Source organism: Carettochelys insculpta, chromosome 6 (genome assembly GCF_033958435.1).
Source record: "Carettochelys insculpta isolate YL-2023 chromosome 6, ASM3395843v1, whole genome shotgun sequence".
Taxonomy (NCBI): domain Eukaryota; kingdom Metazoa; phylum Chordata; order Testudines; family Carettochelyidae; genus Carettochelys; species Carettochelys insculpta.
Genome location: NC_134142.1, coordinates 43,998,963 through 44,062,387, shown reverse-complemented (window position 1 = coordinate 44,062,387; position 63,425 = coordinate 43,998,963). Strand labels below are relative to the sequence as shown.

The 63,425-nt window shown below is 48.8% G+C and overlaps 1 protein-coding gene and 1 long non-coding RNA gene across 2 annotated transcripts; both read right to left on the bottom strand.

Annotated features, from left to right (window-relative positions):
• Positions 1-8,334: 8,334 nt before the first annotated feature.
• On the bottom strand, positions 8,335-11,545 carry LOC142015332 (uncharacterized). The gene is made up of 3 exons (XR_012646131.1): positions 11,484-11,545; positions 9,443-9,568; positions 8,335-8,533 (listed from the first exon to the last, which is right to left on the bottom strand). It is a non-coding gene; the product is annotated as an uncharacterized LOC142015332 (long non-coding RNA).
• A 14,356-nt stretch (positions 11,546-25,901) lies between these two features.
• Positions 25,902-52,958, bottom strand: SYNDIG1L (synapse differentiation inducing 1 like). The gene is made up of 4 exons (XM_074998799.1): positions 52,862-52,958; positions 35,128-35,567; positions 31,324-31,461; positions 25,902-27,998 (listed from the first exon to the last, which is right to left on the bottom strand). Exons 2-4 carry the CDS (start codon positions 35,524-35,526, stop codon positions 27,840-27,842), a joined length of 696 nt encoding a protein of 231 aa, XP_074854900.1. The 5' UTR covers positions 35,527-35,567; positions 52,862-52,958; the 3' UTR covers positions 25,902-27,839.
• Positions 52,959-63,425: the final 10,467 nt, after the last annotated feature.

Genomic DNA, 63,425 nt, shown 5'->3' with positions numbered 1-63,425 from the left:
GAGTCTGGGTGGTGAAAGGAGATCAGAGCCAGCAGATGGTGCTCTGGTAAAGGGAGACTGGAAGTGCTGGTGCTTTTAAAATGCACAGTCCCCACTCAGCAGCCCCTGCCTCTAGGCAGTCCTGTCTGTGCAGCTGAACTCTGCCTCTCTACAAGGGGAAACAGAGAGGCCTTCCTCTCCTTGGAGCTCCGTGCTTTGTGTTACCCCCATGTCCTTTGCAGCCAGTGAGGGGAATCTCAGGCCCCTGGAAGAGGGATGGGGCTGCTGGTTCCCATGTGCCCAGAAAGCCTGTGGCTATGTAGTTTGAGCAGACCTCTGTTAGGAGTCAGCCCTGAGGGGTTGCCTCCAGTAGGACCAACAAGGACCCCACAGGGCTATCTCAGGGGGGCACTGAAATAGGCCCCCAGGCAGGTGTAAAATGAGAGACAAGGGAGAGGCCTAACTCAGCCACCTATCCCTGTGCTAAACCCCCCATTTTCCCTGATGCAGGGGAGCAGCTTTCCCCCTCAACTCCCCTGCTCATTGGCTGGTTGGATACAAACCCTTCTGTCATCCTGCATCTACTCGAGCCCTTGCCCCAAATCCCACTAGTAGCAAGGGCCTGCCAACCTGGGATCTGAGTCCTCCTCGTGCCAAGTCCTGGGGTGCCTCATTGTGGGAGGGCTGCCCCCCAGCCTGAGAAGCTGACACACACGGGCATCGCTGGGGTTGTAGGGAAAGGACTGCTAGCACTTGGTCTTGCTAACACCAGCACTGCATCACCTCAGTTCTCCCTTCCCCGATCCTGGCACTGCAGGTCTTGCACTGATTCAGTCTAATTCAAGGTGTGGGGAAAGCAGTTATTCAGCTGGCTTGGTCCGTGAGGTGCAACTGCTGTTAGTGTGGTGGTAGAGTTTGTTTTATTGCCCAGTCAGGGCCCTCAGGATTGTCATAAAAAAAGCTCTACTTACAAAAACAGCAGGACAAGGATCTTGCTTCCAGAGCAGCTGCCAGTAGGAAAGGTGAGCAGCCCCCATGCCGGGGTGGAGAGCTAGGAGTGCACTCCCCATGACAATAGGGAAATCAACACACCTATTGCAGAAAGCTTAGCTTAGCTCAGATCATGGAGGCTCTTGCTGTGTGTGTGGGAGAGAAACATACAGAGTAATTAGCTCTCAGTGACTTCTCACCGGTGAATTCCTCTGAGGGAGTGAGCTGGTAATTACTCCAGAATGATTATCCATGTCTGTAAACTGTGCCCAGAGGCTGGGAGATCAGCTGTTCCCCCTCAACAGTGGTGGCAGCAGCAGCTGTGAAACTGAGGTCAAATAAGTGGTATTTTCCTTCAGCTAAACAAAGGAAAGGAGCGAGAAGGTGGATTGTCTGACCTCAGCCTAATAAAGCACAGGTTCAGCCTCCAGGCACAAGTGGCAGATCCCATTCAGCAACAAGGCCAAGGCTCAGAAATACCTGCGCACGAGATCAGGAGCACAACATTTGTCTGTTGCCCAGGTAGAAGAGTCTGGTAGTGCTCTGTCTGCTCCTCTAATCAGATCTTAAGTGCAGCCTGATGCTTCAGGGGAAAAGTGTAAGAAACCCCCATGACAGCTAATTACACAGCTTCCTACCTAGAGGGGAAGCATCTTCTACACTCCCTTTAGGCAGTGGTTGGGTTATAACAGAACCAGCTGGTGTTTATGCCATACACATATTTATCCCATCAGCTATAGTTGCAGATGGCTTCATGATACACACCTGGTCCTCTGAGAAGCCTAAGTTCTTAGCCTCACTATTCCCTAGGGTGGAGATTTAAATCAAGGCAATTTCACCAAAATATATCTCGTTGATTTAACACAAGGTTCCCATTGATACTTCTTCACATATGTCTTAAACAGTGGTCCAGATCTGATGATTAAAATGTTGATTTACAACTCATGACAACATTTTACAGCACTGACAAAGGTATGTACACTTTGGGTAATTTGTTAGATAACTATTTTTACTAATTTAGGAAATAGTACATAGTACTCATTACCTGTGTCAAGCTGCAACTGCAGCAGTCATGCAATGGAAATGGTAAGAACTAAATTACACACAAACATAATACCACTTATATTTTATTAAACTAAATCTTAAATAAATATTTCCCTTTTGCAACTGTAGCAGTCCTCTGCATTGCCAGCTGACAGCTCTCCATAAACTTTTAATTTTCAAAATTTTATGAACTCTAACAAAGCCCTCGGAACACTGACAGTACAAGTGGCCTTAAAATGTCCTCAGTTTGTACCCACCTTCCCCACTCCCATTGTCATTTGTGTTTTTCTGCTTTTTCAACTCCCAGTTGATTTCTTAGCTTTGTGTGAATAATACCAAATGATGACAATATTCTCTCCGTGCCTGCAGAAGAAGCTACAGCTGTGGAAAGTTGGCTTAGCACCTGATGGACATCCATTTCAAGGTGCCTAGCTCATGATTCCCACCAATTCAGGGGAGCGCCTTTGTTCAAAACATCATCAGTACACATGCTGATTATATGGTTTCACTCCAGCCCTGAAATTTATGAATGACATAACGGAGGAGTGACTTTGAGATGCTCATCCCATGTTGGCAGCAGCAGCAACATCCTCAGAAGTCAGGCATCTACTTTTATATGTGAGGTTAGAAAAGTCTGCAAGAAAATGGGGTGGAGTTAATGCTGATCCATTCACCTCCTTCCTACCCATATCAGAGGGGTAGCCAAGTTAGTCTGTATCTTCAAAAACAACATGAAGTCCTGTGGCACCTTATAGACTAACAGTTATTTTGGAGTATAAGCTTTCCTGGGCAAAGACCTGCATCATCTGACGAAGGTGCCACAGGACTTCTTGTTGTTTTTAGTGCTTGCAGTTTAACTTGCTGGTAAGGTAGTTCTTTATTCAAAGTTTCTTGAAATACCTTTCAAATTTCGACAGCGTCAACAATGCAGCAGCAATAGCTCCGAAGTTTGAGGCTATGGACAAGAAATTCTAGTATACCGCACATATCCTGTACGTTCCTCTTTAATCTAACGTTAGATACGTTGGGAGAGATACTTCCATCTATTTAATCACAGTTTTCTTCACAACATTTTATGAGACTGGGCCAGGTCTTCATAGACTGTTCAAAACAATCTACCTCAGCATTCCGTCAAACAGCTTGATGGAGAATTAATTTGGATCCTCCTGCTCTCTTCAGTGAAGCTGAAGCAAAATGGTTGTTGTGGAAGTATTTTGTGACTTTCAACAACATTTTCTTTTATGCTTGGAGAAGACCTACTTAAGTTTTTGGCTAAAAGATGCCTTAAATGGGTACTGCAGCCATGTTATGAAGGAGCATCTTTCCATTTCTTCTTCTCCTCCTGGAGCAGAATGAAATGGCATTGGCAATCTACCTTGTCCTCGCTGCTCATCCAGCAAAGCAAATGGAATCTGTGCCAACTCTGCACTGCCCTTGCCTCCCTGAAGTGCCCTGTGGGCCGACTGCCAGAGAAGTGGGTCTATGAGATGCTAATTTTCATTTCCTCCCAGCTTCAGAACATTTCAAGGAAAATTCAAACCCTTCCTGCTGCTTCTGAACCTCATGGGCCTCACTGGGGTTAATTCCTCCACTACCTTTGTGCAGCGTGGTCACAAACAGAAGTCTTAGCAGGTCCATGGCTTTTGCACTCAAGATTTAATAACCGACTTCTTTAAAGGCTAGTGGCAGTAAAGCCATGGTCATCTCAGTCTGCTGAAAGGTTTAGTTTCTGAAGCCTGGCCCCAGCTGGGGGGAGGCAGTGAAAGCTGTAAGAGGGCCAACTTGAAGGTCAGAGCCATGGTGTGTAGGCTGGTGCCAAGTGAGGGGCAAGGCAGAAACTGGGAAGCAAGTGACCAAGGCAGAGTCTGGGAGTCTAACCTTCAGCTGTGTATTCTGAAGGATGGGGTGAGATTGCAAGGTAGCCATGATCATTGGTGGGGGGAGCGGTTCCAGGCACTGCCCTCGAGGATGACAGCTGCTCTGAGCCTGGCTGTGGGCCAGGTGTCTCGGGTGAGCAGAGAGCAGATGAAGAAGAATGATTTGGAACTACGGGCAATGGAGAATGACTGGAGGGCAGTGCACCTGGTTCTCCCCCACTCCCTGCCTGTCCATGGCCTACACCGACACTGAGCGCTGCGCCAGGCTGGCATGGAGCGGTTGTGCCAGCGCTAAGTATAACCAGCACCTCTGCTGGGTGTGGGTCACTGTTCCACATAGAAGCTCCTAGACCACTTACAAAGGTGCAGGAGCCTCTTCTGCAGCCCTAGCCGAGAGCAAGCTGGCTTTTAGCTCAAGCAGTAGAGGCTCCTGCACTAAGCTCCTGCAGTCCCAGGTTCAGGGCTGCTTGTTGGTGGTTACATAAGTACACAGTAGCACAGCCCAGTTCGGAGGTCATCCTAATTCCACTTCGTATCCAGTGCTTTTGTGACACCAGCACAGAAGAGCAGAGAATCGGTGCCAGTAACTAGAAGCAGACCTGTCAGAGCGAGTGAGCATGAGAACATACCCTCTCCTAGGGGGTGTGATAGGCAGGCCTGGCTGGCAGGGGCCCACCTCTCACATGCAGATCCTTGGTGTCTGGGCCATTCAAAAGCCAAAATGGTAGCCGCAGAGGCAGCTCTAGATGGTGCTAGCTGAGCAGAATAGTGCCGAGCTCCAGAATGGTGCTGAGCTCCAGAGTTCTGGAGCGACCCGTTTCTCTGCCAGTCTTGGGAGCGTGGCCTTTTGGGGTAGGCGGTACCTGAGCTGTTCTAAGGACCTCTGACTAGAACAGCAGCTGTTGGTATCTTTCACCTTGAGATTAGGCCCCAGCCAGGCCTGGGGCTCTCAGTTTTGTTCGTGAGGTGGCACTGGATAGGAGAGCTGTCCAGGTGGAGAAGGACAGATTTATCATAACCACTGTTGCTAGTGGTGGTGTCGGTGCCTGGTTGAATGCACTTGCAAACAGGCCCAGGTTTGCTCCGATGGGTTTGGTTCCTGTGTTGGGGGAAGATGTCAAACAATGGTGCTGAGTAACGGCTCATTGCCACCCCATCCCCCCCCCCCACCCCAAAAGCTTCCAGGGTGAGCTGGACAGGGTGAGGGCTGTCATTCCACACGAGAGATGGAAGGCAGCCAGGTCTGTCGTGGCCTTGTGTACAGCCAGGGATAGAGCCTATGATGCCCGCTTATGTTTTCATTAGCACTCCAGCCTGCTGGACCCAGACCTATTCGCAGTCGGCCCCGCTTCCTGGAATCATGTGCAGACCTCCTCTTTACAGCTCTGTAATTGGAAGCCCCTCTCCCCCCCACCCCCCCCCAGTAGGAATGTATCTCCCCAGGCCCTATTGCATCTGCCTCCCAGACAACACTTCCCTCCCCCGCTACTTACCAGTCTCCCTCATTCACTGCACAACTTTCTTCATAGGTTCTGCTGAGGAATGGCTGAAATGCCCTGTTATGAGTGCTTTTTAAACACCCCCGCCCCCCCCGGCTTTCCCTGGGCCTGATTCCCCCTGAGTATTTTCCTCCCTCCCCTTGTGACAGATTTATAGAAATACCTCCTGAGCCCCTTGGACAACATGAACCCCTGCTTTCCTGAGCTCTCTGGGACTTTTTCTGATCTTGAGCACCCCTGTGTGATAGACATCCCGCCTACACCCTGTGCTTCTCCATTGCCAAGACAGGTTCCAGCTCTTTGAACTGTCTCTTGCTCAGCTACAGTGGCTGCTCATTATTTCTCCCCTTTCTTTTTTCCAGCAGAGCTGAGGTTAGTTTTCGCTCCCTTTTAGAGTTCTGCAGCATCCTTCTGTCCCACTGATGAATTTTAAGAGCCTCCTTGTGGACCTTATGCACTAGATTTCATAGGCCCATCAGCTTTCTTCCTGGAATCTAATGCTGTTGTATTTGCTGTATGCAATGACCAATCCCTTCTGCAGGCCAAAGGCAAGTTGCATGTGATCTCTGGTGCCCTAGTCTCACTTTCAGTGAAGAGGGGATCTAGGAGGCCTTGTCCTTCGGCTGGAGTCTGTGTTCTGGGTCAGACTTTCCTCTCCCCCAGGAAGAGCTTTGATGAGCCTTCTTGAATTGTGCTTGTTACCCAACAGAGGTTGGGACTATCAAAAGCCCCCAGGAATATGGTTTTCTGCAGTTTGGAGCTGTTTGAATATTGATCAAGGAATTTCTCTCTCTCTCTCTCTCTCTCTCTCTCTCTCTCTCATGCGCATGTGTGTGTGTGGTGCAGCCACCGCCCAAGGTCAATCTTCCTTTACATCACACTCCTTGGGTCTTTGCCTCCAATCCCCCTGTGCTATCACATTATGGCTCGTTGACTTTGACATACAGGACCTTCTCTTTAGCTCTTCTATGTTGCCTCTCTCTGTGTAAGGTTTTTTTCTATCAATATTAATAGCTCATTTCTGGGATTTATGGCACCAGATTTCCTTTCTTCCCCTGAGATACTAAAGGATGGTGACAGCCGCAAGTATCACTTCCAATTCGTCTTACTTATCTCCAGAAGAGACTGCAAAGTGCTTTGCGGAGTTTGTGCATAATCAGTAGAGGGCTTACCATCCTGGGCCCTGGGCTGGGGGAGACACCAGCTGCGGTATCCCTGCACACTGCGAGGACAGCCGAGGACAGAGAGAGAAGAGGAATCTTTTACTCAGCAAAAACTGCGGGGGGAGCGGAGGGAGCAGAACGGAATCAGTGCTGTTGGAATTTGGCCTGGATCCCAGGGTTAATAGGGTGAACAAACAGTCCTGGAGCCAGGCTTGGGGTTCAAAGGCTGCACAAGTAACAAAAGACCCATCCCACCTGCTTTTCCCAGCCAGCCTTGTCAGCTTGCCACACGAGGCTGCCAAGATGTGGGCTGCTCTTGCGCTCCTCCTCCCGTTCCTGGGGACGGGGTTTGCCGCAACTCATTGCCACAAAGCGGGACTCCCACCAGCTGCAGAACGTCTGCTGTCCAGGGCCCCTCTGCATCCGGTTTCCCCTTTCTACTCACTGCTGTTGGCTTCTGGTTCCATTCCCCCCAACCCTCCCCCGCTTAAATTTCAGCATCAGTTTTTGGTCCCAGTTCACATTGCACTGCATGACCTCTGGGGCTAGTTTTCCATACCCAGACTGATACCAGACTCTCCATCTTGGTTTCAGTGTGACAAACCTACGTTCTCCCCTCCCAGCTCAGGCCCAGCTCGTCTTCTTTCTTGGCCTGCCGTAATAAGACAGTGTTTTATTGCCCAGCCAGCCTGGAGGGACGTGGACAGAGTACTCCTGGCATTAATGATCAGTAGTGGGCACTTTTTATTTACTGAGGTAGTTTGTAGCTGAGTGACGTCTAACTGGGGGGAAAAAACCATAGCTGGCGCTGTACCCCGTCACACTGAACTCTCGTTGAGCTGACGGGGGAGACATGAATTTCAAACAGGCCCAGCTGCTCCTCACTTTGCTGTCATCCCTGGGCCAATAAATCTCTCCTTTCACATGTGTGGAATAAGATTTAGTTCAAGTGTCACCTGAAATCCCTCACAGCCTGGTACTTAAGCACCAACCCTCGCAAAACAGGAAATGAAAACAGTAAAGGGAGATTAAAATGCAGAAGCTGGGGGACTGTAAAACCCATGGAGGGGAGCCCTCCTCCTCTCTCTGATTTAGGGGCTGATTTCTATCCCTGACACACCTAATGCAAATTCGTCTGGGTTTGTCATGCTACTCAAAACCAGCCAGACCTGATGCAGGGACCGAAAGCTAAGAGCCTCCTCTGCAACTCATAGCAGCCCATGCCAGAGGGGTGGGACCATTGTGCCTGCTAATGCAGCAGATGGCACCAGGCTCATCCAATGCCAGGAGGAGAGGCTCACAGTACACAAGTTTTGTCAGAGCACTGACCTATCCAGTGTTGGATCTCGCTTCTAGCAGGGGTCAAGGATGGCACCAACATTTTCGGTGTGACCACCACCATGGAGGTATCTACCTACCTATTTAAGCATGTAGGTAAGCAAACCACTGAGTGTTCACAGCTCCCATTAGTGCCCATAAACATGGAGCACCCAGTACAGTTCAGCTCTCTGCTTGGTAGCGGGATTTCTGTTTCCAGACATCTGAGTGAGGGAGCTCAGAAGATCAAACCGAAGCTGGGTGGGAATCAGCTTCAGAGTGTGACTGGAAGAGTTAAGAGTCAGCTATGGGAGACCAAGAGAACCCAGAGATCTTCTGTACTACATGTGCTCCTGCCTTCATGCTGGGAGGACTGGGAGGTTCTCTTTGTCCCACTTCTAAAGAGAGCAGTGGGTGCCTTTTAGCAGCTGAGATTGCATCACCCAGCTTCCCAGAGATCTTCCCACTTCTCAAAGGCTGGCCATGATACTGTCTTGGTCTCCAGCATCCACTGCTGAAAAACACAAAGCCTTAGCGAACATGAGAAGACACTGTAGAGAAAACTACACAGGATCCGTCTGCTTAATTGGGGCCACTCTCCAATCCAAATACAGGAGCTGGGATTCTAGACTGTGAGAAAGAGGTTCTGTTCCTTCTTGTAATCCTGTAAGTCAAAACCATCGTGATTTACAGCTAGCAAATAGCAAAAAAAAAAAAAAAAAAAAAGGATTTCGTACTGTACTTTTGCCTGTCTCTAGTAAAATCCATGGGGGAAATTGGGGCTGTGCCTTCTCACTTTGGTTCTGTTCCAGTTTTTACTTGTTTGAGAGCCACCTCTGAGGCAGCAGCTATGGAAGTCAGCTGCAGGGCCTTCAACTTGGGGGGACCCCTCCCTCGTATAGTGCCATGGGGACCACAAAACAGGACTCCTGGGCTTTACACTATGCCTGCATTTTGTACGTTCATTACAAGTAGAACCAGTCAGCAGATTTGGTGGAATAGTTTTCCTGTCCAAAAAGGTAGTTTGGACTAAGCATTTTGTGGGAACATGTCTATTCTGACTTCTTCCCTTCAAAATTTTGTTGCAACTGTATCATTGATTAGTTTTGACTGTTACATTAAAGTGGTCTTGAATAGCGAACACAATAAAATTGACACAGAAAGTGCACAAGGTTCCAAATAACTAAGGTTTTGGAATGTATTTTGTGGGACATTTCAGCTTCTCATATGGTTTTAGACTTAATTTCAAAGTGCTGGAATTTCTTGCCCAACAGAAATTCAGGTTCCCAACCAGCTCTGATCACCCTTTCTCTGAAGCAATGTTTCTTCTACTCTTTCACATCCATGTGCAGGTTTTTTCCATTCACGTGTGAAATAATTTTTTTTCAATGTGCACCAAGATGTGTGAACGTGCACCACCAATAGAAATAAAACCCAGCTGTGGACGTTCTGCTAATCAATCTGGTGGCATTTGGCGCTCTCCTGAGCAGCTGCACAAGTTCACAGCTTCCAGAGAACACTGGTCTGAAGGGAACTGAATTTTTAGGAGGGGAAAAAAAGAAACTGAACCTACCTGGCGTGGAATCTAGCAGAGAGCTTCAGGACAAGGCTGTGATACTTCCAAAATGTCTAGGAAGCGAGTGCTGATATTGCTCAGAAGTAAGAGAACAAAATCTTCCACACCAGTGCCTGGGGCAACCTAAATACATTGAGCACCTGTAATCCAGTCCAGCAGGAGCATGGAGGAGACTGCTAGACAAAAATAATTCAAACATACCCACAATACTGCGACCCGGAGAATAAGGTCGTTTGGGGACAGGCGCCATTTCTTTACAAAAAGCCCAATAGACAGATGAAATGATCCAGTGTTATGGTATAAACTTCCCCTAATAAAACTCAACCAAGCCATGGAAACCTGCCTGGTTAACAGATGAACTAATCAGAGACTGCATTATTTGGGATTAATGGCTGAGCAGGTCAGAGCAAGGGTATTGTGAGAGGCAGGCTTGGCTTTGCAAAGAACAGTAGGTACTTGTGCAGCCAGTGAATGCTGTGCTTCTCAATGAAAACATTAATAAGCAGGGAAAGGACTAAAGTGGACCCGGTGAAGCATGCACACGAAGGCAGAAAGACACAATACAAGGCTAAACAAATGACATTGACCAGTTTGTTTGCAATAAATGAGGAGGCCCTTGCAATACATTGTGTCCATCACAAAGGCAGCAATAACATGTAGTGCAACCCTGTAATGAGTTTGGATTCACCAAATCCATAATAATCGCATTGTATGCCAACAGCAATATGCTGAACAAATGTTAGGTGTTGATCAAAAGGGAAGGTAAAAGCAAAATCTGACCAGATGGTACAATGAGATGTTATTGAGCAAAAACAAACAGCAGCTGACTAAATTAATGCTGCAAAAACAACCAGGAGGCCTGTGGTACCCTAAAGACTAACAGGTTTATTTGGGCATAAGTTTTTGTGGGTAAACAAATTACAGTTAAGTGAGAAGAAACAAAAAACAAAACATCACTCAAGGTGCTGGGCAGCACCTCGCCTAGCAGCCCCACTAAGCCTAGTGGGTCAGTTTGTTCACCGAGACACCCCAAGTGAGTCAACTACTGTTAAGGGCCTGCAACTCATGAATGGCTCCTTTTGGCGATTTGCTTCATAGGTAAACCACAGCTCTGTCACAGAGAACAACGAGGAGTCCTGTGGCACCTTATAGACTAATAGATATTTTGGAGCATAAGCTTTTGGGGGCAAAGACCCACTTCTGATGAAGCGGGATTTTACCCACAAACGCTTATGCTCCAAAATACCTGTTAGTCTATAACGTGCCACAGGACTTCTTGTTGTTCTTGAAGCTACAGACTAACACAGCTACCTCTCTGATAGCTCTGGCACAGTTAAGTCTGAGTCACTTCCTGTTTAAAAGACAACGCTTTTATGGCTCTAAAGTAGCAACTGGTTGACTGGGAACTTGGCGAGTTTTGAAATCTACTGTACCGCCTAAGGATGTGGTGGGAAAGTTAGTAGTCTACATTAGGGATCCTTGGAGCAAGAGGTTCCTGAAATATAATCCTTAAATTCAGCTGTTTACAAAACAAACAATCACCTGGTTCTGTTTTTGCCCCTTCCTGGGGCTCAGTGTATTGCTCCAAACCACCCCAACCCATCTCAGCTGTTGGGATTTAGCTCAGCTGGGGCGTCCACTGACTGGCTTCCTCATTCAGAGCCTGTCAGAGGGTCCATCACTGGTCAGAGTGCTCCCCACGGCTGTGTGGCACGAAGTTCTTTCATCTCTCTCTGGTCCCATCAGCTGGACTTTAAGCCACTGGCCTGTTCTATCTTGAAACTCAGCCCTTCAGCCATGACAACAGCTCACCCCTTCAACATCTCACCCCAAATCTTCAGCCTCAGCCCAGGGGCAAGACTGGCATATACTGCCCTTCCTGCTGCGGGAATGGGCGAACCTCCCCGAGAGCCCTTGTGATAACCAGCCAGGGTCTGTTTCTTACAACCCCTAGCTGATCCCTGGGCTGCTGTTTCCTACCTTTGCCGATTTGCAAACACCTGTTGCCCTCTCCATTCCCTGCTCTCTGAAGTTTTACCTCTTCATACAGCGTCTTCCCTTGTTGCTGCCAAGGCATTTTCTCCAGCTGGTTGACTCCTGCCTCTCTAACCCCACCACTCCTCTGCCTGATCTGCAGTCTGCTGTGATTATTTGGTTAATGTGTCACAACTGGAGAGGGAACGGACTTATCTATTAACCCCTTCCTGGCTGCCTGCAGGTGAGGTCTATACCCCGCTCCCAGAAGAAGCAACCCTGAAAAAAGTTATGAAAAATAAAGTTTTGCACTCCAGGTCTACAGGAGCTGAACTGATACACCTATAGGAATGAAATGTGAGCATGCAGCAAGAGAAGGACTCTTGCCAAAGCATGAGGGTTTGCAGGCACCTTGTTATCGTAACAGGGTAGCTCTGGTCAGCCTCTTCCTAGCTCCTTTGTGTGTTGCACCTTTATTCTACCATTACATCAGCCTCTGATTCAGCCTCAACCTCATGTCCTGGCAATGGTCCCTTTGCACACCTCTGCCTCTGAGTCAGCGAATGGCCACTCATATGATGCACACACCATCTCCTGCTTCCTGTGCGGTCCAGTGTTTACCACCTTTGCTTGTGGGTGCAGAAGGCTGCCAGTGGCTGGTCCCAGGTGCCCATTACCTTCCAAGATAATGTCCTGATTCATCTGGGTATCTTCCAGGGAGCACATGGGTCGTTCACTGGAATTTTACCCTGTTCAGACAGATGGACGTGTGGGTAGAGCCAGGTGGAGTCAGCAAATTACAGGTGAAATCCATACATGACACAAGCTGGCAGACTTTGATGCAGTCAGCTACCCTGAGAAGGGCCCTGTGCTCAATGGTTGGAGTAGATTGAGGGGAAGAAGAGCTCTTGCCATACCACCAAGGAGGAGGGGAGTTCCTGGGGTGTGCTGCTCTCCCAAGCCAGGGAAAAAATGGGGTTCCCTTTCATTTTAGCTGAGAAGGTGGAGCCAGGGTTCTCCCTCGCCACCCCTTGCCCATGTTGGCTCTTGGCATGGAGAAACTACATCATATGGAGGACTCCTCAGTGGAGCTTACGCCTGAGCCTCTGAACACGGCCATATCTCTGCTTTATGAAGTAAAGGCCTTGGGAACCTTCAGAAGGAAGCAAAAGTGAATTGCTCCATCTCACCCACTCCTGGTCTCAGCCTCCCTGCACAAATCCTGAATCGAAGGGGATTCCCACCGTGGAAAAGCACCAGGCAAATAGAAGGGTGGTACCCCAGTCTGCAGATTCCTCTCCTGAGTGCCTAGGAGTGTGTCTACACTGCAGTTAAAACCCCACAGCCAGCCTGTGCCAGCGGACTCAGGTTTGCAGGGCTCGGACTGTAGGGCTGTTTAACTATGGTGGGGACTTCAGGGTTTAGACAGGAGCACAGGCTCTAGGATCCTGCAAGGAGGGAGGATCCCAGAGCTCAGGCTGCAGCCCCAGCCTGAAAGTCTACACTGAGATTAAACGCCCCTTCGCCCAAATCAGCTGGCATGGGCCAGCCACAGGTATGTAATTGCAAAGTAGAAATCCCCTAAGTTAACTTCAGCTGCATCACTGAATCCGCTAAAGGCTCTAAGAGTGAGACTGGGGTATAGCCAGAGACAGTGTGGCCCTGCTTGATTTGTATAAATGCCTTGTAAAGGGTTAACAAATGATTAATAGGCTTTGAAGCATCCCACCCAGAGGAACAGTAGAGAGGGAATTCTAAGCACACCAGCTATAGTGGGCTCTAAGCAACCCATTGACCCTGTGTGACTACATCACGATTTATTAACCACCGTTTACCCCTCTGTTATTTACAAATGGAATTGCAATATGCAGCGTGACCAGAATGGTTCTTCCTGAGGGAGTAAAGGAAAACAACAGGGGTGGATATGCTGGTGGAGGTAAACCGAGGAGAAACGCTAGAGCAGGTGCCAGTGTATTCAGCTGCTCTTCCCATTAGGGCTCGAGTTCAGGCTGCTGTTATTTCTGCAGGGAGTTAATGGCTCCAGGTTGTTTAGGCTGTGACTGCAGGGCTGGAGAGCACAATTTAGAGCTGGTTGCGCCTCTGCGCGGAGCTGCTGTTCGTGGGCTGGCACATTAATATTCCGTTGTTCTGTCCCATTTCCCTGCCTTTTATTATTTTCGACATACAGCAAATAAACAAGCCTAAATTATTCTGAGTATCTTCTCGAGCCTGATTCCTTTTGGCAGGAGTGTCCCATGGAGTGTGGGGCAAGGGGCACCTCCTTGCACGCTAATTCTCCACTGCAGCGCGTAGCCTGTGACAGACGTCGGCTTAGATTAGCTTTCAGCCCTTGCCACTTCCTCCTCCTCCGTCTCGTCTCTGGGGCAGCCCTTGGCAGCGAGGGCCAGGGAAAGGAGGAGAGAGATGAAGCCAAATGTGCTTTTGCTCTCCACATTTCCCATGGGCTCCACGCTGGCTCAGATGCTGTTTCTAAAGGGTAAGTAGTTCCACGACATGGCAAGCAGCCATAGCCTTGATTTCACCATGGGACCACAGGGTATAATTGTGTTCAGGAGAGCACAGCAAAGACCAGAATGCTCCCGCCCCAGGCCTGCTCTGCTGTGACGAGCTCGCTACTGCAAACAGGGATAGCCTGAGCTCCAAGGAGCAGCCTATGAAACAAACACCAGCACCAGAAAAAGGAGACAGAAGGAGGCAACCCATTTAATCACAGCTGAGAAGTCTTGGCTCCATTGGAGTAGGCAGGTCCTAGCAAACCCCGACAGCCTTTGCCCACTCTCTTTAAGTGCCAGGAGTAACACTAACGTTTCTGTCTTTTTCCTTCTTTTCTCTAAGTTGGCAAACGCGTGATAGGAACTGCTGCAGCTCCATGAGGTAGGGGGAAGGTGGACCCAGCAGTCACAAACCAGAGTGGTCAAAAGGAAAACAAAAAGAACTGTGCGCCAGCCCCGCCCTCGGCCTGTGAGAATTTATAACAATGACTCATCTTGGGGTTATTTATTCACCGTCCAGGCTCAGAGCCTTTGAGGTGCCTTTGGGTCGCATTTCCAAACTCTTGTCCACGGCCACATGGGCTCAAAACCTACTTGTGAAAGGAAAGCTGAGATTTCCTTGTAAATGTCTGATTCATGGGAGTTAAGACAGACGCTAAATATTGTGAGTTGCAACAGACTCACCACAGTTGGCATCTGTGGGCCTGATCTGCAGGAATCCTAGCTCGACCATTTGGAGGGGCACCATTTATGGAGGGCTGGGGTTGGGGGGGGGGTCTGTTTGAACCCATGGATTTCATACTTGAGGTCCCCTTAAAAAGGATGCCTTAGCTCCAGAGGCAGGTCTTAACAGCAACAAAGATTGTACTGTTCCTGGCTTTCCCTTTGGGGCAGGGAGTTTGTTTATAAATAGACAGAGGCAGAAGGATTAAGATAACAAAAGGCTTGTCAGTCAAGTAACTGAAGGATCAAGAGGTGATCAGGAAAGCATTGCTGGATAGGCCACATTAAAGTTACAGAAAAAAGAGTAGAAATATATTGTGGTGTGCCCTGGGGTGTACTTTTGGATCACTGTTGTTCAACTTACTCACAAATGATCTTGGAAGAGGCATAAGCAGGTTGAAAAATTTGCAGACGATACAAAATTATTGAAAATGGTAAAGTCCAAAGCAGACTGCAAAGAGTTGCAAAGCGATCTCACAAAACTGGGTGACTGGACAACGCTAGGGCAGCTGGGATTCAGTGGTGATAAATGCAAAGTAATGCACATGGAAAAATATAATCCCAACTTCCCATGCAAAAATGGCGGGGTCTGAAATAGCTGTTACCACTCAAGAAAAAGACCTTGAATCATTATGGATCGTTCCCAGAAAACATCTGCTCAGTGTGCAGTGGCACATTAAAAAGCTAACAAAATACTGGGAATCATTCGGAAAGGAACAGATAAGCCAGAGCCATCACGCTCCTGCTCTATAAAGTCATGGCATGCCCACATCTCGAATACTGCGTCCAGATCTGGTCGCCCCATCTAAAAAAAAAAGATATATAGGATTTGGAAAATGTACAGAAAGGGCAACAGAAAAGAATAGGGGGTAAGAAATAGCTTCCAGATGAGGAGAGCTTAAAAACACTGGCACTTTTCAGCTTGGAAATAGGGGATATGTTAGAGTTCTGGAAAATCATGAATGTGTGGAAAAATAGAATAAGGAAATTTTATTTACTCCTTCACTAACATAACACAAGGTCGCCCAATGAAATTTATGGGCGGTAGAAACAAACAAAAACATTTAAAATAATAAAAAAAAAATTATTTCTTCACAGTCAATCTGTGAAACTCCTTGCCAGTGGATGGTGGAAAGGCCCAGACTATAACAGGGCTCTAATAAGAAGAAAGTAAGTTCATGGAAGATAGGTCCATCAATGGCAACTAATGAGGATGGGCAGGGATGGCATCCCTAGGCTATGTTTGCCAGAAGCTGGGTATGGACAAGAGGAACTGGATCGTTTGACAACTGCCTCTTCTGTTCATGCCTTTTGAAGCACCTGGCATTGGCCGCTGTTGGAAGCTGGGATACTGGGCTGGATGGCTCACTTGTCTAACCCAGTATGGCCATGCTCATGTTCTTACATACAGCCCAAATGTATCTGCCCCTTGCTTTAATCCAGCAGAACCCACTACCTTTCCAGAGCTGAGACAGAGCCCAGGAGTCCTGACAGGCTCTCTCACTCCACAGAGCTAGTAACAAAGTGAGAATATATATTACAATTTTAAGGAGAATCAGTGTCCCTTAAGTGATCTGCCACAAGCTGCCAAACGCTAGTATTAGAGCTGAACAGGTCTAATATTCATTTATTTACTTTCTTTTATATGGAAATTAGATATGGTGCTCCTGTCACCTAATTGCTAAGCTAGCCATCAAAAACCTAGAGTTTTCCAGTGCCTTAGTAGCTCCTGGAAAGAGGTGATTTGGATGGGTTCAGACCCGCCAGAATTCACTGTTTGATTTGTGCTGAGCACGCTCAGCAACTCTTTCGAAAGCTGCTGTCTTCAGGCTGCTCCCTCCATGCTCTCATAGTCCCATCCCCACCCAACACAGCGTGCACAGGTTGGCCTGCCCCTACCAAAATGGTGCACCTGCCCCTGCCCCCTCCTCTCTGCTTAGCACCTCAGGCCCACCTTGCAGCAGGCACTTTCTAAAGCCAAGGAGGATGGAAGGCAGTTGCAGGTTCCCTGTTAAGTGCTGGGGTCTGGCTTCAGCTGCTGGAAGGGGTAGCTCCTGCCCCATGTGATTTCTGAGGGCTGGACCTTGGGTTCCTCCTGCTGCTGGCTGAGCTAGCTGGGCAGGTTTCCTCTTCCCGCTTCCACCTCCCGCTAGATAGACGTGCAGTCTTTGCCTATTACTCGCCTAGGGAGAGGTTGGTGGGACTCTCCTCTTGGCACGTGGCTTCATTCTGCCTGGCCCACTGGAGCTCATGTCCATTTGGGCAGGCAGCCCTAACCATTGTACTCAGGTACAAGCTGTTGTTGGAGATCTTTATACAGGGAGATAGTTGCAGGTGTCGCAAGGGAGAGAAGCGATAATGAGTGTCCTGGTTTTACAGCAGCCGTGCCTGAATGATGGCTCTTAATGGGCTTTTGTATGAGTAAATCCCTTTTCTCCAGCCCCTAGAGAGATGGCACTGCCACAGGCAAAGCCTTCATGGTCTCTCCCAGCTGCAGGAAAGGGGAGGAGGGGGAGAGGAAGCGGAACTGAAGGGGACAAGTGAGTATATTCCTGACATCCCTTTTTTTGCTACAGCAATAGAAAAAGTCACTTTGCCTCAGATAATTAGACGGTTCCTCTCTGGATTGGTGTGAAAGGAAAATATTGATTGTGCTGTCAAGGGAGGAGAAAGCATCAGTCTGGTTCTATTTCTGTGTCATTCTCTCTGCAATAAAGACGGCATGTTTGCTGAAAGTCTGGAGAGACTCCAGGGAGGGTGAACTAGCTCCTTTAAGCTCCAGGGCACTGGTGCCAATCCAGCCACGGTCTAGGGGTGAGATTGGTGGCGGGTGCAGGAGACAGAATTTTTCACGTTTAGATGATTTCCCCTCCGGCTTGGATGATTTAGGGGTGTGAGAGTGAGGCCGTATCAAATCATGAACTCCTTGCTTCTAGATAACATTGTGACACTGTGCCCCATATTTTTATGGAACTATGGTTTTGAATATGAATATGCGTAACTTGAGAGTGCTTTATGCAAAATGGGGCAAGTAACCTATCTTTCAATAGCTTGTAATTCTCTGAATGTGTATATTCTGTTTATTCGCATGTATCTTTCTTGAATGTGAAGTAAGAAATATAAAGTGTAAACTTGTTTGTTAATCTGAGTCTCCTAGCGAAAGCCATTAGTGGTGCTGAAGGAACTCAATGGGTCAGTGACCAAGACAAGGATCTGCCACTAGTCTTGTTTCTCCTGTAACCTAAATCGTGGTTGGGCCACAAAGACATGTGACCAATGCCACCTGGTGCTGAAATCCATTTAAATTTGGTATGTAGTGGGAACGGGACAAAGACTTACTGCCCCGGGGAAATTCTATTTCAGGAATGGGAAGCAAACTATGATTGCTTCCAGCTGGCTTCACAGACTGCTTCCCTACCAGAAGAGGGCGCATGAAAGGATCTGGAAATAAAAAATGAACTAATAATGAGAGAAGCTGTTAGATCCAAGCCAGGAAAAAGATCTGTCTGAGAAAAACTGCACCTGAAGTAAGAACTAGGGTGAGAAATTATGATTTCTATCAATTTCTCCTAGGCTATGTCTACAGTACAGCAATCTTTCAACAGAAGTTACTGTCAGAAGATATCTTTTGACAAAACTGCTGTCAACAGATCGTGGCCACACACACAAAAGCAGATTGCTCTGCTGATGTGCTCTCTCAAAAGAATGGCCAACCAGACACACAGCAGAGAGAGGGCTCCCCAGAGCATACACGTGGCTTGTTTGTCGACAGGTTCAGTCAAGAACGGCATTTGCCTTGTGGGGGAGAGGCAGAAGGCTGTCAACGGGAGTGCCAAGTTCTGTCAACAGAACACGTATCTAGTGTGGACACTCAAGAGTTTTGTTGACAAAACTCATGTAGTATAGACACAGCCTTAGTGCATTAGACTTGGCTGGTGTATTTTGCTTTATTTTAACTTAGTAACTTACTTTGATCTGTCCCCTAATCCTACTTTTTATTCTTCATAAAGTCACTTTTGTTTATTAGCAAGCCCAAAGTAAACGATTGTTACAGAGGTGGGAGGCACAGCAGCTGTGTGTCTCTCTCTTTCCTTGATAAAGGGAGCAAACTTTTATACAAAGTAAGGTGGCTTCCTTTGGGGTTCTGGTCCCACTCATGCTGTACACCTGGATGCTGTCAAGTCCTTGTGAATGAGTCTTTCCAAAGCTGAGCTGCACTCAGTGTCTGTGGTGCTCTGCTGTGGGCTGTCACCCCAACTCTGTGGGGAGACGAGTGTTTTTGGCTCAGCAGGACAGGTTGGTGGGGTGCCTTAGAGGGCAGGGCTCAGTGGTATTCTCATCCCATCAGGTGACAGTCTCAAGGGGATCTCTGTGACCCAAACCATCACAAACACTTTTTTATTTGCACACTTTACAACTGGGTAATGTTCATGTTATGGTTATTGTCCCTGGCATCCCCAAGAGCTGGAGTGGGTAAGGCCAACCTTCTAAAAAATGGCCAATGATTTTGGGTGCCCAAAATTCATACTCCTCGAGGAGGGCTTTTCAGCAACATTGAGCTCTCACAATCAGACTGAGGCCAATGGGAGCTGCTGGTGTTGGGTGGCTGGGAAAACCAGGCTCCAGATGTCTCACGCTGGGCACCCAAAATCAGTCACTGCTTATGCACATTTGGTTGCTGGTAACTGATGAGCTGTGACCTGCACAGTAAGTCAGTGCTGGAAACTAAGCCTCCTCCATCCCTGTATTAATCATTAGCCCATGTGGTTTCCTCTTGGAACAGAGCCTGATAGGTCACCAGTCTGACTATTGCCTGGTCTGTAGTGATTCAAATTCCTAATCACCTGGCCACCATTCAGTGGTTTTTGGGTATGAGGATCTAGATGGTACATGGTTTCAGCAGAGTTGTCACCAAGTTGCCCCTCTGATGGCTTTCAGCTCATAGGCCAGGAAATGAATGGGGCTCTGGAGGTCATTCATCCCCCCAGCCCTAGACAGGAGCTCTGCAGGGCAGGGGGAAGGCATATGAGCCAGGGGGGTGTGGACAGAACAGGACACAGTGTTGCTGTGCCCACTGTCCCTGGTTTGTGGACAGAAAGCCGCGGTTTCCAGGAATACCTTTCATCAACATTCCTGTGATAAGGAGCCAGGGTATTCTGTCCTGACCTTTCCCCACCATCCTCTCTCCTTGTGTTTCCCGCCTGCCTCCTCCCAATGCACATTAGAGTATGGGAAGGAGAAACTGCAATAGATCAAGCACAGCACTGGCTCCCTATGTAACGACTCCAGAGCCCAGCATCCAGAAGCAGCTTCTGCTTCCCTCCATAGCAAATCATTGCCAAGGGGGAAAGGAGCATGAAGAAAGGGAAAGAGGAAGCGCGTGCTGACAGCCTTGGCTCAGATGTGTCAGGAGCTTAGATCTGTGTCAGACAAATCAGTGTATTTGCCTTCTATAGTGTTCTGGTTCACTGTATCCTAATCGGCAGCGGCATACAAAGCGTAGCCTGGCGGTGATAAAAGTGCACTCCATCAGCCAGGCCCGTCTCAGGAGGGAAGCACGTCCTGAGATTAAAATCTGCCAGGATGGGTTTGACTTGAAATCACAAAGTGAGATAAAGGGAAATGCAAGTAGGAAGCTGGCACATTTTTCACTCTGAGCGAAAACCACAAACAGGAGAAGCTTCAGAGCAGTTAGCAACCAGCTGGATGTGCCCCAGGTTATGGGAAGAGGGAGCTGATGGAAGGGCTGAGCCCTAGGGGGAGTGTCTGCCCCACAAAGAGACTTTTCCTCTTTAAATTGATGCCTGTTTTATAACTGCCCACCTGGCAGAGCTGAGTTTCCTGAAGAGAGAACAGGTAGCTGGCCCCAGGGCTGCCTAACAGCTGGCAAAAGCCAGGGATCGCTTCATAGGCCCAGCCTCATGGATGTCATGACAGCCGTTTCAGGTATGGGTCAGGAAGCAAGTGCATCTGTCTAGGTTAGAGCGACGCATCCCGTTCATCATCCTAACTCTCTCCTCAGACTCCTTCCCAGCCAGATGGCAGCGTACGTGTGAGCCTGGTTACACCCTTGGGCTGCTAATGTAGAATAGCTTATTAATACGAACCAGCAGCTGCTACTGACATATGATCTGTCTGCTAGATCCCTGCATCAGAGAACATCCAGTCTAACGCGAGGACTTACCAACAAACTGGATGGGCGGTGAGGAGGTCAGAGGCGGGAGCAGAGGCAGAGGGGGTGGGAGGTGAGGGGGTGGGAGGAAGGAGCAGAAGCAGTGGGGGAGGGGTGGGCTCTGAGGGGTTGGGGGGAAGGAGCAGAGGCATAGGTGGTGGGCCATGAGGAGGTCAGAGAACGGAGCAGAGGCAGAGGGGGCGGGCGGTGAGGGGGTGGGAGGACAGAGCGGAGGCGGAGGGGCGGTGGGGGGTTGGGAGGAAAGAGCAGAGGTGGAGGGAGCGGGTGGGAGGAAGTAGAAGAGGTGGAGGGGTTGGGACGAAGGAGCAGAGGCAGAGGCAGTGAGGGGGTGGGAGGACAGAGCGGAGGCGGAGGGGGGGCGGGCAGTGAGGGGGTGGGAGGACAGAGCGGAGGTGGAGGGGGGGCGGGCAGTGAGGGGGTGGGAGGACAGAGCGGAGGCGGGGGGGGCGGGCAGTGAGGGGGTGGGAGGACAGAGCGGAGGCGGAGGGGGGGCGGGCAGTGAGGGGGTGGGAGGACAGAGCGGAGGCGGAGGGGGGGCGGGCAGTGAGGGGGTGGGAGGAAAGAGCGGAGGCGGAGGGGGGGCGGGCAGTGAGGGGGTGGGAGGAAAGAGCGGAGGCGGAGGGGGGGCGGGCAGTGAGGGGGTGGGAGGACAGAGCGGAGGCGGAGCGGGGGCGGGCAGTGAGAGCGTAGGAGGACAGAGCGGAGGCGGAGGGGGTGGGAAGAAGGCACAGACAGGAAGGGGGCAGGTTTGGCCGACAACGATCCTTTTGTTTTAGTGCCTCAAACAGAAATGTAATTTTGCAGGATTTTGTAACCTGTACAAACTCCTGGAGCTGCCTTTTAACCCGCCTGTTGCTCTCTTGGCTTTTCGCGTCCCTTCCCTTTACTCCATGGCACGTAGCCAACGGTGGAAGTCCATAATAAGTGATTCTGAGGCAGCAACCATGCTGCTCCTATGGATTTCAATTTCTCCAAGTTCCCTTTTAATCCATGTCTAACTAATACCCTCCTTTCCACCCACCCCCCCCGGGATGTTCTTGCATCCCCCACCCCTTATGGTATCACCGCTTTGAGCAGAAGCCACTCTTTCACTTTGTTGGCCCCATTCAGATCCACTTCTCCTTGTAGCTTAAAGTAAAAAAGACGGGAGATGAGTTTCGCTTTGCTGTGCTCTGTTACACAGCGTGTGCCACAGGCCCTAAGGCGCATTAGTTATTAAAAAGCTGGTGTAAGTAGGTTTGGGCCCTCACACTGCTGCTGGAGCCTCGCCCATCCCAAGTTCTAGTTCAAGGGAGGGTAACCTAAGATGTCTGACACTTGTCCCCGTGATGAGCCGTGCAGGGGCATGAGCTGAACTGTCCCAGTGCTTCACCCCAGCCTGGCACCACCAAGCACAGACAGCTGGCAGAATGAATTTGGAGCCAGTCAGTCTGTAGGGAGCTGGGGCAGCTTGGTAAGACTGAGAATAGGGGGAGATGCTCCCTGAACAAACAGGGCCTGACGACTCATTTCTGGGCGCGGGGGCAGGGGTGTGGCCCGGGGGCCGGAGAGGTGCAGGGCTGAGGCGAGCACCGAATGCCGGGACGTGGAGGGAGGGTGTGGAAAGCCAGGCTGTTCAAGTCAGCCCCATCAGGCTGAGCCACTGGCTCCCGAGGACAGTTAGCGGGTCGCCTTTTCCAAATGCACCTAAGAGACGCGAGAAGCTGTGATTTTCCCCTTGCAGGGAGCAGAAATGAACGTTCCTTGGGACGGTTGGGGAATCCAGGCAGATGCAGGGCTGGCAGGGACCTCCAGGGGTTGTGAAACCCTTGGTGCTTGTTTTCAGGATCCTGCACTGAGGGCAGACGTACCTGGGCTGAGAGTCTCTCCCTCCCATGCCTCTTCAGGGGCCCCTTATGCCAACCCTTCCCTCCCAGGAGACAGAGAAGACCTCGTCTACTAGGCAGAGAACTTCCCTGGGATGGGGTGGGGTGGGGGGAGCCGTGGCAGGGTCCAGCCAGCTGACAGCCCCATGCAGTGTCCCAGGGAGGTGTGCAAGTGGCAGCCCACCGGGCAGGGCAGGGGAGGCACACTGGTAAGGCAGGCTAGGGAAGCAAAGGGTCCCCCCCACATACCTCCCAGTGGCCACACACTGGCCTATCTTCCCACCGCATTGGCCTCCCCAGAGACCTGGGAACAAGCCCAGCCCAGCTGCCAGTCACTTAGGGCTTAGCTGGTTTGCTACTAGAAGTGGAAGGATGGGAACTACTGAGGGGAACTCTCCTGGCTTATGTGCTACCCTGGTGAGATCAGCCAGGGAAGACCTGCAGCCTCTCTCCAACGCCCTTCACCAGAGGCCTGCCTGACCTTGAGGACACCCCACCCCTTCCACGTTCACCCAGCTGTTCACCACGCTTGGCTGGCACCCCACCTGAGGCAAAGAGGGTTTCTACGCCCTTTGTCGTGCAGCCGGGGCTCACTGCTGGTCCAGCTCCAGGGCTTGGCTCAGGGCTGCAGCTCTGCCTTCAGCACAGCTTTGCCGCCTGGGCTGCTTCTGTGGCTCTAGCCACTGCTCTGCCTCTAGCTCAGCTCAGGCAGCTGGTCAACCCTGCCCTAGTCTGGCTCAGGTAGCTCCAGCTCATGTGGAGGATGTCCCACCCCCCACCCCAAGTGCAGTCTCCTGACTCCCTCAGTGGCTCATCTGCCCTGTCAATCAGGCTTACCTAGCTCATTGCTCTCTCCCCAGGGGCCCTAGGAATGTCAGTCTCAGGATCAGGCAATCCTAGGAGCAATGTCCGTGCCTCAAAGCCAGGGCTTAGGTGTGGCTGCAGCAAGCTGCAGGCACCGCAGGTGTCAGTCCCATCAATTAAACACCATGCCTGCCCCAGCACCAGGCCTTCCTCTGGCCAAAGCTTCCCAGCTTTTGTCCCTTTGTGCCACACACGCGAGAGCCGCCTGTGAGCGAGCCCAGGTGGGGAGCCTTGTGCCTTGGAAAGAAGGGTACGCAGTTAGCTTTGCCAGCCTAAATGAAGCACCTTGGCCCTTGCAGAGAGCGGAGCAATGGTAGGGAGCAGTGTGAGGTGTGTGTTTCTCATAGCAGTCAGGGAACAGACTCAGCTGAACGTGACTGCATCCTGCAAGCAACTAGCCCCATGGCTGTGACTAACAGAAGTTGTGGCCATTGCAGCAGTCATTGGTAGGAAGTGTGAATCCGAGGGCTGGTAACTCAGTGGTGGGGAAGAACACCCATTTCAAAGAAACCGCCAGGTTGAGAGGCGGCAGTTCTGCAAAGGTGTGTCTCCAGGTGAAGACAAGTTAATTAATTTAAGGTTGGACAGATCTGATTGAGCTGCGATCAGGCAGGTTGTATCTGCCTCCAGAGAGCTTCTGGAGAAACAGCCAGCATCTAGTTGGTTACTTCTCACTTTTTGCAAGGAAAGAACATAATGGGACTAGGAGACAAGGCTCTGAGCTTCCTGGATCTGCTTTACAGGGCCTGGCCTTCTACCTGACTGTAACCCTATTCTGTCTTCTGAGTTTGCTCCTTGGCAAGTCAGATAGCATCACGCTTCTCACCAGCCAAGGGTCTCTGCACACTTGAACCTCACACGGCCTCAGTCAGGGACACTAATGTTACATCAGTTTGACAAAAAGAATAAACTGAGGCTTGGGGAATTAACCAAGGTCACACAGTGAGTGTGTCAGTCACGAACCCTGACTTCCTGCCCTTTGCCCCCACTAGACCACTATTCTGACCTCTCTGTCTCTCTCTCACACACACACATATTGAATCTCTGCTCTGGCTCCATTTTCTACTCCATCAAATCCTACCTTCTTGTCCTCACTCTCTTACCAGCAGATAATTCCCCAGATTTTCATCCAGACACTGGCCCACACATCAGATTTGCAATGAAATATAGTCCCTGGTCTCCTGGCTCCTGCTGTCCTGGATCAAGCCATTCGTCAATCCTGAGCCTGCTATTCCAGCTGCTGCTCTTAGAGCTGCAGGACAATGTGGTCCCTGGGCCTGGCTGTTAGAGGGTAAGCACTTTAGGCCAGGGGCTGTCTTGTAGTACATTTTGGTACACAACATGAGGTCCCAATCTCTGGGGAGGCCTATAGGCACTACTACTGTACAAATAACGTAACACATCAGACCCTTCCACTGTTGGGTAAGTGATGGCAACCTTCCACCCACAATGCTACTGGATCACCTGTGCCTTGCTATGGCTGGGAGACGGAGCCCTTACTAACTCCTTGGAGGCCAGCTGATGGGCTGAGATTCATTACGCTTCTTTTACTTTGCAAGAAGTCAGACGTTACCCTTATTGCCCTCAGAAGAACCTCTTTTTACAGCGGTGATCACATGGGGCCGCTGCGTCCCCTAGGTAACTAGGTGCCCATTTCCTTTTCTTTGTGTCCCTTTTGCTTTCTTTCACTGTGATTCAAATAACCCCACTCCCTGACGCAGTCACACAAATGGTAAGATTCTAACAAATGGTTAAAAAATGGAAATGAAAACCTTGGAACTGCTCTAACTCTCATCCTTCTTGTGCAAGTCCTGCCAATCCTGGAATCATTTTGTTTGCCTCTCTGGGGCATTGCCAGTCTCTCCAGAGGACCTGGTAGTAACTCCACACCGAAGTTCACTGTTATTCAAGATCCTTATATTTTTTCCTCTGTCTTTCGAGCACCGTTGCTTTTTAAACATCTGCTGTGCACTGGGCAAACTGAACTCCATGGTGACTGCAGAATCTTTCCCCTACAGGGTTACTGCGCCTTCAGAGCCTGCCTGGGCACTAAGAGACATTGACGTTCTTTTCCCCAAAGTGTATTTCTTTGTCGTGATCTAAGTTAACTGCCGTCTACCATTGTGTTGCCCAGCTGCTGGCTGGATTACATCCTCCAGCTTTCGTCACAAGCATCCCGGGGTTTTAATGAGCAAATTAGCTTTGTACCATTTGCACAGTACAAGCCCCATTCTTTCTACATCCAACTCTTCAAGGATACATTCCCGCTCCCCTCTCTTTTATTAACTCTTTCATGTTATAAAACATAATAGGACCATCAGAGAAGCTTCTGAACAGGTTTCTTCTCTTGTGTGTTTCTATCCGTTATGGCTCAAGTACAATAGAAATCTCAGATAACAACATGCTGCTTTAGAACGAAATGTGCATATGAATAATACATGGATCAAGGAACATGCTGAGTCTCTTACAGAATATGCCCTAGTGCGCACAGAAACCCCAGGGAAGGGAGGGGGTGAGTCAGGAGCCTGCCTACACCCCATCACGCAGCAGGGTGCAGAGTGGGGAGACCAGGAAAGAGGGGCAGGAAGGACTGGCCAAGGTGAGGAGCGTTTAAGGGGTGTAGTCTGAGGCATGAAACAGAGCTCAGGTTGAGGCAGAAAGTGTCTCTTTGCAGTGAGCTCTTTAGAGCAAAGGCTTTGCCCCCAACTCCGTCTGTGAAGCACCTACTGTGTTATTGGCTGGACACGCATAAGCGATAGGCTGCAAGCAGGGCTAAGCGGCACTGGCGTTTCCACGGGGGGATCCTGTCCAGCACAGAGCTTTGCACAGACACCACTTCCCCCTTCCCGCCGCCTGTGGGGGGTTTGGTCCCAGTGCTTGTCATTCAGTCGCCAAAGGTGGAATGTACATGCTCTCCAGCTCCAGCTTGTGTCCGGTAACAAATCGTATTTTTGGCTGGAGATTACACACACAGCGGAGTTCGGAGGGCTTTTGTTTACCTCCTCATTTGTCTGAGACCAGTCTTGATGAGATCAGGCCAGTTCTGGGTGAGGAGGCTGTTGTTGTCCTGGAAGTAGAAACGGTGGGGCACAACAGGGCATTTTTGTCAAGGTGTTGCTCCAAATGGCAGTACCTGGAGTGCCACACTGCTCTCTGCTATAGCTAAAGGGCCAGGGAACACAGCTAGGGGCTACAGTTCCAGTCTAGGGTTGCCTGGCCACTGAGATGCCTGACCTCACTGACCTTGGGCAAGTCATGTCAGCTCTCCCAGGCTCTGTTCACACACAGCCATTGTTTCTTGTGCCTCCTTAGACTGCGAGTTCTCTGGAGCAAGCGCTCTCTGTCCGTGTTGTTACAGAACCTAGCACACCAGAATCTCCATCTCAGCTGGGCCACTAGGTTCCTGCTCTGAGGAAGATAATACGCAGGACTTGTGAAGCTTTTCCTAACCAACTTCAACACATGAAATGACACACTGTTACCAACCCGAAGGACTTTTCATTGTCCCATTTAGAATAGATTTCTGACTCAAGACCTGGGCCTGAATCACCAAAGGCTGAGCCACGGATTGGTAGGCAAAACTAGGGTGAAGCTTAATGGCCGAGCTGCTAGCTGAAATTCTGCATACAGAGTTCCAGAGCCTGCTCTTTAATCAGGGCTGCACTGTGTCCTCCTATTTAGTGACAGTGAAAGGGGCAGTTGCCAGCCTACGCCAGCACTAAAACTGAAGTGTTCTCCCTGCAACAGGAGCAATCGGCAATCAGCCTCCTGCAATCAGCCTTCTAGCTCTGTCTCCCATGCAGAAGAGCAGCCAATGACTTGACTGCCCACTGCCCTCTTCCCCATCTGCCTCAAAGTAAGACAGGCTGTGCTACACTAAGTGGTGGGATAAGGATTCACGCTGCAGGATGAGAATGTAAACACGTTGTTTTGAAACCTAGGAGTGGCTGCACCAGGCTGTGCAGATAAACTAAAAATCTCTCTTCCTTAAGGGAAGCATGCTCCTCCCAGCCTCCGAATCCAACCTCTGCTGAATTCGGTACTAGTGGGGTGCTCTTAGCCAGCTGTCCAAGGTACGAAGGAGACTGGAGTCTATTGTTCATGTAGCAGGGAAAGAGCCTGTTCAAGGCTGGATCCTTCCACTGGTGGAGCTGCTCAGCAGCCCTTGCAAGCATTGTGTCCTGCGCCCCATACAAAAGCATGACTCTCACTAGTAGCAGCCTTTGGGTGCAGAGTGCTGTGCTTCGGCGTGGTGGTCTCTGCTATACATGGCCATTTTTGGATAGATAAGCAACCAGTGCTACAATCACACCAACGTACACCCCTGTGCCGATGGTGATGGAGAGTGCAGCAAGGAAGAGGGCCCTCCGGGAGGCTGAACTTGCCACATGGAAGTCCCCCTTGGAGACAGCCTTACTCGTCTGGAAAGAGAAGACAATGTGTAAGTGACTATTAACATCATCTTAACCCTCCGAGGAAGAGGACTGACTGTTCACATACTGCAAGGAACAGGAATGACTCCCAACATTTATTTGCCTCTCCCTTTCTGTGCACCTTTACTTTGACACAGCTTTCCATTAAAAGGTAGGTTTAATGGATTGAGAAGTTCGAAGAATATGTGTGTGTCTGATGTTTTTAAACTCAGCTCTCCTGGTACAGGGATAGTAGCACTATCTTTTCCCAGCACAATACTTCTTGGGGCTTAGCTACAGATATCTGTACATGTGTAGATGGATCAGTCTTTGAACTGGTCGTGTTTGGACTTTTGAATATGTCACTTCATGCACTTGTGGTCATTGAATGTAAGTACAACAGAATTTTATGATACCATGCCAGAAAGACTGCACTTGCGGAGACATTAGCTATATTGTTGTACTAATAGTCTTTGGTATGTTGACTAATCAGGAATATGCAAATTACTTCTGGTTATCTTGTATTAAAAAAGGGATAAAGAAGAATACTGAAACAGTATAATGTCATTACATATATTGGCAGGTCGCCCTCCTCTGGTGTTTGGTTCTGGCCTCATCTCAAAAAGGATATGGGAGTTATAGAAAGAGTCTGAAGAGAAGCAATGAAAATAATCAGAGGCCTAGAAATACTTTCAAGGGGGGAAGTTAAAAGGGCCTTTCTAAGCCTCTGACCATTTTCATTAAGTGAAAATAATCACAAACTAATGACTAGGAGAGAGGATATAAATGGTGTGCTGCCCTTTACTCTCTCGTAATCCCAGAACACAGGGACATTTGCTAAAATTAAAAGGCAACACATTTAAAAGTGATAAAAGGAAATACATTTTTCTACAACGCTTAAATAGCCTGTGGAACTCATCTCCACATGATATTTGGACACAGGGGAGTCAATGTGTATGTGAACAACAAGAATACTGCAGATACATTAGAAAAGATAAACCAGTCATGGACTGATAGAAGTGAAGAAGAATCTTCCCAGAGAAGCAGATTATTCCATAATTGATTACTATGGGAATTTACACCTTGACTCTGGGTTTTGGGTACGGGTGGGAAAAAGGTACCAGACAACCTGGATCGTTGAGCCGGCAGTACCCGTGTTCCTAGTCATTTTTAGCGGCTGTTGTCTTTTCCTGTTTCTCCTATAGCACCTCAACTTCAGGATGAGGTGCCCTGTACTGAATGAGGTATTCCAGATGAGGATGCACATCCCTCTGTGTCATGGCTTAGGGCATTGTTACACTCTTTTCTCGTCCCCTTTCAAAATCCAGGCATCTCGTTGGCTCCTGGGCCACCCCTGCACACTGCACAGATTCAGGGCTGCTTACGGTGACACCCCACTCTGCTGAGTGGCTGTTTCCGAGGCCAGCAAGATTGAAGTGCTCCTTGCACTCGTCCGCACCAACATACCTGCCAGTTTCCTGGCCAAGTTACATCCTTCTAGACATCCTCCCAGTCCTCCTCACGGAATGGATTTCTTGTCATCAGCCCACATTAATTCCTCTCCGTTCAACCCCAGCATCTAAATCCTTAATGAATATATTTAACATAACTGACCTGAGAATTGTTCCCTAGGGAAACCCATGGTTAATCTCCCTCTTGGCTGAGGACTGTCAATTATTTATCCTTGTCTTTTAACTTTCTACTGTCTACCCTAAAAAAGAATAGCACCCCCTTTTCCCAAGGTTACCCCCTTTCCCGTACAGCCTATTGTTTAGGACTTTATCACAAGTCTCTGAAGATCTGAAGAGACCCATCTGTCATCTTTTATCCACCTCTTGTTCATTCTCAGTTAAAATCTACATGCTGATTCCCCACTGCATTGTTCTAGTTTTACACTGGGATAACATCACTGATTTCAATGGAAATTCACTGGGCATAAAATTGCAGTGACACCGTGGTGGAGAGAATGGTTGGACTGCAAGCTCTTCAGCCTGGTTGCTGACACACTGTGTTCTCAGTTAAACACAGAACCAGCCTCTGTCCTGAAGAACCAACAAACAACCTGAGTAATAATCAAGGACCATGTACAGCAATTACATTAGATAAATAAACAAGAGCGCCTCTTTAAACAACTCCAGCAGGTTGGACGCCTCAACTTGCCTCAAAGCTACTGAGCTATATGGAAGACATCTTGTATAGAAGCTATTTCACATCCCTTACTTCAGTGCGCACACAAGAGCCTGTCCTTTCCTTGACCTGTTTGGGAATGGCTGGGAGGATGAGCTCTATGGAATGCGCTAATGAACTGTTTGGAGTTGGGGATCCAGCTCCCTTGTACCTATTTTTCCTTGCTGATAACGGTTTCTCTTTGGAAAGTGATTTACGATCCTCTAACTAATTGCCTCTGACACTGGGCTTGTTTGTGTAAGGATATAAAATACTAGAGTTAGCTGCATCAAGCAGCCTTGCTGGACCTGGTTTTACTAGTGTCCAGTTTGGCTGATCTGTTGCCTTACTGAATTCAATAAAGCTGAATGTTAGCCGCCTAAACACAGAGAAGTCTTGTGCTTCAACAGCTAGGTTGTTCTCTTCATATCATACTCAGTAGGTGCAGTATAACTTATCTTTTATTATTATTTCTACTTAAGTTCCACTTAGCTTCTTGAGACTAGGAGAACAACTACAGACCTCACAGATGGAGAGATCCCTGCAAGGAGAAAGAGAGGCCTATCTCTGCTCTGCCCAGTCTCCCTGGAGACCTACTGCTAGCTCTGAAAGAGTTTGGCATAGTCTGGGGCAGCGCCAAGCTACCCCAGACAGTAAAAGTACACCAGGACACCAACCACTTCCAGGGATAGCTGGAGCACAGGGAAGTGTAGATATAGATTATAGCAGCTCCAGCCTGGGCAAAGACTCCCCTGGGCTGGAGACATTCTCATTTGACAAGCTGTGGTTAGGTTCAGGTCCCTTTGCACCACCAGCATGGCCTCAATCTATAGTATCTAGTCTGGACACTGAAGAGTAAGTCCTCTAGTTCCCCTGCACGATCACAGAGACCTGTAGTGGAACCATGTGATTCTGCTGAGGGGCAGGCATGAAGAGTGTCCAGAGCAGCACATGGCCTGAAGCATGACTTGCTGTGCCCCAGCACACAGAGTTGGGTCAGTGAGGGCCGGTAACAGGGCCACTGGGAGTAACAGAGAGGTGTGTGTCCCTGACCCGAATGGCCCTGACTCAAGTGGTTTTCCTGGCTTTCAGAATCCCTGCACTAGAACATTACCTAACCCAGCATGTGCAGCACAGAAAAGGAGCAATGGCAGATGGGATTTCTCACCCCATGGGAGAAGTAGAAGGCAGCGATCCCCAGGGGCCAGAAGCAGCAAAGCATTGAGAAAATGGCCAGGCCCAGATGGTCTCGTGGGGGAAGCATCAGGAAATGATCCTCACTCTCACTGTCGCTCGAAGAGTCACTCTGGAAAAGAGATGAGATCAGTGCTGGAAAGCATCTAGGTAGAGAAAGCCTGAGAAGCAACAGTTCAAGTGTAACTACCCCCAGGGGGACCTGAACCTAGGCCCTCTGGAGCATCACGAAGGCACCTCTACAGCTTGAGCTAATGCTCAGTGGAAGCTGGAGAGGACACTTACTCTTTCTCTGTGAAGTGGTCTAGGTACCACTACATTGGACAGTTAACCACACATGGGTTACATAAGCACACCCCAGTGACCCCTCAGTGGGACAGCTTGGCAGGTAAGAGGCTACATGACCCCAAAACATGTCATGAGACCAGCCTGTCAAACAACAGGGGGCCCTGCAAACCCTGACACAGGTACTTCCTCTCCTCTTCCTACCACCAGGGTGACATTAGCCTTCACAGGAGGGACCTGCCACAGAGATAAAAAAAAGGACTGTCCAGGCCTCAGCTGCAGTATGAAGGCAGGTGTGATGGGAAGTGAGCTCAGAGGCAGGATCTCATGGTCTGCAGACCACCACAAACCACTGGCAGAAACCACTTATAGTCACCACCAACCTTTGGCAAGTCAGAGCTCTTGACACAAAATGCTCTGTGTCCTATTGCTAAGGGCTTTCCCTGAGTCAGAGCTGCTCCTGTCAGTCTGCCCAGCTGTGGTATTTCTAGGACACTTATCACTGTGTATCTAAGAAGTGCCTCACACGCTCATCCCACCTCCTTCACACTCTGTATTTCATATTGCCTACTTTTCCGTCCCTTCTCCAACTCTTCTGAGCTGAAAATTTGGGAGTTTTCTGAAACCCTAAAAGAAATATAATGAAAAACTATTGGGGATTGAAATGAATTCTGATTTCCTTCTCAAGTTGTCTCTTCAGCAAGCTTGGTGGACATTTGGGATTTCCCTGGAAATTATTTTATACCTAAACATTTTGTGCTGCGTTGCAGTAGGTTGTGTGTCAGCTTTAGCAAAGTACCTCATTTTCTTTAAATCTAAAGGGACCAATCTTCTGCCAGATGGGGTTTGAAAGTATGGGAAAGGGCTTGGATATGAGCCTACCCTAATTTCCTGAGAACCCCGGTTCCTCTTTCAAAGCACATGCCACTCAGAATGTCTAGTACTTTTCTCCCTCTGTTGGGCGCTCTTTAACCCACATTCAATTTGGAGAGGACACATTTTAGTGGTCTAAACCAATGGAAATGGACAAATCTACATTTCAGTCTAGACAGGGCATATCGTCATGGTCCAAAGAAGTGGATTTGGAGATAAACAGCAGATGCCAACAATGAGCAGGACTAGTGGACTCCACTTCAACAGACTAATGCCTTTGTGTGCCTTGTGTATTGTTCTTGGTTTCTATATTGCAACCTAAATCCTGAGTGGACATGGGACACACCAATATAAATAGCCAGAGCTCAGCTCTGCCAGTCATTATTATACTGCGAGACTCATGATATATTTATATTTTAAGCTGCTCATGATGGTTGGTGTCAAACTTTTGGAACCCATGACTGAGTAGCATCAGATTTCATGGTAAATTGCTATATGGGCTCTGGTAGGATCAGATTAACACAGGTTTACTGCAGGAGCTGGGATGTGTGAGACAAAAGGCCGTTGGCTACTCTGGTGATTAAGCCCACAGCCTCTTATTAATCCCTTATTGATCTGTGTGGGGATCTATGTACCCTCCCACCTGCCCTTATTCAGAATGACGAGACTACCCAGGGACTGGGAGGGAAAATATGGGGGGGGTGATGTTAGGATGTGGATTGACAACAGGAAACTGGGGGCACAGGCAGGGCTAGATTAACTCTTCTGGGGAGGCCTACGGTTATTAGATTTTGTGGGGTCCCTAGACAGTGAAGTAGGGACAAAAATGAGGGGTTCAGAAGGTGGGAGGGGCTGTGAGTTGAGGCAGGGAGTTGAGTATAGCAGGGGTGAGGACTCCGCCTGGTGGTGCAGGCTTTGGGACGGGGCTGGGGCATGTGAGGTGGAGGAGGGGACTCCATAGGGCCAAAGGGTTTGGAGTGAGGGAGGGGGCTCAGAGCAGGATGCTCAGGGCTGGGGCAGGGGATTGGGTTGTGGGGCAACTCCTCCTTTGGTGGCACAGGTCACGAGGAGGAAGGGCACAACCCTCCCGCAGCTCCCATTGGCTGCAATTACCAGCTAGTGGGAGTGGCAGGGGCGGAGCCAGAAGGTGAGGGAAACAGGGATGGAGCTTCTCTGAGCTTGCCGCTCCAGCCTGTGGGAGGGGTGTGGGAGGAATGACAGTGTGTGGAGCTGCATTCTCCTCCCCATCCCCGCCACCCACCCCCTGCCAGGCAGGGCCAGAATGCAGGGGCTTTAGTGGCTGCAGTGCAGGGCCCCGAGCTAAGAGGGCCCCACAAAAAGATCTGTGCTTTTGGCAGCCCGGAGATCTATGTGCAGAGCCCTCTTAGTCTGGAGCCCCCAGCTGCAGCTGCAGCCCTGAAAGCCCCTTCCTTAATCTGGCCCTGGGAGCACATAAGGAGACTGCAAAAAACTGGAAACCGAGTGTGGCACAGAGGGTGTCCAGAGGGGAGCGAGTGGCTGCTGATAAGACAAGACAGCTATCGGGGAGGACGAGGGAGAGCAGCGTTCCCTGTAAGCTGAGCGCTTAGGTGCCCTCCCAGGAGAGATTCCGGTGCTGCTCACCTGACCAGCAGAGTGCCTGCAGCCACCCACAGTGGGCAGCGTGTGTTTCTATTGGCGGTGCACATCGGCACATGCCTGGGTGCACGTAAAGTTTATTCCATCTGGGATGGAAAAAAATTAGCGGGACCCCTGAGGAAGAGGGACAGAATGGCAGCACCTTTGCCCAGGGGTAAATGGAGGTTCCCTCTGAGCAGCCAACCAAGATTACAAAGTGCCTTGGGACAGAGCAACGTGTACGCCACAGGTGGCTGCACGGAGCCTTCACATTGAAAAGGGGCTGTTTCAAAGGGTGCAACTACTGCTCCCATGTCCCACAACTGCTTTTCCGCCCATGTGCACCAAGCCATGTGCGAGTGTGCACCAGCAGTGGAGACACAAAACCCAGCTGGGTGGCATTTGAATCTCTCCTGAGTAGCTGCACAAGCACACGGCGTACAACAAAGACTGGCAACCCCCAGGAAGGCTCATTTTCTTGGCTGAATTTCCGGCCAATCCAAGGTGCCAGAGTTTACTTTCCAAGCCTAAAATTATAACAACACCTTCACTGCTGCTGCTATGCAACTACCTAGTTGGCAGAAATAGTAACATTTGCTCTGTGATAAGCCAGAGTTGGTAATCAGAAGGGCAAGCGTGGAAGGACAAATGAGCTTTTTACAGCATACGAGAAGCTCACAATGGACTAGAATAACATTTCAACCAGTGGCATTGTGATATGCAGATGAAGTGAGACCCCTTTGTAACAACTGACTAAATATTCCAGGATGCCTTAATCTCAGCCCCACTTTGATCCGATTTAATTTGCAAGGTATCCCACAAAAAATATCCTGGTGGGACAAAACAGAAGCAGCTGGGACCCTGTGGGGACACTGAGCTCAGAAAGAAGGGTATGGTGGATGTTTAACCCCTTCTGTACCATTTATGCTTCCTGTACCCCAAGGCTAGTTGGACATATCCACCAGGAAGCATCTTGTTGCTGTTTTTCCTGGAAGAAGCTCACCTCATATTCCTGGAATTCCTCCTCTTCCACCTCATAGGACACAGTTTGAATTCTGACATCACCCTCCATCTGGCAAGACCCTGGTGTTTCTCGCCCATCTGCAGCCTCCGAGGGGGCCTCTTTGTTTTCCACAAAGGTCGTCTCACAGCTCTCGCCCTTGTTGTCCTTAGCCTTGAGACTGCTCTCATCCTTCACCAGGATGAAGTTGGGACCATACAATGCTTCGACAGCCAGCTGCAGAGAACTGGCATCCAGCAGCTGGTGAGTCCTGGCACTGCCAGTGTTTTGGAAGATGTAAAGTTTCCCCTGGCAGCGATGCTGATGGTAGGAGTAACTACTGTGGAGATGCCGGCTGCTCTTGGCCAGCAGTGGGTTCTGAAGCTCACTCAGACTTTCCATTCTGCTGAAAAGGGCCTGGAGGCGCTAGGAGGAGGGTAACCCTGAAGAATAAGAGAGGGTAGAAAGAGCGGGTGTACAATATCAACAAGGGGAGGTTGTGGATTCAGGGGTACCATGTGTAATAAAATCTACTGGTCACAGCAGAGATGACTGCAGGACGCTGGCCAGTGTCAAATGGCACTGTCTGGCAACACCAGAGAGAACAAGAATCTAGGAACTCTGTTCCATGGCATGAGCCCTGTCTCACATGACTGAGGGGAAGTTCATCCATCACAAGGTGACAGTGAGGTAGGCATGTGGCCATGTGATGAGATGATCTGAGTCATCTGGCTGGAATGAGTGGAGGATGTGTTGTACCTGCACTGCCCATTGAGAAGGGGCTGTACAGTCAGATAGCCTGCAACAGGCATGCCTGTCTTGTGGCTCATGCTTTACACTGCTGTAGAGGATACCAGCTGGCACTGAAGTAGATGCACAGCTGGCATCCACTTGAGGGGCCTCCTTGACATCTGTAACTAGCAGGGAACGCATTGAACGACAGCCCTTCGTGCATTACAGCTTCAGCTAATGGTTTCTAAACATAACTGAGCTTTCAGAGCACTTTGTAATGCCCATGCTTTAATGTACTCGGTGGCTAGCAAGGGCGCTGTTTTGGGACGGCCCGGGGGGGGAAGTAGGGGGGTACAGCTGCTCATACTGGGATGCTGCTTCCTCTTCTTCCCCTGCCCCTCACTATTAGGGAGAGAGGGTAAAGTACAAAGCTTGCATCACTTACTCCTTTGTCCCGCGAGGAGTGAAAGGAATGCAGCACAAGCTGTGCACTTTCCTCTCGTTCCCTGATAGTCAGGGGAAGCAGAAGGAGAGCAAGCAGCATGCGTACCTGTAGCCTCCCTTCCCTGCCTTGCCCTGCCCCCCACAACATGGCGCCCTGCGTGGCTCGCCTATCCCGCCAGAATGGCTATATTCTCTTTTTAGCTGCTTGCTCAATGAGAGCTAGCAGGAGTATGTCTCTTCAAGCTGGGAATCGCATGCTGTGCTCCAGCTAAGGTCTCTATTAGCCAAAGTAATGGCTCTCCTCTACCACTGTGGCAAAAGAGGTTCCTCCATCAAATCTAATAAAGCCACCTCTCCAGGAGGCTTGACTGGCAGACGAATATTTCCATTAACCTAGTTGTTTCTATGCTGGAGCTTAGGTTAGCTTAATTACATGATATAGAGCCTGACAGTTTTCATGGCCCTCAGCCATGTAGTTAAGCTGACCGAACTGTAGTGTAGACCAGCCCTAAGTGACTTGCCCAGGGTCACACAGAATGTTTGTGACCGAAGAGAAAATGAACCCAGGTCTCCGCCAGCCCCCTAACTACTGCACAATCTTTGCTTTCTACACCCTTTTATCTAATCTAATGCAACAGGACAGCTTTAGTTAAATGAGCACCACCCCCATGGCACAGGGAAGTGGTAGCACCGAGTTCAGTTCCAGGGATTCTAACGAGCACTGTCTTGACACTTTTTTGCATAAGACAATTTCCCATCAGAAAATGTGATTGTCAGAATCAAAATTTGCCATGGGAGGATGTTAATTTTGACAAAATTGTTTGATTTTCCATCAGTGAAATCTAAAACCAAAACAAGCATTTGCTTCCGAACTGACATTTCTTAAAGGACACAAAGAGAATTTTTAAAAAAAAAATGTCAATTCAAATAAAACTGTGTTCATTTGTGAAGGCTGAGTCACTTCATTGTGATTAACAATGTAGGCATCACTCATTTTAACATCTCTAAATCCAAATATTTTGGAGCCTTTTGTTCTGTGAAAATGGCTGATATTTTGACAGCTCCTTCTGATTTGGGCTCAGAACAGATGTCAGAACATCAGAATTTCCTCTGGGGTGCAAATTCCATTATCTGGCCACCCTGAATTCTAGCACTGTGCTTTTACAGCTGTTCCTTAGCATGCACCTGTCTTCTCAGCAGACCTCAATGGGCTGCCCACTGCCTTGCAACCCAAAATGTTATTTCATTTTAGACACCTTAATAATTTTTTCCTCCGCAATATGTTATATATTATAGGCATATTCATCTGTCTGGTGTAGGGCTCCCTGTGGTATGCCACACTTCCTGATCTAAAGTCTATTTCCTTAGTTTTAGCTGTCCTTCAGAAGAAAATTTAAATAAAGATGTTGAACTGAAGACTCCTGAGGATGAAAAAGCCAAATTCGTTCCCACGTGTTCATTCCCAGGGCCAATCCCAGATTCTCCCCTGCTGTACAATTCCAGCTTCAAAATGTCCCTATCCAGGAGCATCCATCCCCTCACTTGGGGCAGCATTTCCCAAGCTTTGGAAAGTTGATCCCCACCCAGGCCTGTACGCATGAACTTCTGCGAGTGTGTGGGTATGCTTTTTTGTACATGTCAATGACAATTTTTTAAAATAGAAAGGAGTTCAAAACAACCGTGCCATGAGTGTGCATAAGAGGGGTTAATCAAAAATTTGAGTGGAAACAGTGACTGGTAAAACGATTTTTATAATATACTAAAAAATTATATGGTAATAAAGATTTCATAAAAATTATCTCCTGGTATCCTGTAGTAATAAGTGAAAAACAATATTCTCTCTTCCCCCTCCCTTTCCTGTTGTGAGTGGCCAAGGGGATGCTCGGAAATGTAGCCCCTTTGCTCCAGGGCCAGCTCTTTAGACAGGGAATTGGGCAAGGAACCTCAGCTCCCTTCAGGCTCTGCCTCCTCAGCACAGCAGGGAGAAAGGGAGAGAAACTGGATGTGGGTGTGTTTGTGTGTGCATTAGCATCCTTTGTACCCCCCTGTCCTCCCATGTATGGACCTGTCACCCCTCCCTTTCAGGAAAATGAAACCACAATCTCTCCCCACCTCCAAAGCCTTCAGCACCCCCTTGTATTGTTAAAGGCTAACCTGTGTTAATTGTTGCATCATTCAAGCCTCTCCCCACCAGCAGAGTCATGGAGATCATGTAGTTTGATCATCTTAGAGCCCATGCACCCCACTCAGCACCCACACGCTACATCCAACAACCAAAATAAGATCAGTGGCGTGTTCCAGATTCTTGTTTTTTTCCATTTTGCTAAGACTTTCTATTTCAACCATTAACAAGTAAAACAAAAACAAATGAATAAAGGCAGGTACAAGACTATAAGGGAAATTTTCAACGGAGAAGTGAAAGTCTGGATGATGTGTGTTTTAAGAATATTAGGGAAATGATCTAACAATTATAGCTCTGAGAATGAATTTGAGGAAGGCATAGAGAACTGAGCTTGTAAGGGAGAGTTGGAAAAAGGGGAAAAAAGTGAGCCTGCTGATTACGTTCCCATAATTTTAAATCCTATTTCTAATAAAATAATGGAACAAATATTAAGGGGTGAAAAATCACAAAACATCTACAGGATAATAATCCAGCCATTGAGGTTGCAAAGAAAATACCTTGACAAACTTGCATGTTCAGTTTTCTCACGACCCTCTGCATTATTTCTTTACCCACTAATACTCAGAGCCCTTCCCACTGTAGTACTGTGTGCAAACTTCACTAATGTGTAGTTCAGTCCTTCTTCCAGATCATTTAATGATGATCTTAAATAAGGCTAGACGTAACAGTGGAATGCAATAGTTACTAAACACTGCCCTGCAACCTTGTAGGGGGCTGTCTGTCAGCACCTCCTGTTCGTGTTCAGTCACTATTTTCCACTTTGAATGAGCTTTGGCAGAAAAAAATGCCCTAGAGGTGCTGTGCTCAGCGATGGTGTAATACCGGCAAGGAATATGCTTCCCATTTTAATACAACAGGGTCAGGAGCATGTCCTCTGAAGAGTCTCTAAAGTCACAGAGACAGCCTCAGGCAGGTGATGGAGGGGAAACACAGCCCTGGAACGGTTAGAAACCTTTCCAATTTCTGAAAGCACTGAAGTCACAGCACGGCATAAGTACACTGCGAGTGTGTGTGTGCGTACGTATGCTTGTGGGCAATGAATACAGTAAATTCTTTGGGACAGTGACCATGTTTCATATATTTCCACAGCACCTATACCAAGCTCCTGAGATGATGTGGATATTGCTCCACTGGGAATCGCAGGAAAAGCAAGAAAAGACCTAACAGTCCTGCCCAGAAAGAGAGAGAGTCCAGCAAATTATGCAGTAACCATCAAACCTTACTGGACTTCCTTGGTTTCTTCCACAACTTTAATGGAATCGGAGCCTGCTTATGCATCATTAGGCTTTGGAAAGAAAGAATGAAACTGGCAGATCTCAGCAAAGGAATAGCGAACAGATAAAACTGGCTGAGAGCAAGGCACTCACCATCCTCATTATAAAGTTCCTTGGATGGAATGGGCACTATTCCCCGCCACAGGATTCTGTCTACATTATACTGAGAGCATGTAACAGCAGGTGCATTGGGTGGTTAGGAAAGACACATACACACAAACAGACAGAGAGGTGCACCTGATGGAGAGAGTCTATCAGACTGAGAGTGATGGACCGTACCTGCAGTCAGGCTGAGCAAACGTTGGCTATCCCTGGCTACTGTGTCTCCAGAATTACTTGGCTGTCCTCTCCCAGCTCCCAACCTTCCAGCGGGTAAGGTTTCTACATCCCCCATCCCAACCTCTCCTGCCCAGTTCTTGGCAGAAAACCAGACTGAGCACTGTGCCTCGTGCTGTGAGAGCATCAAAACAAGCCCTGCCTTGGAGACAATGGACATGAACTGAGCTAAGGAAAAACAAACAGGGCCAGATTCTGGACTCAGGAGCCCCAGGATAAATCAGAGCCTTGTTCACTTTGTGACTGATGTCTCCCAGCTCTCAAGTCTGGCACATTTGCCCTCTGATGGCAATAAAGTTACAGGTGGTCAGGTCACTGAATACTCCCCCTGATTATCATTGGACACTAGGAACAGATATTGGGTGTAACAAGCCAGGTTAACGGTAAATAAAGTAGCTTTTCCAATAGGCAATCACAATTTAATTCTGTCAGGCAAACTTTCAGTTCTGCCTCAGGCACTTACTGCCAAGTTACATCTGAGTTACTTCTCTCCAGAGGCCCAGGAGGTTACAATATCCTGAGGAAAGACTCTAAGCCATGAGACCTTCTGGCTGACACCCAAGACGCTCCCAACTGAGCCACGCTGGCACATTCAGAGAGCAGTGCTGGCCACTGCAGCCATCCTGCCAGGCTCAAGGCAAAGCTGTTTCAGAGAAGAGCAATCAATAATGTCAGGAGATAACAGCACAGCACAGCACAGCACAGCACAGCAGCTGCAGGGAGAGAGCTCCTTCTCCAGCTACCCTGAAAGTAACATATAAATAATTTCACCCGTCTAGGCCTCAAGGCAAAAGGATCAGCAGTCACCTCCAGCTCAAACCCTGTAGTGCAGCACTGGCAATCGCTGTATGGAGAAGCAACACAGATGTTATTACTGGTGCTTAGGGTGTGCCAGCCCATCCGTGCACACAATCAGAAGTAGGTCATGGTGTGCTTAATGCTTTCCAGAGATAAGAGGAGGTCACCGCTCCTGCCTGACACACCAGGAGGCAACATCCCTGAGCTCTGGAGCTAATTACCTGGTTCAGACCACCAAAGAACACACCCAGGTCAGGTGAAAAGCAGGAGAAGAAGATACCCGAAAGACAGTCAGAGTTGCATGAGCAAAAGAAATGATTTACAGGAGGGAGCAGAAGGAGCAGAGACCAACAGTTCAGTCCCATCAAAACAAAAAAGCAGTCTAGTAACCCTTTAATAAAATAAGTCTTTACCAGTCTGTTCTGGTAAGGCTGTGATCTGAAGAAGTGGGTCTGTCCCACGAAAGCTCATCACCTAGTAAATTATTTCATTAGTCTTTCAAGTGCTACTAGACTGGATAGTGTATAGACTAGCACAGCTCTCTCTCTGTTACAGTTCAGTCCCGTGTGTGTGGAAGACTGTTCCAAGCATAGGAGGAAGCATGAGAAAAGGGGCCAGGTTGAGCGAGAGAAAAAGAGCAGTAAAGTGAGAGCAACAAGCTCAGAAGAGAGTACAGTGGGGGAGGATAAGGCAGAAATGAATGCAGTGGTGAAATTACCTAGGGCCTTGAAGAAGGAAGTGAGGAGCTTGAGCTCAATGGAAAAGGAGAGGAAGCCAGGGGAGGAACGCAAGGCAAGAGGAGAGGTCATCAGAGCAGCAAGGGGAAAGCTGATCAGATGGATGGAAGGGATGGGCTCTGCAGGAGACACAAAGAGAGCAGCCAATGAGCCAGGGATGTACCAGAGTTCCAGCAAGTGGGATGATGAGAGAGATGACCATGGAGCTATTGTGGGGGGAAGGACTTAGTGTTAGCCAGGATACAGAGCAGAAGGGGACACCGACTGTGGCTCTGGCAAATGGACAGGATACAGGGTGCTTGGGATGAAGAGCAGCGAATGCACAGCTGTGAAGCAATTTGTTTGACAGAGCTGGAAAGCAGCGAATAAGGCATTTGTTCCACCCTCCTAATAGGGACAGACTCAGCTGCTTCAGTGATGGCTTTCCGGTGCTGACACAGACTAAATTGCTTTGAGAATTGGGATGCTGTGCACTGCTTTTCAGGGATTCACTAGGCAAACTGGTCGATTTCCAGATGCAAATCAAATGTGCATTCTTGCTTAGATAAATGTTCCTCTGCAGAAACATTTCATCCAGATCTCTTAGGGTCAAGGCATGGCTCCTGATGGTGGGAACCAGAGCCTCAGCCCTGCGACTCCCTTTAATGATCTAGTGAGGCAGCTGCCTGAGAAGCAGCATCCCAGGGAAGAAGCTCCATCAGGATTCCTTTCAGTACACACCACCTCCCAATCCCAATTAAGGGGTTAACTTACCCAAGGCAAACCAGCTGGGCTCACATGGGGCTCAGATTAGGGTGCACTGGGACGTTAGTTTGGAGCATGCTGGATATGTTAACAAGCATTGCTAGCTGTTGGTTTACCAATGTATATAAAAGAGGTCCACATTTCCATCGTCTCCTGCCCTCCGCCCCAATCATTTCTCCATTGCCTGTATTCCCTGGGGCAGGAATAGGCAGCTCCCAGCACGCAATGTGCACCGCACCATTAGTTTACAAAAAAGAGATTTTCCTATGAAATGGACGGTCCTGCTATTTTTCTATCTCGCCACTAGGTGTCTTAGTCACTCTATGGAGGACTGTAACTATATCAGTAAAGAGTTAATTCTCAGTCAGGTACAGGCAACGGTAGTTTAGTGTGGTTCTCAACCAAGAGTACTTGTAGCCTGCCCCTGGGGTATGTAGAGGTTTTCCAGGGGCACTCTACTCATTGAGATTAGTGGGGGTTGCAGCCCACAGGGGATCAGGTCACTTCATGTGTTTAGGGGCATTGGAAGTGCAGGACCAGCATCAGAGAGTAGAAAGCAGGGCAAGTGCCTGGTCCCTGAGAAGCTAAGTTACATGCTTCATCCCCTGATGGCAGGGCTTTGGCTTCAGACCAGGCTCGTATGTGAAAAACAGGCTCAGATATCACATGGAAATATCAGTACAATATTTATAGTCCAATTGATGTATTTGATAATTATATGGTAGAAATGAGAAAGTAGAAATATTTCAGCACTAGCATCCTAGGACACTTTTCTTTTTTGATGCCTGGTTTTGTAAACAGGTGGTGAGGTGAAACATTGGGGTGGGCAAGACAAATCAGCATCCTGAAAGAGGTGCAGTTGTCTGGAAAGGTTGAGACCCACTGGGTTAAGAAGCTCAGACTCCTCACTCTCTTGAGTTGACTCAATGGTGTCAGTGGATAGTGGAAATCCATCCTAACTACTATGAGCGCTTCCTTACTGGCTGGCTTCCTTATTAACAGTAATAGTTCCCAAGACTCAATCATGTATCTTAGTATAACGATCTGACATTTCTTTAGGGCTTTTCATCTAGAAGGCCTCAAAGCATTTTACAAATGTAACAACCCGATGTGCAGACTGAACACAGGGATCCTTTCATTTACCTCTGGGGGTCGGGGAGCCACTTGAATTTACCTTTATTTTTGCAATATTTGTCCATTTTATTTGCTGATCAACAGATCAGAGTGCCATGCACTGCAGGCTGTTATGGCAATCAGCTAATGATTCAGCCACACTTACAGCTGTCACCTCCAACAGGGAAAGTACAAACTGGAAAGGTTCTAGAACAATGGAGAAAGACAGAAGAGGGACTGCTCCTCAGGAGAAAGTTGAGTGTGTATCCAACAATTACCTGGATTCTGATCTTGCTCACACTAGTTATGTTTAATTACAATAACACTCCAGGGTCACACCAGGGCACTGAGCACTGCAGACACATATGGGAAGACATAATCCATGCCTCAAAGAGCTTGCTAGCTAGTTTAAGGCAAGATGCGAAGAAGACAACAGTTTGGTGCATCAAACCGAAGTAAGATGAGAGTAACGGTGAATGAAGAACATATGCTAGATAGGCTGTAGGTGCATATTAGCATGTTTCTAGTCAGTGTGTTGTCTTAATGTGTAAGAAAAATCAATTAACTGGCAACCAGAACCTTCTCCTGGCATTATCCATTGATGATTTCCTGTGGGGATGGTGGAAGGAGCGAGGCCTGAGTTCAGGATCAGTTCAGGGAGGGTGTCCATGGAAGACAGCACAGTAGTGCTTGTGGGAGAAGTTGGGCAAACAGACAAATGAAGGCTGGTGGCATTGGGGAGCACAGTGGGTGGAGAAGGCAAAACACCAAGATACAAAGGCTGGCAAGTAAGGACACATGGAGCTGTGTAGGGCCTTACAGAGGAGGAGAAGATGCTTGAAGGTGATATGGTGAAGAAAACAGAGCCAGCAGAGGGCAAGGGCCAAGATGATGATCTGGGAGCAGTATCTTGAAAGGGCCCTAGGTCTGCTGGGTGGTTGTCAGGGAGGCTAGAGAACAAGAGGTTACAGCAATAAAGGGTGCTTGGTCAGGAGCTCTAGTGGTGCAGATTGTTACAGCAGTATAGTTCCATTGCTTCAGTACAGCTACTCTGAACAGCTACTTCGGTACAGCTAGCTCTTACTCCCCATAACTCTGCCTTCAGTTTCTAATCAGGTAACGGAACAAGGCGCAAAAAGAAAAGTCTCTACCCCGAGAGGGCAACATGAGCAGTAAGCAACACTGGGGTTTATAAAGAGCAAATCATGTTAGGTGCAATGATTTTTCTTTTTCATTTTGGAGGAGAACAGGCCTCTGATAATTTTCTGCTCAGAGGGGGCAAAGATCAAGGCATTGACTTCAGCACAACAGGGTCTGGCAGAGGCTGTCATTCACAAGCCCTTTGAGGAATAAGCCCATGAGAGAAGCTTGGGAGACACTTGTGTATCTGAGCTGGTGCTAGCTGGCAGGACTCTGACAGTCCATCTAAGCAATAAAGTGCCAAACCAGAATGTCTGGGTCATGAAGAAGGAACTGTAACTTCTAGAGCAGCCTGCAGCCACCCTTAAACACCCCAGCACAGAAACAGAATAACAGGCATGCAGGCTCGGGGCTTCAAGTTCCCCTTGCTCATTTCTGAATCTCACCAAGAAAATCATGCCAGCGTTGCCAAGCTCATGCCAGAACAGAAAAGCAGTAGAGAGAATCTCAGAATCATAGATTGCTAGGGCTGGAAGGGACCTCAGGAGGTCATCTAGTCCAGCCCCCTGCCTGAAGCAGGATCAAACCTAACTAAATACTCTCAGCCAGGACTATGTCAACCCAGGACTTAAAAACCTTAAGGGATGGAGATTCCACCACCTCTCTAGGTAACACATCTGAGTGCTTCACCACCCTCCTGGTGAAATTGTTTTCCCTAATATCCAACCTACATCTCTCCCTGTGTAACTTCAGACCATTGGTCCTTGTTCTGCCACCTATCATTACTGAGGGTCAAAAGAGTAAAGGAGAGGTTGTCATCTAGTCCCCACTAAAGAAAACGTGCTTGAAATTTCAAATGTGTACAGCTGCGGGGAACCAAACTTATCAGATGTACAGGGTCCAATGGCTATGAATGCTTTCTAACAATGAGATGGCATTGTCCTGCAATGAGCCCACTATTCGCCACCCAGGGGACCTGGCTGGGGTAGCACTATAATGTCATCGTGTCTTGGAACTGGCTCTGCCTTTTCTTGGAGCTCTGTTGGCTTTTGGATGCTAACGATGAGACAAGAGACATCAGCTGCTGCTTGAACGTGCACAGAGGCCCTGTAAACCATGTGTCTGTGGATGATTTCATATGCTAGTGGGTTCATCTCTGAATTCTCCATAGTGCTTTTCTGCAGTTACTCCTGTATGCTGCATTACAATGTGCATTTGGTCTCAAGGAGAGCTTTAAGGGTGCCAAGATCATCTCCCTAGCCTATGGCAACCCTGACCGTCTCTTTGGATTCATCCACTGGCTCCCTGTTTTCCGTCAAACCTGTTCCAGTTTCCTGACTTCACCATCCAGGGCTTTTACTACTCTGCCCCACCTTCCTAATCCATTCTTCTTCCTTATCCCACCACCTTTTGGGCTAGACACCAGCCTCACCAGCCCACTGGTCAACTTCTCTCCCCAAAAGTCTCTGCCTTCTTCCATGCTGCCCCTGATACCAGAATGCCCTGAGCCGACCCGCAACACAGCCCACTTTTTAGCCAACCACTGCTGGTTTCATCATGGGGCTTTCACGCACTGTTGGCATTTCTGCCTCCCTAATGTTTGTTACACCCCTGGTCCTGTATTGTTTCCAATTAGATAGTAAGATCTTCAGTGCTGATACTATTACTGTCTTTGTCTACCATGCCCAGCAATGGGGCCCTGATCCTGATGTTGGCCCACAGATGCTACTGCTCACGTATTTAAAGCCCTTATTAGCTATGCTTTACACCTACCGCTTTAAAAACTAACCCATATTTTGGATGCTGCACTTTTCTATTTTAGTTTTTCCCAACTCAGAGGCATATCTCAGACTCGCTAATCTGGTGTAGGGAAGAAATAAATCATTCCATTCAAGTTCAGATGAAGAATTCCCTGTTTGATACAAAGTCTGAGACCTGTCTCATTATCAAGCTTAATATCTGCAGCCTGAGATTTTTTTTAGCCTGTTTTTAGCGTCTGATGTTTCCTTATGGACTCGTGAGAGGGAGATTTGCCCTCTGTCTTTAAGAAAGTTTGCCCCCAGGTTGGAGAGACTATTGGAGCAAAGGAGCTTATTTTGTTTTCAAGAATAAGGTCAGGAGAAACAACAGCTGCTTCAGGCTTTTAAACTACTCTTGCTCTCTTTTCAATGCCCATGGGGAGAGGGAAGTAGGAAAACTTCCAGCAACGTAGAGTCTTACAGCTTATCTTCATGAAGACTCTTTCCATTTGGCTGGGAGGGAGACGAGCGCTCTGGCCAGGGAGCCTCGGTGGAAAGGCCACAGATGCCAGGCTGTAAAATCCAGTGCTCTGCAAATGAATTGTTTAAAGATAGTATGATGGGGGAGATTTTCAAAGTCACAGAAGGCCCGAGAGGCCCCCAAATCTCCTTGAACAACGTTGCTAGCAAGCGCCCATCCGATGCCCCTTTGCAAATCTCCCAAGGTATTTGGGCCCAAGCCTGGCCCTCAGCTCTGTTCAGAGAAGAAACAATGTCCATGACTGTGTAAAGCCTGTCATTTCCCCACGGCCAGCGCTTATAGTAGGGAGACTGCTAAAGGGTCATGGACCCAGCAACAAAAGACAAGAAAAAGTAAAAACTGAGCCCAGGTGCTGAGGGGCATTGTCGTACCAAAGCCGTGTCTCCCAGAGAATGACAGATCTCCTGGGCTTTCAGCACTGGTTCTCCCAGACTCAGTCTGAAGACAGGAGTGACTGTAACGAGGAGAGGAAAAGGGATTCAATTTTTCCAAAGCCCTCCCTCTGCCTGGTGCATTTCCAGCCCCAGGCAGAGGTTGCTTTAGGCAAAAATCTCCAAGCCAAGTGTGCTCATGGTCTTCCCCTCACCTCTTACATCTGCCAGCGAGGGCTGGGATTGTACTTGGCGACAGGCTGTGCGTCGGCAGAGTAGCAGGAGTGATGGCAAGGTGGGAGATGATCGCAGTGGATGCCATGTATAGATTTTATAAATGGAGCCAGCAAGCTGTGTCTGTGCCTTGCTGAATGGTGTTATCAATGCCTTTGTCCTTCAGAAGGTCTTCAGAGCAGGGGCTGGCCTTGTACATGTTCCATAAAGTGCTCTGCACACTTTTAGGTGCTTAAAAATAAACAGCCCTTGGAATTTTATACTGTACACTGCATGATCTGAAGTGAAAAACCAGTTCAGCCATAGCTTGGGTCTGACAGCCTTATGGGCCAAGAACCAGCCAAAGGGCTGAAAACAAAGGGTGAAAACAAAGAGCAAGGAATGGAGGAGGCAATAGGCTCATGTTCAGTCTGGTCTGATTAGCATCTTCATTAGTAATCTGGAATGGGGAAGTTAGGGATGCTCACAGAGGATACCAAATGGGCAGGAGCTGCAAATCCCACTGAGATAGGCTGTTCTTAGTGGTGGCAGGTGACAAAAGAAGGATCAATGGTCTCAAGTGGCAGTGGAGGAGGTCTGGGCTGGATATTAGGAAAATCTATTTCCCTAGGAGGGGGAGAAGCATGGGAATGGGTTGTCTAAGCAGATGATGGAATCGCCATCCTTAGAGTTTTTAACGCCAGGGATGACTTAGCTGGGGCTAGACTATCTGACCTCCTGCAGTCTCTTCCAACCCTAATCTTCTAAGATTTTATGACATTTATCTATCCTACTGATCATTGACATATCTAGTGTTTCCAGAACATTAACCAATCAAGGACCTGCTCATGCTCCCAGGACTCTATGCCTGTATGAAATTTCCACCCATGGCCCTTGCCCTCCCATGTGGAAGAGGATCAGCTGCCTCCATGGTAGCATCCTTTTCCCCTGGTCTCTACAGAGGGTGCTTTGCAGTTGAGGGGTACATGCAAGTGGGTGTGGAAATGCATCCTCCTCCCACCAGTCCTGAAGCACTCAAACCACCAAGGGGAATCCCATCTCTAGGGGTAGGGGTTACCTTTAAGGGAAATTCCAGGGTAAGCCCTAGCAGTAGCATGGCTCTGCTCGAGCCAAACCACCAATGAGCTGCTGAAAAGGATCAAAGCCTCCCTGCAGGCATCACCACCCTCCCCCGTCCCTACGTCTCTGGAACGTGTGCAGTTCCTGGGAAGTAAGCTGGTTTAGGGTGCAACCTGCGACTGCTAGCCCATGCTCCCTCCGATTTTTTCCATCTGGGGGAGGAATGTGTTTTGTTAGGCTCACCAAGGCCTGTGCAGAAGTGCACCAACAGTAGAATAAATGCTGCCAGCTGTGGGATGCTTGGCTAATCAACTGGGGAGTACCTGACTCTCTCCTGGGCGGCCACCCAAGTGCTCAGCCTACAGGGAACATTGCTCCTGGCTGGAGACAGGGGTGCAAACAACTGGGGGGAAATGCCACCATGATTTCTTCCTTTTGTCCCCTCCTGAGGCCCGAAGTAGTGTGACACAGGGAGACGGTTTCAGACTTCTGTAAAACACCTAGCACCTTTTGGGTCCAGGGACCTGAACACAGCAAGACGTCATCCCCAACACAGAGATAGCCCTGTATAAATCAATGCTGCTCATGTGCACAGTCTTATAAGGTATCATTCTGAGTCTTGAGCTGCTAACCATGAATATTGCGTTGGATTGTGCGTATTATCGTTGTATGGGAAGTTACGAAGTTTGGCTGTGTATGTGTTACTGAAACCTGTGGGGAGATTCGAAACAGCAGCCTTTCAGGTACAACCGTGAAAAGGACAAAATGATAATGGCTAACTGAGGAAAAGCACCCAGATTATCCCAGGAACTGTGGCAACAGAAACCCCTCTGGGAACTCTTTGACCCAGGTCATCACAAAAGAGCTTTCCAGCAAGTGGGAAGAAGATATAAAATGTGGGGACAATGACAGCCTGGGGGAGGGGGACCTCCTTCTCCTGACAGCGCACCTGAAAACACATGAGGCACAAAGATTGAACTGTGGGAAGCTACGATCCCAGCCTGGAAGGATTTTTAGCTTGTGTCTGAAAACCTGGGAAAGCCAGAGCAACTTGTGCCTTACGAGTCTAGACACCAGCCTGTTCAGAGTGAGAATTTGCTTGGGTACATCCTATCTGTCAGTTGTGCTAAGCTCAGTTTGTGGGTTTATTTACTAAGGCAATCTGCTTTGTTCTGTTTGCTCTCCCTTATCACCACTTAAAATTTACCATTTGTAGTGAATAAACTTATTTCTTGTTTATGTCAAAACCCAGTTTGCACCATTCATATCCAGGGGGAAGAGGGGCAAAAACGGTGCATACTTCTCTCCACACTGAGGAAGAGGATGAATTCTGATGAGCTCATGCAGACAATATTATTTTGGGTTCACATTCCAGACAGTGTATGCACCAGAGTGTTGGGTAAATCTCCAGGCTGAACCTGTTAACACAGGTCTGATGGCTGTCTGCATCTACAGCTGGGTGAGGTCTTGCCTAGTTGCTGGGGTACATGCTGGAAAAGGAGTTGAGATCCTGGCACAACAACATGGCGCAAGGGAAACCCAGATTGGTAGGGCCAGCAGGCTCAGTGGGACCCCAATACATCTGGTGGCACTCATGATAGTCAACCCCTCAACTTGCTTGCCCCCCTCCTACCCCAGGAGGCACGGACCAGGTAAGTGGAGGGGGTACATGCAAAAAAGTGTGGGGACCACTGGCTTAATATTATGCATATACTGCAATGGCTCAGGGTGTCTCTTGACATATAATAAATAAAAATCCTTTTTGCGTCCCCTTGGGAGGTGAGTTAGTACTATCTCCAGTTTACAGGTGGGGAAACTGAGGCATGGATATATTTTTTTTTTTAGTGATTTGCCTCATATCACACAGCAAGTCAGTGGCAGAGATAGGACTTAAGTATGCATCTTCCGCTTGCAAATCCCATGCAAAAGCCATATAAGATACTGCCACCTAGATTTAGCAAGGTTAGAAAAATAGTAACGTAAGTGCAGCTCAACACTTAAAATGCTGCATGGTGCAGCTGTGTTGCTGTGGTGCTTAAATGAAGGCGCTCACTCCTAGGCAAGCAGGGGAGAGCTCTCCCATCAGTGTAATTAATCCACTTTCCAGAGAGGGGGTTTTTCTGTCAATGGGAGATGTTCTCACACCCACTTAGCGCTGCCTACACAGACGGTGAAGGTCAGTATAACTACATTGCCTCTGCAGGTCCCTGAGCAGTTATACCAACATAGGTGTGTCTTGTAGATCTGGCCTATGCCTCCATTTGAGAAAGTGCCTGCATTTCACCTGGGGGACAATAACCCTGTAATACCACTCAGCAGGAGGGTGAGCTGGCATGATGGCGAGGGGGTTAAGGGAGAGAGTGGGCAGGTAATAACACAGGTCTTTGCCATGTGGTATATAACAAATGCGGTTTGGTGCCGCACACTCCGAGGTTGACTGCCCCCGACGGGAAGGGGAACATGGTTCTGATGCCATCACACCTGAGTTACCACGCTCAAGTCTAGGCCTGCCGCTAAAAGAGGGAGCTTGACAGAGTTCAGAAAAGAGCACAAAAGAGCCTTGGGCAGGAGACTAAAGGAGCAAAACAGCAACGTGTTAGTAGCTGGCAAATACTGGAGGTGTGTATGTCCCGACATGGGGTTGGGTTGTTCTGGGTGACACACAAGGGGCTACCTAGGAGGGGTGGGATGGAAATAACAGGGTGATAATTTGGACTGAGTATAAGGAAACACACAGTGAACAGCAACACTACTTCTCTTGGGCTGGGGACCATCTTCACAGGTGCGAGCTCCATCCCTTGGGCATTCAGCATTAGACTGGACAAATGCTACCAAACAGCCAGTACAGGATGACCCGGCCCCTGGAAATGGGCAAAGTGAGCTAAGGGAGCTTCCCTCTGCCTCCAGCTTCTGAAACTCCAGTCTCACAATTCAGGCAGTTTCCCTTCACTCCAGGGAAGCTGCCTGACAGCCTCTGAGGTTAACTCTTCCTGGGCACTGTTTGATTTCATTCCAGAACGAGGGGCCAGCCTGACTGTGCTGACTCTTCACCAAGCTGGGGACAGGGGGCCTGGGACAGATGATATGGAAAGGGAGATTCCTAGCAGTGTCTCCGAGTGCCTGGCTCCTGTCCCCAAGGAGCACTGAAACCTGAGGGGAAGCTGGCGAGAGGGAAGGACAAAGCCCTGAGATGGCCCTGGTACCGCCACTTCCAAAAGCGGGGACTGCGCTGAGCAGACTGAAGACCCCAAACTGGAGCTGCAGTAACCTATTTGCTCTCCAGCAGCCTGTTTATTCCCTGCCTCCGGTGGAGAAGCAGGGAATCAAAAGGAAGAGCGTTTAGCTTCCAAAAGCTGCACATCTGATAGCTATTTTCACTGCAGTGGAAACTTTTGCTGGATAAATATATCAACATATCCTTTTGGTTGGGCTAATTCCTCCCACAGTCAAGTTGGGAAGTAGCTCTACATTATTCTCTGGAGAATAAGTGGATTTTCCTATGAAACTCTCAGACAGCCTCACACCTGCCTGTACTGCTTGTCTGTATTATTTACATAGCATCCCTTGCCTTCCCTTCCGTCCCCTAGGTGTGAGAGAAGTTTCTGATTGCAGATGCTGCTCTCATTCAGTCGAAATCTAGTTTTTGGAACTAGACAAGCAGCTTTCTAAAGGGGGGCTGTGTAGAATGCCGGGGGTGGGGCAGAGGGGGTTCTGAAACCTGCAGCATCCTAGAATGGATTACAAGCTAGGCACTGACCAGAACACCAAACAGACCACTCCTTTCCCACAGACGCTGCCCAAAAGCGGCTGACAGGATCTTGCCAGCCTAGACTGAGAAGGGGCTGGCATGCATCCAAGTAGAAGGTACTGTACTGGCACAGGTAACCAAACTGACTCATTGTCTCTTCTGTTCTATTTGGCTTCTTACCCCTCTCCCAAACATCCTCCCAGGATGTCGTGAGTGACATGACTAGCCCCACCGTGCATGGTTTGACTATTAGTTCTCTTTAGCCACCCAGTCTAATTACTAATCCCCATACTTTACCAGAGAGCTGAGTTGTAAGGGAAAGTCCACGGTGCCCTTTCCTCTGTGGCCACCTCAGATTAACAGACTCGTCGGAAGTTGTTCTGCAATTTCGCTGCAATATTTGGGGTCAAAGTCTTTTGCTACATCCCGACCAGCACCTGTCCCCGACCCCCGAAACAATTATCCATTAAGCCTGCCCCAGCTGCTGTTGCCTGATGCAGGCAAGAAACTACCCGGGGTACGAAAAGCCCAGGGATGCTCCTTACCTGAGTGATGAAGAATGTCTCACCCACTAAGTGGAAGAGCAGGTAGCTGAAGAGAACCTGATCCACACATGATGCTGCTTAGGATCAGCCATTCACCTGGAGTGACTCTAGCCTCTTCCTTTCAGGACGAATGCTTGAGCTGCTTTGCTTGGTAGCTTTAGGTAGTCAGCAACGGCATCATGTCTAGCACTGGGGACTGCTCCTCAGCGCAGCCAGAGACAGCACTGGGAATGTGCAGCAGCACAGCCAGACACACGCTGGAGATGTGCAGCAGCACAGCCCTCTGGCTGCAGCAAAACCCGACTTCACATTTGTGTCAAGAGAGCCCTGCATTCACTCACTCTCCTGTGCTCCAGCTGCACTGCTATCAGCTGTACAGTGCCTGATTACAGCTCCGGCCCAGGATGTCTGTCCAGCTATTTCAGTTCAGGACTCAGAAGTGCCGTCTTTTTTGTTCCCTTTTTGCTGCCTTTCCCCAGCACTGCTCCTCCCTTTGCAGCTCCCACAAAGACACAGGGCTGCACAGAAGAACTACAAAAGACAGCCTGGGGTCCCACACTGCTGGGGCTAACAGCCCAGGAGGCCCAGCCCTGTACTGTATCTTGCCAGGACAACCAGTTGGATGGAGCGAACTCAGTCCTCCTGGGAATGCTGGAGCCAGAGTCAGGCTGTTCATTTTTGTGGGCTGGTAAAGCTGATCTTCTCCTTTAAGGCACAGAGTTTGTACAGCCTAAAACTAAAAGGGCCTGACTCGTATCTCACTCACTAGAGCTGCACCAGTGTAAAACCTGTGCTGGTTCTATGAAGCCAATCCCAGTCTACACCAGTGTGAAGAGAGAGTGAAGCCAAGCCTCAACAGCCTAGCCATTCCCACAGCCCCAGTCCATGCTCAGCCTGCCCTCCAAAGAGCTTGAACAGCTCCCCAACTCCCTCCCCAGTTCTCCAGACAGCTCCCCAGGCCTCTCCCAGGCCTCCACCCCTTCCCCAAACAGCTTCCCTCCTGCTACCCTCACACCCTCAAACCACACCCCTGCTGGCTCGCTCACACCTCCTCAAGCATTGCCGGTACTATGCTTCAGCATCGCCAAACAGATTCCACGCCGCACTCTCAGGTTTTCCCTCTCACAACCCTGGAAGCCCTAGGCCACTGCCTTGACATTTATCTCCCATGCACCTGGGCCTCCAGCACCCCAAAAGGTTCCCAGGCCATCACCCCAGGCTTCTCAAATCCTCACTGTGCTCCATGCCACATTCCTAGCCCCCAAAAAGCACTTCCCCATCCCTACATGTTTTCAGTAGCAGGATCAAGCCATCCGCCCACTGCTATTGCCTAATATGCTCAAGAATATCCAGTTGTCACAGGCACTGCTAACATACATTGAGGAAGGTCTATTAAACCTCATGTTGGGTACATCAGCCAATCTCCAGCCGCTAGCAATCAGAGCGAGAGCTGACATGGGAGGCTGGGTGGGGGGCAGATTTTGTGCTTACTGCTCTGAAGCATCTGGTACTACCTGCTGTCAGAGACAGGATGCTGGGCCTGGAGTCCGATTCAGCCCGGTAATTCCTACACTCACGGCATTCCAGTGCCTTGCTGCAACCCCCCACGCTCACATGGGTTCCATGCTACCCTCAAAAGCCAAATTGCCCTTACCCCACACCTCCAATATGGCCACCCTGCCAAACACCAAGCCCCTCACCAAGCACCACTGTCACGTCTTAGCAGGGTGTTTGTTCCCCGTAAATGTTAGGAGGAGAGTCTGGCCTAATCTCTATCATCCCACGACTGCTGCTTTCGCTGTACTCCACGAGTGGCTGGCAGCTGCCAGGTGCCCCGAGAGTTCTGACTGGCAGAATGCGATAAAGAGGTAGAATCTTTTCTGCTCACACCTTCGGAGACTTATTTCTGGCTACGTCTCCACTGCAATTAGACACCCAGGGCTGGGCCATGCCAGCTGACTTGGGCTTGAGAGGCTTGGCCTATGTGTCGGTTTAACTGCAGTGTAGATGTATGGCCCCAGGCTGCATCCAGGATCTAGGATCCTGTGAGATTTGAGGGCCCTAGAGCCAGGGGTGCAGCCTGAGCCTGAATGCCTGTACTGCAATTAAACGGCCACATAGCTCAAGCTCATTAGCCAGAGTCAGCAGGTGCAGGTCAGCAGCAGGTGTCTAGTCGCAGGTTAGAGAGACTCTCTAGCTGCAGCTATGAGATCATTTAACAGGAACAGTGAGAGGGGAGCCACTGGATTCAGGTGGATAACAAGAGGAACACAGCCTCTGAATTCCCCAGCTGTGATTTCTGCATCTGCCACAGCAATCCAGCGCTGACCATCTGTTCATTTAAGGCCTGATTACTCACCTCCTCCATCAGCAACAGAAGAGGCGAAAGCCGAGACAGACACAGACCTCGTACGCATCCACACCTGAGCACATGGCTCCCTCCAAAGACTCTCACCTGGAGCTCAGAGTTGTTATTAACAAAGCAGCACCCCCATATGGAATGGCTCTCCGTGGCCAGACCCCACCCAGCCCCATGCAGCATCAGTAGATGATCCTTAAGATCAAGAGACTCGAGATGGGGTTTTGCTTTGAACCTAAGTATGAGCACCCCTGGATTTGGGGAAAGTTTGGAATCCAAACCTGGATCCAAATTCAGAATTGGCAGCAAGCTTCCAACCTATAGCTGGCTGAACCGAAACAGAGGGTAATAATAAAAGAAAGAGAAGGTGATGGGACTCTATTTTTGCAGCACTAGGAACAATTAGATTTGGTAGCAAATGCACTAGCTAGGTGAAAACCCTAGATAAGGATACTGACTACACACATCACCAGGAGCGGCAAGAATCCATGGGCACAATTTCAGCTGGTACACGGCCGGATACAGCCCGTACATGGATGGAGTGCCTGCACTGCTGTTGTTTGCCTTGGTTACCAAACCACTTGCAGCAAGGCTGAGGCAGAATGTGCGGATTAAAAGGTAAACAAAGAGGACCTGTCCTGGACAAAGCTTTGTTACACTAAGACATACCTGTTGTTTTATACGTCAGAGCTCTTCCCAAGGCCAAGGCTTTTCCAATCCAGGGAAGTTTAAAGGACTCTGGAGTTCGACAATAAGTCACCATAAAAATGAGCTCTTCCTGTCTCAGCAAAACCCCACTGCCCAAATCACAGGAGAGCCTCAAAGAAAAAGGTCGCCAGTCAGATGGAATACCTTGATAGATGGCCTGCTAATTCTCTTCAAACCAGTTGGAATTTACATTATGATAAGCTGCTGAAACACATGACGAAAATGACTAGAAGGATGGCTGGCGGGGTGATCAAAACAGTAATATTACCAAAGTACAATCATCTCTGCCACCACAGCTCCCTCAAAATCCCCACAAGCTGCTTCTGTCAATTCAATGGAGCCGCTCTGCCCTTCGTATGGGTCACACACAATCACCGGATTAAAACGCAAGCGCTGTAATTACCCACACAGGGTGGGGGATTAGCCCTCCCAAACTTCTACAGAGACTACTTAGCAGCAGAGCTGCAGTTCTGTGTCCCGCGGTTTGACACCGATAAGATGACATAAGCATCCTGAGTCAAAGTCTCTGTGACCCAGGATGTCTTTCTGGTACAGTCGTGCATGAGAGTGTGCGCAAAAACAGCTTAGCACAATGATTAGCTGATAACTTTCCTGAATGCCGGTCAGGGTGCAGTTTTCAGAGAAAAGCACATAAAGTGATCCATGAGCTGCCCTCACACGGCTACTTGCAGAAGGACTGGATGACCTAATAAATGTCAAGAAAATAAAAAGGAACAACATACTGCAGGGGACTGATGAAAAACCCTACAAGTCAAACATTTTAAATTCAAGGACCAAAGAGGTGGAATTCAAAAAGGACTGAAGCAATAATGTACAGTCTCTTGCTCCGCTGAGTCTCACTGTGGATATTTATATGTCTAATGGGATAAATGAAATGGACCCATTAGAAAAAGTGTAGAAAAATAAGTGGTCCCCTGATCTCAGTTTGAGTGGCAAGAAGGCATCTGACAAGGACACATGAAGTCAGAGGACATGAGATTTCCTCACGGTATATTCCAGATGACATGATCACATTGAGTGGCATAATGTGTACAAACAGTGCTTCTCTTCTGGAGTTACTCTGCTTTGGAAAGAAATGGTAATGTTTTGTCAGACATTAGAAGCGCGACTGCCAATATGTACTGTGCTTGGCATGCTATGTCTAACAACAGACAGCAATAAATATGCGAGGACAAATTTGTTAACACCACACTATTGGCAACCAAAACTCATATAATTTTAAACTGGAAACCTGAACTCCCAGCAAGCAGTAACAAACGGCTATTTCAGTTCAAGGATTTAGGGTCAGTAAGAAAAAAATATTATACAGGCCCCAAAGTAACTAGAAGATGTTTAAGATGAAGACTCTGCTGCAAGATGCCCTCAAGAGAGCAGATTAGGTTGGGAAAGAAAAAAGTCAAAAGGAAGAGGAATGTCAGACTCAAGAGGATGGAAATTCTTTTGGAAAAAGCACAAACAAACAACCGCAAAACTCCAGACCCAGGCAGCTATGTTAAACTGAGCCCAGACCACATCAGAAAAAGCTTGACTTGCAACAGAGCTCAGCATCTACATAGGCATCAAAATAAGCAGTCAGATGTTAATGTATCTATTTATTGTGATCTGGCATGGATGGAGGAACGTTCAAGATTTAAGGTCAATATTTCCAGCTGATGAAAAAGATCAGGTTAATCAAGTGCAGAGAAGATTGCAGGGAACATCAGAGGAACACACTACAGTTAACTGAGTAGTATGATGGGAGATGGAATTCAGCGTGTACAGAAGCAAGGTGATGCACACAGAAAGGAATAATTTGAACTACTCATGTGCTCCAAGTGAATTCTAGGTTAACTGTATCTATTCAGAGGAGAGAAAAAAAAAGGACCTAGGTGTTATTGGGGAGGGGACATTATAATGAAATCTGCCTGTTTAATGTACAACAGTAGCAAAACAAAACAACAGCCAACACAATTGTAGGATGTACTAAGAAAGAGATAGCGAATAGCAGCAAAGTTATTATGTTGCCATTCTTATTGAGGCATCAGCAATCAGCAGTGATCTCATTGGTAGAGCAGAGATGAGTTTTGCACTTGGAGAAGTGATTCAACCTCTTTGTTATGTATGAAAAAAAACATTATCTTTCTGCCAATCACAGACCAGAATGATGGTACAGGTTGAATCTCTCTAGTCTGGGCCCCTTGGAACCAGTTTGATAGTGAACGAGAAAATTTGCTGGACCATGGGAGGTCAATATTGTCTAGCACATTACCAACATTTCCTCTGGTTAGTTGGCTCTTAGAAGACATTGGCTGTGTCTACACGTGCCCCAAACTTCGAAATGGCCATGCAAATGGCCATTTCGAAGTTTACTAATGAAGCACTGAAATGCATATTCAGCGCTTCATTAGCATGCGGGCGGCAGCCGCGCTTCGAAATTGATGCGCCTTGCCGCCGCGCGGCGCGTCCAGACGGGGCTCCTTTTCGAAAGGATGCTGCCTACTTCGAAGTCCCCTTATTCCCATGAGCTCATGGGGAATATGCATTTCAGCGCTTCATTAGTAAACTTTGAAATGGCTATTTGCATGGCCATTTCGAAGTTTGGGGCACGTGTAGACACAGCCATTGAGGGGTAAATTAGAGCTAAATAAAAGCACAGAACACTGAGAGTCAGGAGTAACACATTTACGGGACTATGGAAAACTTGGCCACACTCATGATAAGTGGTTGTCTGGCCAAATAAGATTATGCTGGACAAAGGATGTTGCCAGATGAAAGAGTGCCAGACTAGAGAGATTCAACATCTACTGACAAATTACAAGTAAATCTCTTAGTTTAGGCATTAAACTCTGTCTTTTAAGACATGAAGGCCATGTCTATACTAGCCCAAAACTTCAAAATGGCCGTGCAAATGGCCATTTCAAAGATTACTAATGAAGCACTGAAATACATATTCAGCACCTCATTAGCATGCGGGCAGCTGCGGCACTTGGAAATTGCCCCGGCTCGCTGCCGTGAGGCTCGTCCAGACGGGTCCTTTTTCGAAAGGACCCTGGGAACTTTGAAATCCCCTTATTTCTATAAGCAGATTAGAAAAAGTGTAGAAAAATAAGTGGTCCCCTGATCTCAGCAGATGGGAATAAGGGGATTTCGAAGTTCCCGGGGTCCTTTCGAAAAGGACCCCCACCTGGACAAGTCGCGTGGCAGCGAGCCGGGGCAATTTCGAAGTGCCGCGGCCACCCGCATGCTAATGAGGTGCTGAATATGTATTTCAGTGCTTCATTAGTAATCTTCGAAATGGCCATTTGCATGCACCTCACCATCCAATAACATGACTTCAATTTGAGCCAATTGGCCCCTAAAGGCCTGGAAAAATAGGAAGAAATCAGAAAGGTAAAGACTATTGTGTTTGGAGAGATGACTACCAAGAAGCTGAACTGGCTTTGAACTAGTGACCTGCGTCCTATCAAGTCCCCAGGCAATCCGTTCTGCACTATCTCTGTTTCTTAATAATTTGTGCATATTTTTTCTGCATTGCCTCTGGTTTGTCAGTGTTTTCCTGGACTGGAGATGCTCCAGGACACCACGGAACCGAGGCATGACCTAAACTGCACTACTTAGATGGGGACAGTTCTCTACGCTGAGAACCACCCTGCCCTCCCCAGTGGATGGGCTGTCCCACTGGTGCAACTGCTCTGTGTCCAGCTCCTTGTGGACACGAATTTGCCTGGCCGCAGCCCGGGACAACCTGCAGCTGCCCTCACCTACTTGAAAGCTGGTTCCCCCACTGTCTTACAGCTGAATAAATTTTCAGAGTCAGAGAGACAGAGCCCTGGGGAGCTCCTAACTCAGCTATTGGCAGGAGGCAAGTCTCTGCAAATGAAGCTTTACAACACTGCTGAAGCCAGAGATGAAAGAAAAGCAGCAGGCTGAAGAATAAGATATCAAGTAGCAGCTGCATGAGCTCCACAGGGATCTTATGCATTTCAGCTCGGTCACTTCACGGTGGACAGCCAGGGCAACATGGGCTCTTGTGTGCTTCCAGAGCCTGTGCTATGCCCCCACAAAGTCCCATCCTGACAAGCCCATTAGTTTCACCTTGTGGGCTGCTGGACACCCATCTGAAGACCTTTATGTTTTGGCCAGGAAGGGCATGCACTCTTCTGGTTTTGACATCATCGTTCACCAGAGGAGAGGAAAGGCACAAGAGGGTCACCACCACATGTCTGGTATCTGCCCATTTCTCAGCTTGGCAAAACCTCAGGGGCAAGACCCAACTCAGCTCTGTTCAGCACTAAGCATGTTAGCTGTCCTCAACCAATAATAATCTTCCTTATTATTCCTTCCAGGTAGTGGGGAATGCAAAAACGAGCCACAAATCCTCAGATGATCACACAATGAATTCAAACGACACGGGCACTGAGGTCGTCTCCCCCAGAGCATACTATGCCTTTTAGAGGGATAAAAGTTATAAAGAGAGGCCAGACCCCCCCAAAGAGAAGCTTTTCTTACAGAAACAAATGCCCAAGTGCCAAACCAAGCCTGTTTTCCTGAATCTGTGATCCCATTCTCCACCCTTTCTGAGACGATCTCTAACCCTTATCTTCTGTGCAAAGACCTTGGACTCCCTTCCGGTGAACCCTCATGCTGCCAACACCACAGAGTCCAAGACCAGCAGGGACCACTGTGACCATAGGCTGACTTCTGGGGGGCACAGGCCAGTGAACTTCCCCCATTTCATTCCTGGAGCGTATCTTTTTTAAAAGATCCAATCTTGATATTAAAATGGCCCGTGATGGAGAATTCACTATGGCCCTTGGCAAATTGGAAGCTACTCAGAGTTCCCCCTACAAGGCTTCAGATTCTCTCAGTTCCATTACAATAAGCCCATGATCACAGTCCAATGTCCTCATTCTTTGAGTCTATGACCTCTCTGCAGGGCCATCCCTTGGGGGGGCATGGCCCAGGACAATCTCCCCACTGCACCCCAGATGACACCCACAGTCCACCCCCTTCCCCAAATCCCACCCCAATATGCCTTGTCTCACCCCTGCTCTGCTTCTCACACCCCCATTGCACCCCTTTCTCCGATCCCCTTCCCCTGAGTGATGTGACTCAGGGGAATACTGGAGCATGATGCAGGCAGCAGGGATTGTCCCCTTCTCACCGTGGCAGAAGGAACCAGAGTGAAAAGGCCCCCATCCGTTCTGTTCCCCTGAGCCCGGCTTCCAGCTACTTTGCTTGTGGGTGCAGAGTGGGCTGGGACCAGATCACTGTTTCCTGAAATTGCAGTGAAGCAGAGCTGAGCAGGCAGGGGCTGAGTCACTCCACAGCTCCCACAACCACTGCTGTTGAACGGAGGAGTGGCTCTGACCCCTGCTGCCGGTCCCAGAGCCATGGTAATCTCCCAGGTTCCCTCTCTATGTCCTGTGAAGACCACTGAAGTGTAGAACCTGGGACAGCTGCCCCAAACCTTTATGTGATCCTCACGCTGGTGGCCTGTGAACCATCAGGCCTTCCTGATTTTCTCAAACATGTTCTGCTGTACTCAGCCTGGTGGCTATCACATGAATCAAAGTTATCCTGAGTGCTCTCACTGTGGAGGAGGCTGGGGGAGAGCAGAAGAAATAGAAAGGGAGGAAGGGGAGGGGAGAAGGAGAAACCAGCAGGCAAGAGAGGGAGGAAGAGACTGGATAAAAGAAGGAAAAGGTCAGGGAGAGAGGAGGAGAGTGGATTTATTTTATAGCTTTATGCTGGGATTGATTTTCTCCATTACAGATCGAGCCTTTGCAGCTCAGAGCTTGCACTGCTCAAACCATTCATCAAGCTCTTCCCTAAATCCTTCCCTCCCCAAGCCTGGCTACCATCTCTTTGTGCCAGGATTCAGTCGAGGATTAAACAATCCAGATCTGCATTCTTTGCTTAGATCAGCCACACCATCTATAACAGGGGTCGGCAACCATTTTTTGCAGAGGAGCTGCTCCAAGGCCTTCGGTAAGTGGTCACAAGCCAAACTTTTCTATTATGTTAATACAGGGGTTGTGGGCTCTGGGATGGAGTTGGAGTACAGAAGGGAGTTGGGTGCAGAAGGTGGGCAAGGTGCAGGCTCTGGCCCTGAGTGAGAGATGCATAAGAGCATAGGCAACTCCCAGGTAGCAGGGTACTCAGCCAGACCGGCTACCTGCTACCATGGTCGTCCCACGCCACTCAAAGCATCCAGCTGGTGCTGGCAAGCATGTCTGCATGTCCCTTGAGGCGGGGAGGCATTGGGTCTCTGTGCCCTGCCCCTGACAGCTCCCATTGGCTGTCCAATGGAAGCTGTGAGGATGGTCCTGGGGAAGGGCCAACACATGGACACCTGCTCTCCCCAAGGGCCATCAGCAGCCTCTGGCTGTGTTGCTTCCAGAAGGGGTGTGGCTGGGGCTGCGGCATGCAGGGAGACTTCCTGGGTGCCCCGCCGTGCTACAGGACATTTTCCCGTAATGGCAGGCCAGCTCCAACCAGCATTTTGCCCACCCCAATCCATAACCTGGGGAAGTATGTAGGATTTTGTTTTGCTCCCTGCTTTCTTTTGTTCCTTTAGGCTATTAAAAGCAGGCTGGACAGCCATCTGTCTTGGATGGTTCAGACAGCAAATCCTGCACCTTGGCAGAGGGGCCTACCAAATGACCCTGGCAGTCCCTGCTAGCCCTGGGATTCAAAGTACAACATTAGCCTGGATGTAAGCCACAGCAATCACTGTGGGAGTAACAAAATCAGGGCCACTGAGTTCAGTCTGCTTTTTCTGCTGTTGCCTTTGGTCCATTAGGCGGCTGCCAGGTGCAGAGCTCAGCACTCCAGAAGCTGCATGAGCTGAGCATTAACCCAAAGGCATGGGCTCAGCTTTCAGACTACATCGGAGAGGGATGGGAAGCAGTGGGATGGGAGAAACTGTTGGAAAACAAGCCCGGTGGGAAAAGACTAGGGGATCCCAGGGAAGAGACGGAGGGAGGTTCAGCCACTCTCTGGGTCCTGCATCTGGGACACACTGAGAGGTCAGCAGTCCAGTTTATGGAGCTTCAGGCTGAGAGAGAAATGACTTTCCCCTCATGGGAGGTTGACACTGTGCTGGTTAGCTCTGTGGCAGCCTAACCGTGCTGTCCAGTCCAGAAGACTCCTGCTAGCTGCGGGTTGAGCCATTTCACCTGTCTTGAGCATTTCCCCCAACTTCTGCGCAACTGGTACTACAGGTTGAAGTTCTCTAATCCAGAACTCTCTCCTCCAGCAACATCCCTAATCCGGCATCATTTTAGTTAGCCGATGGCCAATCATCATGTGCGGCCAAGCTTCCGGCAGTCCCATAAAGTTTGTTTACAGCCACAAGTCCTGGCTCTCAGTGTTCTGTGCTGGTATTTAGCTGTAATTTACCCCCCAAAGTCTTTTAGAGCTCAGTAAGCAGTGGAATTGTTGGTAATGCTGTTAGATAACACCGACCTCCCATCCAGCACTGGTCAGGTCCCA

Bases quoted from the DNA above. Each gene is read 5' to 3' on its own strand.
- SYNDIG1L (XM_074998799.1), bottom strand. From the start codon at position 35,526: ATGGAAAGTCTGAGTGAGCTTCAGAACCCACTGCTGGCCAAGAGCAGC. The intron at 31,462-35,127 runs GTGAGCTTCTTC...TCTCTTTTCCAG, and splicing joins AGGAATTCCAGGAATATGAG to AGTGACTCTTCGAGCGACAG. The intron at 27,999-31,323 runs GTGAGAAATCCC...TTCTCTTTCCAG, and splicing joins CCTTCTACTTCTCCCATGGG to ACGAGTAAGGCTGTCTCCAA.